Source organism: Chaetodon auriga, chromosome 24 (genome assembly GCF_051107435.1).
Source record: "Chaetodon auriga isolate fChaAug3 chromosome 24, fChaAug3.hap1, whole genome shotgun sequence".
NCBI lineage: Eukaryota > Metazoa > Chordata > Actinopteri > Chaetodontiformes > Chaetodontidae > Chaetodon > Chaetodon auriga.
This window is the reverse complement of record NC_135097.1, coordinates 17,608,051-17,662,131: the sequence shown is the minus strand read 5'-3', so window position 1 is coordinate 17,662,131 and position 54,081 is coordinate 17,608,051. Positions and strand designations below refer to the sequence as shown.

Sequence of the window (54,081 nt, the reverse complement as noted above, 5' to 3'; positions counted from 1 at the left end):
AAGTCCTCCTCTGCAAAAAACTCATCTAGCACACTGTGCCAGCCCCCACCTGTCAGTGGATCGCAAACTTCCTGACAGACAGGAGGCAGCAAGTGAAGCTGGGGAAAATCACACCCAGCACCCAGTCAAACAGCACTGTTGGCCCCCAGGGATGTGTGTCCCCCACTGCTTTTCTTCCTCTATACCAATGACACCTCAGGAAACCTATCTGATAAACTCCTGAAGTTATCAGACAACACAAAGGTTATCAGCCTCATCCACAAAGGATGGTGATGAGTCTGCACACAGATTGGAGGTTGAACAGCTGGCTGTCTTGTGCAGTCATACCAACCTGGAGCTGAACACTGTACAAAACTGTGGAGATGACTACAGGAGAATCCCACCCAATACTATTTCTATTTCTTTACTATGTATGGCACGCTTAACCTGTATACAGAGATTGTATGTTGTTGGTTGTTGCTGCTTTTTCTTTATTTGTATTAAAATATACACCTATTTTCACCTAACTGTATGTTGCTTGATGTTTATTTTCAACCTTTTTCAGCTTTGTTGTTGTGTTTTGAGCTGTATGTCTATTACTATCTTACTGTAAATTGCTCTGTGTGTAAGTACATTAGGAGTAACTTAAAAACCTGAATCAAATTCGAAGTCACTGCTGTCTTGCCTGCTGTTAAGTTCAGTGGGTGATTTGAGGGGGAAAGAGGTGGGATGCCATCCCCTTGATTTGCGAAATCACCAGTGGCGGAGCGAATGCAGGGAGAGAGGGGTAGTTTAGTTGAATACATTAGTCTAGTCTGCCTGACACATTGATCTTTAGCTGACTGGGGTTTGTGCAAGTTAGAATGTATGGCCCCAACCATCGCTCTGAATATATCAGCAACCTTATTGTGCTGTGTACTGATAAATCCATGACGCTGTCTGTGGTTCTGAAATATAGCATGGATTTGTAATTGCCTCTTTTTCTTTCAGTCCTGTCCTTCTGTCATGTTCATATTTGAACTATAATATCCTCTAAACTCTATTACTATAAATACTAAATTCTAAATTCTAAACTCTATAGAGTAGCATCACCTTCATGATCAAAATGACAAGTAGCAGCAAGTCATGTAAGAGTGAGAGGATCATAGAGACACACTGCCAGCTGTAGTATTCCTACAATATTTCTGTGATCTTTCAGAAGTGTCTAAAAATACATCCCTGCTGCGGGTCTTTAGCTGCTACAGTTACATAATTGGTTAAAATTCCACAAATCGACCAGTGGTTGAGTAATGCTTTAACAACAAAAAACAAAGGATTGCATGTTTCCATACACTGATAGATAAAATGATTCCTGAACCGACCATAACCTTAATCTCTGAAATATTAAAATAGGCTATGTTGAGTATAATTTATCATATTCTTCTGACATTTCAAGGAAAATAGTGTAAAGCTTTGGAACAATAACCTTTTTAATCCCTTAAACTGAAGCAAGCGCTGCCTATAGTTTTATGGAGCACATACTGTACATATCAGGCATTTCTTCTTGTCTTTTTCTCATGTCTGCTTAATGGCCTCCACAGAGTTTGCGTTTAAACTTTATAGTCTGTAGTATCAACATTGTGGTTTTGGTGTTGCATATTGATTTTAGACATCCATTTTATCAGGCTCTGAAGTAAGGTGAGGTTTAAAACCCTCAAGAGAAGGACGTTATGGTTAATTGGAAACCTGAACCCAAATTGCCACCAAGGATAAAAGATGTGAATAAATGTGAAGATAACAGGGGAGAAATCCTGTCAGATCCTTCCATACAAGTCACAATAACTCACTTGATGGTTTGCTTAGTATGAAAATGACATGAATGCTATGACTGTCAAAGTCACCAGATCTCAACTCAACTGAAGTGAAATGAAAGCTTTTGGGAGTGACATGTCAGACAGCGTTCTCCACCACCATCATCAAAACACCAAGTGAAGGAATATCTTTTACAACAATGCGTTTCATCATGCTTCAACATGTTCCATTTCTTCTGTTTTATTTAAAGACATGTTTGCAGTATGCCACCCAAAAATTGAATGAGGTCTGACCCAAAGAGCAGTAACAGAAGCTCTAACTGGCCAGCTGTCACTGTCTGTTGCGAACAGGAACAGGTGGCAGGCTTCATTGGGTCAGAGGTCAACAGCTGGTCAGTTTTACTATTCTATTATTTAGCAATGTTCAAACAGATTAAGAAAACATAATTATCCATCAGAAATTTACATAATCAACCATAACTTTTAATAATATAAATATAATTGCCAACTGTGATGATGAAAACATCTTGGTAAGAGACAATGACAAAACTCAATAGATAGAAAGAAGAAAGTCCACAGGCTTACCATCCTCCACAACAGGAAAATGATTCCAACAAACGTAATAAAGAACATCAAAAAACATGACAAAGCCAACAAAAATAAGAAGAGCAATAATTAAAAATGAAACTTACAATCACCACAAAAGAAATCATAGGGGTCAATATATACTAATGAAGAAGACGCCTTTATACGTGATCTCGAACTGTTCCAGTGAAACGGACCTGTGTTGATTAGTAAGGTATAAGGTATATTAAAGTCTTTTGAAGACTTTGTACAATATGAGGCCTTAGAAGCAACTATTGGACTATTGGGTACAATCAGATATCTCTCAGAACCTTGCTAAGTTGTTAGGAGCATCCCAAACATAATAGCATCCCAAATACAATAAAAAAAACCTTTTTCAAGATTTAAACTAGATTTTAGTGTACTGAAATCTTCATGCACACTAAAAAACGCAGTCAAACATTTATAGCACAGATGTCACACTAGGTGAGCTTGATTCAGCATGTGCAGCCCAGTACTGATACTAGATTGATCCTACACAGGATCAATATTTTAACCCTGTGGTTTTTAGTGTGTGCTGGAGCCATTCGATTTGTACATCTTTACAGGCAGGTCATTGTCATAAATCTAATAAAAGCAATGGACCAAGAATAGATCTTTGTGGCACCAATTGAGGAAGCTTGGACCTTTGTGACGTAACCTGTAATAATCAATGGCTACAAATTACTCTCTGTCAAATAGCTAAGACATAATTTGAGAATAAAATCCTGAATTCAACATCTTTGAAGCAAGTGTACATGATGTTATAGGAAGCCCCAAGTGCATTGTCCTTTATTTTAGGTCTGATTGTATTTTTATTCACTTAGGGGAAAAAAAAAACACTTCTTCTATTGTGATTCAAAATTTTAGAAGAAAGACAGAAATGAGGTGTATTGCCCAACAGCTCGAGCTTCTTCCAAGTCTCATCACGTCCCTTTGATACAGACACATGCACGCACGCACACATGCGGAGCGCACACACAGACACACACAGACAGCAGAGGGGGAGGGCTGCGGTGATGCTGTGCCGCTCCAGTGTGTCCAGTACGGAGGCTTGACGTGAGAACTGGGAGGGGCGGGGCTTGTGGTTCGGGTTGAGTCTTCAGTGGATCATCGACAGAGCCGGTCTATCGGTCTTTCATTCATCACGACAACGGAACTGTGCAGCTCGTGCATCAGCTGTGATACCGTCTCCCATCCTGTCTCCTCCGACCAGGACACCAAGGACACCGCCGCAGCCATCATCCGCGGTAAGCCCCGCAGAGCAGACGGCTGGAGAGCGGCTGCCGGTTAGATAACGGATGGCTCAGTGCTGTCCTATAGGTTGTCTGAAGGAAAATTACCAGCCTATAACATCTCTATAAGGGCAATGGAGCGCGTGCGGTGTTGGATGGTGCTTAGTAGGCCCGCCGTGCTCATTATGACGTATTGGATTTTTATGATATTGTTTGATTTTAATCTCCAAAGATGTTATATAATATTATTAAAATGGCTTGCAGGCTTCTCAGTAGTGGCAGGATAGTGACCTTGTCGGATATATTAGACTCTTTTTCATCCTTTCTGTTGTCGCGGTGGTTACCCATCACTAATGACGACACGCACTGCAGAATATGAAGCTTAAACCTTGAAAAAAATCTTTTCGCGTTACCATCATGAAGGTTTTATTAGGAGGCAGTTTTTCACGATGCCATTTGAACGTTGCTAAACATGGAATGCCTTATAACATGCCATTAAGGTCATTATGGTCAAATTCAATTTCGTCCAATTCATCCATTGTATCCGCTGACCTAGTCCTGTAATACGACATAGATGAGAATATGCACAAACTAATTGAACTCAAAACACATTTAAAAAGTCAAATATAATATTGCACTTGTAATACATTGAAAAAAAACCAAACACATTTCTAATACTCATTTTAAGAGGTTGTAATATTCAGGTTTTGTTAATCTGTTTGTATTTATTTTGGCTGTGTTAGAGGGGTGGTCATTGAAGCTGTAGTGTGTGTTGGATAACATTTCTTGTTTCGGGAAATTTGGTCAAAATAACAGAAACACCTCATTCAATGGCAGGTGACGATGAGGATGCAGTCTGCAGCCATTTGTGATATTTCCAAACCTGTCAGTCAGGCTTAACTGGATCCACAACATCTTAGAGTGGGGTCAGAGGCTATTTTTTGGGTTCTGGCACGTACTTAGTCACGATTTAACAGCTGTTGTTAGTTGCAACTAATGATGGTTATTTTCATTTTTGATTAATCTAGGGCTGGAATGGTTAGTCGATTTGTCAATCAACTAATTTTTGATTGTGGAATTGAAACAAGTTGATTAATCATTCAAGCCAAAATGCCAGAAATTAGATAGCACCAGCTGTGTAAACATGAGTATTTTCATCTTTTCTCTGTTTAATATCAGTGTAAATTAAGGTTACGATGTGTAAGAATTGGCCACCTGTCAGAGGTTCCTAGTGGCCCTATTGGTGGACCAGAGTCTCCCCTTCCTAGAGCTCGGAACCCCGGGGGATTGTTGGTGATTACATGCAGGCAATGGAACCGGGCTCAGCAGCCTTCCAGTGAATACCACTGGGTCAGGACCGAGCACTGCCTCTGAGACCCATGAAGCCTGGTCTGGTGGCAGAGAAAACACTACTGACGTCATCAGCGGCTCTGACCACGAGTCTGTCTCTGGGGACAATGAACACACGGCATGCTGGGACAGAAGAGGAAGGTTGATCATCACCAGCGTGGAAAAGCTGCATCTAGAGTTGGAATATTTTCACATCTAACTCGGAGACCTAACCAGAGTTAGTGATTGTTGTAACAGTGGAAAGACAAGGCGGGGTTTGGTGAGTTTTATTTTGCTTCTGTCAAGTTTGAATGAAGTGTGTTTTACAATTAGTTAACTTGCAATGAAGCTAATTTTAGTTCGGTAGAGGAGAAAAACTCGAATTCAGAAGGTGTACGGTTGTATTTTTCTGTTTAATAAGGAACATTGTTTTAAGAATATTTCCTTTATTCCTTTCCTTTTTGAGTTTATTTTATTTATTAGACTAAATAAGTTAAGAGAGCTTGTGAAACGTAGCAAAATTGCTGCTCACGTACATCTCTCAGCTGAAACTACGGGTCTGTACTATTGGCCTCTTGAGGCACAAAATGATATCATGTGACAGGGCTAACCATTTAGCATGCAAACTTCAGTAGATATCTCTGCGACACAATACATAACGTAATTGTCCTGGTTTTGGACTGTTGACTGGACAAAACCAACCCCTGGACTCAGGGGAATTGTGATGGGCATCTTCCTCAGGTTTTTTGGATAAAATAACTAAGATTTAATGATAATCAACGTTGTTAATTTGAGCTCTAGATTAATGTGTTGGTTATTTTTCAGATAAATGCTTTAATAATCTAATCTGTGACAAATCAGAAAATAGTGAAATATGCCCCTCAAAATATCCCTAAAGATTATGTCAAAGATTCCCATTGAACACAGCAACATGCAGTCTGTGGGATGGAGCAGGGCATGATCTGATTCTGCAAAATATACCAGTGCATTTAAATTAGGGCTGTTGTTGCTTAATTTTCTCAACTAATTCATGAATTGTTTCAAGATCTAACCAACGTTGTTGATGTTTTTATATAGTCAGATGTTGATCAGGGCTGAAAATAACAGAAACACCTACCCACTGATGGCATGAGGTCTGCAGCCATTCGCAATAATGCAGTGTCTTCAGGGCTCCTCTTTTTAAACCAGACACCAGGGATTAACCTGTGTCCCATCCTTCCTGAACATGATTCAGACCCCCCAGATTGGTACCTATTAGTTGGATTTGGCCCTTCCGTGTTACTATAGAAGATATATTAATTTCCATTCATTAATGTCAATGTCAATGTCAATGTGTTTTGGGAGTAATTCCACTATTTTTGGTGGTAGGTAGAAATGTAACTAATGACCTTTTCAAATTAGATGATGCAATTACAATTACTGAAATTTAAATTGGTTTGTAACCCATTACCTTTGACATATTGAAAATAGTGGACAGCTACAGAGGACAGAAGACAAACACAGCCTATTCCCTGGATATTTCATTTACTGATGTAACATTACCTGACCTTACGGTGGTGTAAGGCAGTTTAGGCTGTGTGAGCTTGCTTTTCATCGGAGTGATTGTAACATTTGTAATATAAACTGAAGAAACTTGGGCTCCAACTCTCAAAGGCCTGCATTATCACTCACAACTATACCGAATTTTGACAACAAACCACAAAGACTTTATGGCAGCTGAAGATGAGGATGCAGTATGCAGCTATCAGGGATGTTTATTTAGAGTTCTCTTTTTCAAACCAGTCTTTGACAGACACTAGGGCTTAATTTTTACTACCTCTTGCCAAAACATGATTCTGAACCTCTCAGATTGGGATTGATGTCATAAGGGAGCTACTGTATTTACCAGTTTTCACCCATACATTACACGCAACCAACAGGGAACTGTTGATGTACTCTATTTGTAATTAGCATGAGATTTTGTAGTGAGAAGGAGAAGACCTGTCAACAAAGTGTTGCTAAAATGGCTGCAAAAGCAGCATTGCCTGCAGTCCACTGTGACTAAAATCCAGTGTTATCACTAACAAATCACTAAAGTCATTGGAATTCATTGTCTGGAAACCACAGAGATTCTTGCCAGTGCATCCAATAGTTGTAGAAATAATTCACTCTGCACTCAGAGTGTGACAACCCAACAAACGCTGTCATCCTTAGAGCCATGCCACCACAAATAATGGCCAACAATGCACACAGTTAGCCACAGTATTGGTGGAAATGTTAGCCATAGAGGCACCTGTACATATGCTTGTAAATTGCATGTAAGGACCTCTGACTAAATTTTACTAAAAGAAGAAGAATGCATTCAAAGTGATTAGATCAGACCCACAAATGCTTCTGCAAAACGAGAACCTAGACCGACTCTTCGGTGTAGTTTTACCTTCTAAGAATGTAAGGAAGACTCGTGTGAAATTAACAGACATGGGCCCTATCCTGTAACCTTATCGCTTGTCTCAAAGTGCTCTTGATTGGGTAATGGCCCTTTGGTATGGAGTTAGTGTACAAGGAACAGTGGTAGATTTCTAACTCTGAATTGGGATGCCAGTTGCAGTATAGGACAACAGAAACTACTGTAGGTATCAGAGTTTTGAAGGGGCTGCAGTGGTTCGGGTCAGTGCTCGATGGTATCTCCTGTTGACAAAATATAAAGAAATTGTTTGGTACTCATCATGAACAATTAGTAAAATACTGTAAACCACTACATATACAGAAGACATTCCAAGATCTGACTTTTTTTTTTTTTTTTTTTACATAATATAAAGATGTTTAGGCTACATTTGTACACATTCTAGCCATTCCTCAGCCCCAGTAACAATGCATTCTGGGAAAATTCTTCACTTGATTTGACTATTCATGTGGAAACGCTCCATTTGGCGGTCCATCTGGACTCCAGATAACCACTACTACCCCTTCATCCCAAATAGAAATGAGACACACTAGACTACATGAGAGTGCACAAAGTGAAGGGATAGGACCAAGATTGCCAGGATAATTCTTCTTCTACATGTAAAGCATACTTAGTTTTTGAAAATGGGTCTGGCTCAGTGATAATCATCTCTAAAGAAAAGTGTACAGATACAAGAGTTCAGAATATTTGGTTCAATTTGCATGTAGGCTGCAACAGTAATTTGGGAGGCATAGTGTCTGTAGGGAAAAGGCATCAATCATGCAATCAGCAAACAAGCTGAAAGCATCTCACAAATTATCACTTATAAAATTGATATGGCAAATTAGTCATTTGTCATATGTTCATCTGATTAATTTAAAGCTAAATTTGGTACTTTTCAAACTGGCTCTTATTCTGTCTTTTGATCAATCGAAGTTTGCACTTGCCACCTCCCTAATTTAGGAAAAACACAACCGTTTTACATTTGCAGTATCACAACTCAACAGGTCTCAAAAACCTGGGTCGTCACTATGAGTGACTCCTTCCACACACTGCAAATAGTAATTCAATCCATTGTTAATAAAAACTTCTGATTATAGTGCAGCTTCAGATAGTGATGGGGCAGGGGGGATAGTGATGTCCCCCCCCCCACCCCCCACCCCCATCATCAACATCATCAACACCACCCTCATTATCGTTATCATTATCATCAAAGTACATGATAAGCCCCTCTCTTTTTTTACATAGTGACTCTCAAAATACTTTCAGTTGTCACAGCTTGTATGGCTGTTGTAGGGAGAGAGAGAGATGGGGCGAGAGGGAGACAGGTTTGGATGTGATCTGATGTCTTTTGACAGTTTGGTATTTGGAATTGAAAGCATGGAGGCATTATTGTATTAATCATGGAAGGGAGAGAAAAAATAGGAAAGCACAACATGGACATCCTATTCTTTCCACTTTTGTCAACACATTAACTCACACAGTCCAGTCCCTCTGTCTCTCTCTCCCCATGCAAACAGGGGCAGGATAAACATCAGTGGATGTTTATGTAGACAGGAATTGGGGATATGGTTCTGTACCTGTTACCTTGGGTGTAGTTTATGTGTGTTGTTGATAATCTGACTGATGCTTCCATGTGTTTGGGTGAAATCCAACCCATTCTTATGCTGAATGTGGTTAGTTGTTAGGTCTTGCACACACAAACGTGTTTTTGGCCATTCGGCTGCAGTTGAAGAAATATCTCAACTGAAGTAAACAGTACAGTACAGTATCTGCTCAGATATGGGATCACATATTTTGGAAAATTACTTTTGAAAAGGTGGGAGTCATATTGCATCAAGGAAAAGACATCAGGGGTGGGTGGTATACCAGTTTCTTCACTGTCCCAGGTGTCACGTTCTGTCACAACATGGATTTTGCAATCCTGTCATTACTGTAAATGTTGTTGCATATTAACAATAATGTGCTTCACTGTGGCTGCGATAACATGCAGGTAGAGGGCTACGCATGTATCTACTGTATCTGCTAACTGCTATTTTCCTTGCTATAATACCAATTCAACAAGACGATGTGGAAGGTCAAATTACGAGCAATCTGCTTGTTGCTGCTACAACCAACACAAAAGTCTTCATCTCCTCCCACCCACCCAGGAAGTGAAGACCCAGTGGATTAACTTGATGCAAATGTCCTCACAATTGGAAGCCTTTTAGGCTATACAGTATATGTGCTCTGATCATTTTACTGCTTCAATGTACAGTACAGAGCAGGATTCACTTCTAAACTGAATTTCATGGTTGCATCGATACCATCCTCAAATTTAAAACCTCTATTTTGGCCATTTTTTGTTGCTTTACTTCTTATTTTGATTGTTAGAATGTTGAATTTGGCATTAGCTTGTTCTGCAGCTAATTTGGCTTGTAGCCTCTATTGTAGACCCACACGCAAGAGCAATGCTGGTGTATTGAGGGACATTCGAGAGAAACTGTGTGAAAGTTAAGCCTCATTTGAAGCTAATTTAATAGCCAGAGTAGAAGGCTGGACGTGGGAAACATTTTTTTCACTTTGCCTTTTGTGCAGTGTCACATGGACAAAGCTAACGTTATCTCCACACTTATACTGCAACACAAGCTCAGCTGGTTTGTTGTTGGACGAAAGCCCCCTCTGCTGCGTGTTTTGTCGGTACGTGTGTCTGCTGCTGCCATATGCAACAGGCTCCTCCTTCCAAAACTCACTCACATACCGTATTATCATTCTTATTTGGACCCAGTAAACACACCCGTTTTTAAAACTATTTTCTCTTTCATAAGATGTGTTCCCTTAAGTTGCTAATAGGGTGAAAAGGGGTTGAATGATTTTCGTTTTGAGTGGAGTATCCCTTTTATTTTTGTAGTACTGTGATATAGCAGTCATTATAAAAAACAAACAAACAAAAAAGAAATATAGAAAGACAAAAAGTTTAGGTGATGCCACTCACCCACATTTGTGCATTGACAGCTGCAGATTTTCATGTTTATTTAGAACATTGTAATGTGTTTAATGTGTTTTGGAGGAAATAAATTCCTAATGACTGAAATTAAGTTGAAAGCATCTCCTACGGCTTTACGTGACAAACACATGGGGGACAGAATCAGTTGTCAAGACTGCCAAGAATTGCCAGAGTCACTGAACATCATGATGAGAAGCTCAATAGGAGAGCCATAAAAAAAAGACTTTCTTTCACTTTGTGCTTTAAAAGTCTGAAAGGAGAGTGTGTTAATATGTTAGTGGTGACTGATATATAAGTTACACAAAAGAGCGATTTATGTTCTGCTTTGCTGAAAAAAAGAGAAAAGTCTCCAAGAATGAGGACCCACAAATGGTGGAAAGATATTGTTTAATAAATGATTGTCTCACACACACACACACACACACACACACACACACACACACACACTGAAGGGACATTGGAGATTAATGACTGTATGGGTGCTGCTGTTAAGAGGGGAGGCCAGCCGAGGAGGAAAAGAGAAAGAAGATTTAGGGGAGCAGAAGAGAAGCAGGAGGAGGGGTGTGATAGGGAGGCTGGAAAGAAGAAGAGGGGGTGGGGGTGTTAAGAGGAGCTGAAGAATGAGGCTAGGAGGAAGTTAGGAGGGTTTGGACTAAAATAGAAGGAGGCAAGGAAGAGGTGAAGGGTCAAGAGGAGGCTAGGAGGAGTTGGAGGGTTTGGAGAAATCTAGAATGAGACCAGGAGAGGTGGTGGAGGATGATGTTGTCCACCTGCGCTTTCATTGTTTGCAGATTGGCCTTATTCATGATGAACTGCTGCAAAGTCAAATAGGGCTTAGTCCGTGTGTGTGTGTGTGTGTGTGTGTGTGTGTGTGTGTGTGTGTGTACGTGTGTGTGTGTGTGTGTGTGTGTGTGTGTGTGTGTGTGTGTGTCTGTGTGTGTGCTGGCTCATTTATTACTCACATGTGGGGACTTGCCATACTTGTGGGGACAAAATGCAGGTCCCCATAATGTAAATCATTACATTTTATGGTGAAGACTTGTGTTAAGGTTCAGATAAAGTTAGGGACAGGTTAAGGTTAAGGTTTGGGTTAGGGTAAGGCAAGTAGTGGTTATGGTTAGGGCAAGTCTCCACGAAATAAATCTAAGTCTATGTAACGTCCCCAGAATTGATGAAAACCTAACGTGTGTGTGTGTGTGTGTGTGTGTGTGTGTGTGTGTGTGTGTGTGTGTGTGCGTGCGTGCATTGCCTCAGTCGCTGTCTCTTTCTGAAATTCGACAGAGTTGACACAAAAGTACAAAACACAAAGCTGTCATTTTTGTTCTCTTAACTCTCCCTTCCACTGTTTTATCATATTTATTACACCCACAGCTATCTGTGGGTGTAATGACAAACACATAATCCCATCACCCATCCCCCACAGCCATCCTCTCCTCCCTGTGACCCTCATTGATCTTACAGCAGGAGTGCTTTGAGCTGCCAGCATTCACTGCATTTATTTGTACACGAATTTGTCATGTGGCAGAATCCAGCTTTGTGAAATGCCATGTCAACAGGATGCCCAGTTTTAAGAAAACCTGGTTTACAAAGTTGCAGTTACATGGCATGACATACATTTATGCACTTAAATTATTTTTAGAAAGTATTTCTACTTAGTATTTGTGCATGATGATGACCCGGGCAAATAACAGCAGTGCGGCAGGATGAACAGGATCAATCTCTGCTCGCAGCAGTGTGTTGTTGTACTCAAAATAATTCTGTCCTAAATCTGACAATGAAACTGAGTCTAGCTAAAATAATAGGTAATGGTGATATTCTGTATATTCACAAGATCAACAAATCTCTTGTGCAGACCAAAACCAACAATGATTTGATCATACCAACAAGTATGTGTATCCAAAGTCTGACAGATTTTATTCCTCTGTGCCACAGAGACCAATGAGCCACTCTTGCACTTTTTATCCATGGACAAAGCCAGGCAAGCTGTTTCCAGTCTTTGTGCTAAGCTAAGCTAACTGGCTGCTTGTTGTAGTTTCATATTAAATGGAAAGATATGAGAGTAGAATCAATCTTGTTGTGCAACTGCAAGGGAGCAAATCAGCATATTTTTCAAAATGTTGAAGTATTCCTTTAATTAGAGCTGGACTGACAATCATGATATTATTTTGACAACCTAAATATGCATTTTCGGGGGAATCAGAAAATGGTTTGAGCCCTAGGACTGAGAAAGAATGTTTCTCAGCAGAAAGACTGTTCACAGTTAGAGTTTTGTAGTTCTCTGTAATGTAGCACAGTGAAACACAAATCTTTACTAAAACAAATATTTGCACACTTATCAACACAATCACAATGATGTACACTTACAAAGTAATCCCACAAGAACTGCATGGCTGGCAGTTGGCTAACCAAGGTGGTTTTCTTCCTGGGTTTGGCTCCTGGGGCCTCAGGACTGACCCTTCCTTAACCCCAACTCAGGCCTCCGGAGGTGTGCTCCTTCCTCTTGCTGCTCTCCCACTTCATGCTGCTCCTGTCCCTGCCTGAACCCACCGTGTCTTTGTCATCCTGGTCAGAGTCCTGGTCGGAGCTGCTGTAAACCACCTTAGTACTGCATTCCCTGTTGTCAAGCTGTCCTCCATTGGTGTTGGAGGCTGTGGTTGCTCGTGCTCCAGCCGTGTTCACCAAGCCTGCTTCTGTTGCCTGCTCGCCCAGTTCCAGTTCTGGTGCCCATCCTACCACCAATCCCTGCCAGCTAGCATTCCCCGCTGGGTCCCCCGGTCTTGAAAACCTCGTCCTCTCAGTGATAAAGTAATAGATTAAAATGTACTTCTGAGTGGTCCCTGAATGCAACGTGCATATAGCCGTTGATAATGTCATGTCAATGCATCATGCATCATCTTTTGAGCATCATTACAACTTGGAATATGCTAAACTGGATGACCTGCAAGGACAAATGCACTTGGATAAAGTTAATGTTCTTCAGCAGAGTTTGGATGCCCAACAAGCAACTTTCACTAGAACGTATTCTGACAGAGACAGTGTTATGCAGGCAAGTTTTGTGGAGAGCGAGCTAATTTTTAAGAAGCTAAAATCTCATTCAGAAGCAGCATTTCTGAGGAGTGCCTTCTTGCTGCTGTGGAACTGCTAGCACGGGACAAAGTAAAATTGCTCTAAACTGTCAGTTTTTCTTGAAGAATTAATGGAGATGAAGGGAAAACCTGTCAGGGTTTGTGATTTGGCCTTCATGGTGGATAGTACCAAGCACCTCTCAGAGCTAAACCTCAAGCTCCAAGGCAAAGCAGCTCCCAGCCACAGCATTAGGGGTTAATGCAGAAAAGAAGCATATAGTTTAATTTCAGATGGACTCCAAGAGCTGTTAATTTGCATTTGGCTGACACCACTATAGAACTTCTCCTTAACAATCATGTCACAGCTCACAGGAAACAGCAGCTTACAAATAAGGAATTATTTTACACCTATTCCATTAATAACTCTTAAGTCTTTAAACACATTATATATATCATTTTGTTGTCCAATCACATCAAATTTTATTATTATTGCAATTATTTTTATTTTTTGTGACACAAAACATTAAATAAAAGGAAAATGTAATAACACAGAAACAGAAAAAAGGCATGGAAAGAAAATTGCACACAATATTATTTCCAGCATTACTGTTGTGGTTTGTGACTCTGAGGAATGTGGTATAACATCTTGTCATGGGGATCACAGCTTACAAGAAAGCAACTGCAGCAACTGGTAAACCTACACTACCCTATTCTGAATTATGCATAGTGCCTCAGAGCGCATTATTTATGACCAATGCTACAGTGTAAAGGTGGCATCTTAAACCATTAAACACATTTGCTGAAGTAGTTCAGTGAGTGCCTGGAGAAAGCAGTGCTTCAAAGAGTGGGGTCATGGTTCCTCAGATGCCAGTTGACGGACCATAGAGTGATTGCCAAGGTAAGTAATAAATTGTTAATAGTTATTATTATTATTTGGTAGTTGATTACACACAAATGTCAAAATTCATAGCATAATACATCTTTCTTTATTTCTAGGAAAAACACAGCTCCCTTATCTCCTTTGCTGTTCATTCTTCCCCTGGCTGGTCTGTTACCAGCCAAAGGCACAGACCATGTTTTTTCCATGAAGAATGGATCCAGTCTTTGTGAAAAGAACTGTGAATGAGCATTAAAACCGTATGCTCTCTAAAAATAAAAATGAAGAAAACATTTTTTTTGAGTCTTTTACATATTATTTCATTTCACCAGTTATTGTGGAAACATTTCTATCCAGCTTCATTATTATTTTTTGTAGTTATCAAAGCTTTCTCACTCACTCACTCACTATAATCCAAATATAACAGGAAAAAATACCGAACTGCACGTCTTTCTTCCTCGATGATTAAAGGGGGCAGTTTGAAATACTACAAACCTAACAACAATGTGTGGAGCTGTTGGGAAAGTGATTGTTTGTCATGCAGATTCTTGGCTGATTGGTCTCGAACTGTCTACATTGACCAACTGCATTTCCCCAATGGCTAAACATGGTGTTTAACAGCTGTCATCTCTGCTGCAATTGCATTCCTCCACAGTGTACTTGGAGATATCTCAATTTATATTACATAAGAGATGATGTCTGTCCAAATGGCAGTACCTTACTAACTGCTTGTCTTTGTACAATTCCAAAACATTCTTGAAATGTCCACCCTCACTTATGTCTTTACTGCAGCCATCTCATACTTGGACAAGACCACACATCCTTCCCTATGGTCATGGCCTTCGGGCTCCAGAGACAAACCAATATTAGCTTGCAATCTTTCACAACCTGCATGGTGTCCAAAGGTGATTCTGCAGGAGCCACAGATGGATTTGTGGGATCTGGAATGTCAACTACCATGGTGACTTGGAGCCCACTGTAAACACTTTGTCAGACTAGTCAAGGGAAGATAAAAGATTCGGACGCGTAGTATTCCCATTGGCTTCTTGTGAGGTGTCCTAAATGCGGAATTGGTTGTCTTTCACTATCCATGTCTGTCGAATAGTGTAGTTTCTGTCTATTCCAGGCATACGACCTAGACAGACTACTAGCCAGCTCCAACAACTATGGCATGTCGACTTTTTATGTTTTTGTGTGTGTGCATGTGTTTGGCTGGCAGTTGGTTGGAGAGTTGGTGGGGTTGGTGCATGGGGATGGGGTGCAGCTTGATTGTACTACCAGATGTCACCAAAGTAAAAGAAAGGTCAGATCCCACACATAGTGACTTTAAATTTAAGCATTATTCGAAGTCAAAAGAATAATGAGAAAGAACTTTTTTCATAAAGTTTCAGGTTAAGAATATCTTCATGTTCCTTTCAGCAGTTTCAAAAATACCGTCTCTGGAGTGTAAGTGCTCCTGAATCCCCTAAAGCAAGATAACTGCATTCCATAGGAACAAACTTTATTGATACTTTGTCTGAAAACTGGACAATGGCAGTAGCAGTTTAACATTTCAACACATATTGGAGAGTGACAGTTAATCAGTTGGACTCAAACCTGAAATATTTTAATGCACTTACATACAACAATATTTTCATTTTTGTGTTACACATCACTTCTACAACACTAAATCCATGTAGACAGTGGACTATTTGGTGCAGTGACAGAAACACATATATTGCATAAAAGAGCATTACATGCTGTGTATCTTTTCCTATGTTTAATAGGGAGGTTATCATAGGTTACCAAATTCTGACAGATGTGCAGGGATAACACCGTATCCCTTTAAATAATTCTTTACTTCTCTGGTAATCCAAGGCTTCTGTCAAAGCCTAATGCAACAGTAATGGTTAGTATATTGATAATTTAGATGAAGGGATTTTTCAATCAGTTTAAAAAAAATGACTGCAAAAAAACAAATATGTGAATTTAAAACCAAATATTCACTTGTTTTTAAAAACCTTTCATTCTGATGCTTTGATCAATTTTTAGTATAGGCTGTTCAACAAAAAGATAACAATAACAAAAGAATATTTTATTTAAGGTCAAAATTTACTCTTAAATTTAAATATTGGATTGGTTTTTCTTAGCCTCATCCCATTTTTGATAAGATTGCAAAACTTTTTTTTTTTTTTTTTTTTTTTTTAGCATACCACGGTATACTGCAGTGTACGCATGGTCTTACCTTTACTTGTAAATGAAATCCATTCGCCGATCCCTCTGGAAAAGATCTCCGATCTATATATTTATATAAATATCTAGATATATTTATTTATATTTATATAACTATATAGATAAATTTATAGAATATTTAGTCTCTGCTGTTCGTTGAAAGCCAAACTATCCTTGAGGTTCCAAAACTTCTTAAAGCAATCTGGCTTTGAATGTGAGTAGTTAATCTTTCTCGGTAAATTTTTTAAGTCTTAAATTCTCGTTTTCATCCAGACATCGTCACACATTGAGAACAAAAGGCAGGAAAACATTACAGGTGGTTTCTTGTAGCACAGTCAAACAGTCTTTTTGGGTGTACCACTCCATTTGAAAAGAGCGAGGTATCTTCTGTCAAGTCATTTGAAGGAAACCTTTTAGCTCCAGCATTGGTCTTCCATTATTTTAACACTTCCAGTTTTGAGAAAATTTTAAGCTTTCATATACAATCTTCCATTTTTGGCAGACCAAAAAAATAAAAATAAAATGCTGCAGTGCACTTGGCTTACTGATTTTTTAGCTAGCGTATCAAGCTGGTGCTTGACATCTCTGCGAAGACAAAAAGCAACAGCAAGAACAAGCAGGAACCTGTGGGCTCATGCAAGCCCCCTTCAGTTAGGCAGAAGTACTGTCTGCCTCACCCCTTGTTTTTTCAGTACAATTTTATGTCAGATCAGCAACTAAATATGTTACACACTTCCATTAAATACATCACCTATTCTATGGAAAATCAAGGCATAATAAAAGTGTCTGCCAACATTTTGGTAACATACAGAGAGATAGCAACTGGCACCCGCCAAATGCATGTGCTCAACCCAGTTTGTGAGGGATTGAGCGGTCCAATTGTTATTCAACAATTTTTCTCGGTTGGTCTGATGTGACAACCTGAACGACTGTCACTCACACAGCCAGACACACCTCCTTGGATACATTAAGGTCATTTTCTTTGGAATTTACTGCATATTGTTTTATCTACACTGAATTTCTTAGAAAGAATGAGCTTAAAAGTTTGTGCTCACTGAGTTTCATGCTATTCAAGATTAAATTTTAAAGAAGATTTCCTTTTGTAGAAATCTCTTTACAGTGGGTTTCACCTGTAAGTGGTTCGCTACCAGCAAATCTAAAGGCTGCCATTAACCATGACCTCTGTCTTTATAATGCCTGGCAATGGAGTAATCCATATTGCTTTAATGAATGGCTGCATTGTACTTCTCAGTGTGTGAAGATTAAGATTTCTTTCTACATCATTCCACAAGGGCATTTTAGGAGATAGAGCCCGATGTTTAAATGCTAATATATAATAGTGTGTGTGACAGGTCAGTAAGCTACATGCAGTTAACTTCTTGTCACACCGATGACTTTCAGGCAGTTTTGAAAATTCAAAAATAATAATCCATCTGGTACATTTTAAAAGATTGCTGTAAAACTGTATTAGATACAAAGTTTGTGATGGTAAGTCCAACACAGATATTAGAAGTCATGGGTTTCAGATTGCCTGCCCACTAGGCATTATTTAGCTTTTGTTATAGAGAGTCATTCAGATCATGTTATTTGGGAAATATACATAAAACATAATCCAAACTACAAAAATATCATGTTTAGAAGTTTATACTAGCTGCTACTCAGATTCTAGCCATTAAGTTGTCTGTTGAGGGACTCTGCTGCAACAATACTTTTTGGGATTGACATTGTAACAGTAAGCTGTGGTACAATGCCATTACCTTAGTTAATAATCAGAGCAAAATACATTACGAAAGACGTCAGAAGATGTCAGTAGTGGTTTTGATTTTATGTAATTAAAGCAAATACACCTCAATGAAATGTGAAAATGTCAAAAACCTTCTTTCAATAACTGCAGAATATCACTTGAATATTGGGGCATGATGCATAGAAACAGGTGGATTTGCTGCAATTCTGTGAATATGCATGTTTAATGCATAATTAAACATACACAAATTGAACCAGTGTAGTTGAAGATGTCGAAGTATATCGCACAGTTTTCTTATTTTCATGGCAACAAGCACAGAGTGATTGATTGACAGATTTACCAACTAATCATTTTCTGGTGCCTGTGTGTCAATGGTTTGTTTCATGTATAGGCTTGGCTGCGTGGGAAAAATGACATGGATCCTGCTATCGCACAACAGAGTGGTATGCTTATGTGTTTGCGTCAGCATGGAGCCTACTGGCACGAAGCACTGGAGCCAAGGATCTACCCGGGAGACATGAATGATTTTGGTGTCCATGTTCTCATCACTTGACCAACAGGATAATCTACTGAAGACATGGTGTGTTCCCTTGGTTTTGTATTATTCAGGTGCTCAAGAGACCTGTTCTTTTCAGTATGATGGTCCTATCTATTCTGTGTGGAAGTGTGGCAAGAAAAAGCTGGCAGCATATTCCAAATAAAACAAAATTTGTTGTGTTCATGAGGAATATGCGCCACATTTGACTTTGATTTGTAGTTGCTATAATACCAATCGATCTCTCTTTGCGTGCTTAGCTACAACCCTGATTCCAAAAATGTTGGGCCACTCAGTAAAACATAAAATTAAAAAAAGAATTCAATCATTCACAAACAAACTGTGTTTACCGACAATAGTTTTACAAAGTGCTCCCGACACCATGCAGTAACCTCCTTTACCCAGTGTGTTCACAAAGTGGTGAACCTCGCTCCATCCTTGCTTGTGAATGACTGAGCCTTTCGAGGACGCTCCTTTCATACCCAATCACCTGCTACCAATGAACCTGTGGAATGTTCTAAACAGGGGCTTTTGGAGCATTCCACAACTTTTCCAGTCTGGTGTTGCCCCTGTGCCAACTTGTTTGAAATGTGTTTCAGAATAAGCAGATATTTACAAAAATCACTGGAGCTGATGAGGGGCCACATTAAATGTATTGTCTTTGTACTGTTTTCAATTGAACATGATGATGTCAAAAGGGATTAGCAAATTATCACATTAGTTTTATTGATGTTTTACACAGCATCCCAACTTTTTGGAATCAAGATTTTATAATAGATAATTTTTGATCCTTAGTTGTTTTTGTTATCATTGGTGATAGAATTTTGTGTCAAGTGTGTAGTTGTAGGGGAGCTTTAGGCAACTGTGGTAGTCTCATACAGCCCTCCAACCAAAAAATGTGGGTATGCAACAAACCTTATTCTTACCTCTGTCTAAACACAGTGTGTGTAAGCCTAAAGCTCTCCCATCTGGTATGGGCATCATTAAATGACGAGACCCCAATCTGCAGTGAGCATACTGTCATTTGCTCGCAGTGGCGTATTTGATGGCAGTTCAACAGTCTTTGCAAATGTGCCAAATTCCATTTTGTTTGGAGTACACTGCCAGCCCAGAAGAGGAAGGAAGCAAGAGCATGAGAGAGTGAATAGGAGAAGAATGAATCAATGAGTGTGTGTGAGAGAGTGGGAGACAGAAACACAAAAACAAACAGCATCGCTCTCATTGGCAGGACCAGGCTACCCAGCCACGCCTGACACCTCATTTCAAAGCATCAAAGCATGATGGAAAAATACCAGTGTCCACAGTGTGTATGTGTGTGTGTGTGTCTGCTGTGACCAGACAGTGTTTTCACTACAAATGCCCTTACAGCTCACATGGCCCATTGATAGATTATTGGAACATGTCTAGCATTTCTGTGTTAGCCTCTGCAAACCAACCAACTTCCCTAAAGGACCTCTAATCCCCTCTCTTAATGGCATCAAAAGACAGTGCTGAAATGAACACAGCACAATCACAAACTAACAGGACACCAAGAACGGTTAGAAGGCTTTCAGTAACAAAATACAGCCACAGTAATGAAGAATGAACATGGAATAATGCCCTTGAGACTATGTTAAATGTGTCCACATTTTTGTAAAAGTCTTCATGCAATTATTATTATTATTATTATTATTATTACAAATTACAGATTTTATCCATTTAATATACAGAGATGGATCTTTACATTCTGTAGGTTTTGAGCTTTTCAGTATCCCTCTAAAAAGTGTATCTTAGAGGGTTCCTGGTTCACCTGATCCTGTCTACACCAGACATTTTTCAACAAGAATTTGAAGTTGTTTTCAAGCAAGTCTGATGGAACAGATGTGCTGTGTGTTATCCACATATGCAAAACAATAGCATGCTCTTGTTCTTCATTCACTCAGTAAGTACAGAACAGTATGACAGTACACTTGGAAGTGCTTGTATAGTGCTGACAGGCAAATTGTTACATAGATACACTCATGGAATAGAGTTGAAGTACAAGTAACATGCAGCTAGTTGTGGTGCAGGTGTAGACTACTGTACTGATTTAAGGTTTAAGCATTGTGACAGTGGACTGTGTCCAGTGTGGACAGGCTCTAAGACTTGATTAATGCTAACACATTATTGTTATTTCACTGGCATAGCCTGTAGACATGTCTCATGAACTCTCAAATTGGAGGTAAAGTCTGTGTTTTAAAATGTTACGGATGCGAGATCTTGAAATAAAGGTAATTTTCAAAACATTTCAACTTTTATTATTTTGCCACTTTTTTGGGGTTGACAAACATATCTAAGCCGTCCGGCTTTTTTGTAGATAAATTGGACTCGAGAAATGGACCAATTAGTATTGCATTAGTGTGAATATTTTACTCATGGCTTGACACATAATATACTGAACTTGAGAAATGATTGATCCTCTTTCACAACCCTTTTCCAAGCTCACCCCTTGGAGTTTTAATGTGGTGTGTATGTCAGATGAGAGAGTTGAGGGAGACTCAAAGGGAGCAAGCATGACAAGCCATGTTCAGACTGCTGTTAGACAGACTCCTCATTCACCTTTGTGAAACTAGTGCAATCTCACATACAGTATGACTGATGTTTGTCCTCCCCAAACTTGGATTCTCAACAAGAGGATTTAGCATATGGCAATTCTGTGCAATTCTTTGCAGTTATTTAAACTTTTCTGGAGAATCTGCACATGGTTTCTGCTGTCTGCTGAAGCATTTCTACGTCGAGTAACATCCCTAAGTGCGCCCTCCATCACTGGAGACACTTTTGCCTTTCACTTTGCTAATTTTTTCGCTTTTCTTTGAATCCCTGGAATTTCTTCAACCTCTCATCTTCTTTCATTTTGATGCTGATGTCACTTGTGGCTGCTCTAGCATTCTCAAACTCTTTCTTCTGCTGACTATTTTGGGGAGTATGCTGTATTTTCCCCAACTTGATTTCTTGAACTTGGTCATGCCACTGTATGCAGAGTCATCGTGCAGTCTGCACCTTGGGTCCTCCTGGACCCTGTTCCTGGCTTGTGCTTTCATTTTCAGTGACTTGAGTCCAGCCTCTTCCAATCCCTGACAGGATTTTCCAACGTCAGCCCCACTTCATCTGCCAGTGGGTAACTCTAAATTCGTCTTTCTCTCCTTGCTCTTCCACAGCCCTTTTCTGCTGCTTTCTGGGATAACAGTTCATCTTTGGAAGGCACAATATAGATGCACTCATTGTTGGTTTGTATTTAGCTCAGGACACTAGTCCTGATAGTCTCCTCTTTCCTGGAGTTGCACAGCTGGTGATGGACTCCAGGTGGAATCTTTCTTTCTTGCTTTGTTAGGAGCTTGCAGGTCTTGATGTTTGCAGCTGTCCCACTTTGGCTGCTGTACTATATAGATGGATATGTGAGGACTGGTATGTCTTACATGTTGATGGCTTGGCTCTAATTCTTTCTGTTGATGTGGCATTTCAGTGCAGTCCTACTCTTTCTGTCTTTCCTGCTTCTTGACCTTCATGCAATTGTGGAAAAGTATAAAGCTACCCTGTGTCTGTGAAGCCATTCTGTTAGTTCAACCCCATTCAGTCCCAGTAATCCTCTGTCTCGCAACCCTCCATCCACAATTTGGGAGATGAAGACCATGCAGAAGAGGAGGTTATTGTAGTTCAATTCTTGATAATAATGAACTGGCATTGTTAAAGCCCATGCAGACAAGCAGTGGGAATAGTGTGTTGCCTTAGTACAGGGTATGCCATACTACCATTGGGAGAATAATTGTAGTTATTCATATATACTTTCTTTGATGCTTCATTGATAGATAGACTTTATTCTCTCCAAGGGAGCAATTAGAACTGAGGTTAGCGTTAGGGCTGAAAGGGGGGAATTTCTTTCCAAAGTGTGTGTCCGTAATCAGTGGGGCATTGTGTTCACAGCCGGTATGGCAGAGAGACACAGAGCAAAATCTGCATTTTTCAATTTTTCTATTTTAGGGTCCTACATCCATGTCGGGTTGGGAGTCGTGTGAAAAATTTAATGCGAGTGTGACCATGGTTATGTTCTATGCCAAGTGCTATATGTATGATGGCACTGATATTGAGATTCAGATAAGCTCATGTCTTATTGACCTTTTAGAGTGCTAGACATTCAGGAATCAATGCATTTTGCATTGAAAGCTATATTGTTGTCAATCCAGGCAGAACTCAGACTGGTACGCTCTGTTTTACAGTCTTAAGTACTTTTAGTCCCTACTACTGTTTCATGTCCCTCTCTGAGCTCCTTCATATGAATATATGTAAATCCCCCATGTGGGAAACTCATAATTGGCAGGTGAATTCCGTATTTTGCGTCAGCAAAACATTAATCAGAATGGTTTTGCTGACAGAAAATATGGAATCATATTAACAAAATTAAGTTTTTTCAATCAAAAAATTTTAAATCAGTGCGGACTTTCAGTACTTGACATTGTTCATAACTATTAATAAAATTTGGTCAACATTCAAAAACTATTGAGATTTCAAACCCAGCCCTAACTATATGTTATTTTATGTTATCATGTACCTATCTTGTTTTCATATTGTTGTATCTTATCATAATGAATCACTTCTCTTTTGTGTGGCTTCTTATATTATGTTGCATGTTTTCTTTTTGCTCAAGCTTGTTATATTTTATTTGAGCACACTGTACACATCATGTGTTAATGCATTGTGTCCCAACTTAATTAAATGCAAAAATATTGATAAGAATGAGCATCTTGTTTTTGTTTTCCGAAGTGCAGAGCCCTAACACCTGGCACCTGCATTTTCTAAGGGTCAATGTTGGTCATTTTGTTTAATATTATTTAATATTCAATATTAGTTCTGTTTGCACTCACAACACTCGCAACACTTCCTCAAGTGTTCACTGCTGCACTGGTAGAGTTTTGTGTATTCATTTCATTGAATCTAACACAAAAGCAGTGTCTTATGTATCCATGTACCTTATCAGGATCAAGTAACAGTATTATGGGTGACATAAGGCATAATTGTTTGATGAAACAATTTTGGTTTCAGCTTTTTCCATTTTATCTTGCCTATTTGATTCCATGAATCATTAAATCAACTCATGGATAAATACCAGTGTTTGTAATGTGGAGTGAGTATCAGAGGGTATCAGTGTACCGATTTACAGGATTTATAGGTAAGATGTGTATCAAGATAGGTGCCATTTTCTCACTTCCTGTGTCTGTTGTCATTTATCTGTGTCCCATCTTTCTGTCTTTCTGTTCTGCCTCCAATTCTCTTCAAACTGTCTTATCTGTGGTTTAGTTTTGTTGTTTCTTGCATTCTGTCTCTGGTCCATTCTTCTACTATCCCCTGCATTTTTTTTTCTATACTTACATTTATCTCTCCTGGCAGTCATCTGTGTTTGGTTACCCTTTTGTCAGTATTTTGGAACCATGATGGTGTTTCTGTTGATGTAGAGTGGTAGTCAGTAGTTGAGTTTATGGTGATGTTTTGTCAGCTGTGTGTTTCTCCTCTTGTCTGTGCTGCTCATTAATTTCTGTGCCAATTTCATTCCCATCAATCCGATATCTTTTTCAGTTTTAAGTAGATGTTGGCTCTTACAAATCTTTTAACCAAAACCTTGGAAGGTGCACATGCGATTGGTAACATAATAATTATTGCCTTATGACTTGGTAAGTTAAGGCTTAGGCTTCTGCCTTGGATGCCTGTATTTTGCAAATTTATGAAACAAGTCCAATTTTCAAAATTAATGTTGCAGAAATAATCAGTATTACCCTATGTCGAAACTGCTCTCAAATAGATATCACTCCTAAACTCTCACCCACTCTCAAGGATTGGTCCTATTGAATGTTCTTCTCTTTCCATCCATCTGAAATTTCACAGAGTGCAACCTAATACAGAGCTGGTAATGTGGGCTACCGTGGTGAGTGTGTTGTCACTGCCAAAGTTGGTGTTGGCATGACATGGGTGCAGTGAATGGCCTTTAACACCCTTTAAGTCTATAGAGTCCATTATAGCATGTCACAACATGTCGTGGCACTGTAATCACCATGCTGCTCCAGAGTTGCTCGAGATTGATAGATGCAGAACTGAGTGTGGAGGCTGTGATAAGGTGGCTCCTCCTGGCATCACAGTTGCACGGTGTTGCAGTGTGAAGTGTTGTCCGTTAAACGGTATGAAAAGAGCCTGCAGCAACTACTTGATGGCAGCACAAGAAGGATCGTTAGCCAGGGTGAAGTTACTCTTTTAGAAGCTCCCATATACTAAATGGAGACATGCTTTCCCTAAAATAAAAACTCTGGTTATGCTTTACTACTTCTACTTCTCTGCTTTCATGGACTGCTGACAGTATGTTTCATTCATGCCCTCTGAACACACATGGCTTGGATTATACATCCAATTATGATACCGTGATACTGATGCATTTGTAATGTATCTTCTCTGTGACCAGAGCCACTAATTTGATTATTCTTTACATTGTATCACACCATTGTATCTGTATTTCTGTATCACCCAGCATTTTCCATATGTCAGAAACTCCTATGTTAGGACAGCTCTTGAGTTCTCCTCAATCCTGGTTTAAGAAAATTCTTAAATGTTTTAACTTCCATGCTGTGAAGCTGGAAAAGTTGTGTGTCACTTTTACTGGTTGAGAATGACACCCTGCTCTGAGACATTTAATAAATACAATCGACAATAATCTCTACTCCACTTTGTATCTCATCAGTTCTTTCAAGATGAAGATTGATACCAGCCTGACTATGCCCCAGCTTCCAGAGGCCCTGTCCCAGGCAGGCCTTCAGTTCACTGTGGCCACTGAGGAGGACTTCGATGAGATCATGGCTATGAGCCAGGACATCTATGGAGGCCTTGACTACCTGCCCACTAGATACACCAGCTGGCTGCAGGAGGCCAACCGCACTGTCATATTGGCTCGCAAACAGGGAAAAGTGGTAAGTTAGATTGATAGTATGAAAACACTTTAAAGTTCTTTGGTTCAGAATAGGCAAAAAGTCTATTAGGAAGTCAGGAAATTTATCTGTGTGCTTCTAGTTACTTGTTTTTTTAGTGTGTAGAAGCACACAAAGACACACGCACTCACAAGGTGAAAACAAGATCAATTCGCAAGTGGTAATAAGGCAACCTAAGCATACAGTACACTCTATGATGTGATCCCACTGCAAATTAATGGTTACTTGTTTAACTTTCACCTTATTGTACATATTTAATTGCACTTATTCACAATGCATACATACAAAATGTCACAGCAGGCAGATAAAAAGTTAACAGTTTTAATGAATGATCAGGGAATTGTGCAAGATCCAGATGTGTCAGACCCAGTGTCTTAAGAGGGAACAGACTGACAGGGCGCAGATGAGGACAGGTGAGGATTTGGCACCTGAGCACATACACAAAATTAGTCAGGAAGGCAGGTGGCAGACAAAAGCAAAAACAAGACAAAAAGTACTTGGTTTTAGTCGTTACCATGGAGGTAGACTGATGTTTCGACGAATACTGGTGCTTTTCTGATTGATTAAGTGCAGCTGTGCTCAGGAAGACAGGAGGCTTGGCCCAACCTGTTGGCCATGCCCTGCAGAGACACAGACTCAGACATGACAGACAAGGGAGAGACAGACAGGGGACAAAAGGAGAGGAAAACACAGGGGCGCAATGCGGAAAAGGAGGGGAGACTGCAGATCTTCACACTGGCAGGTAGTGGTACTGCAGTGGCAGCCTGTGGCAGGTAAGTGGCACTTGTTTTGCGGCTCAGATATGCCTCCCCGACATGCTGTCAAATAGGGTGGGGCCAAATTTCTGTGCATGGTTTGTTGTTGGGTCAACAGCCATGAATCTATCGTATTTTTTCCTTTCCATTCTTTTTATGTAATTATTTCCACCATGGAGGTTATGATTTTGCCCATGGAGCTAAATAAAGAGGAACAGAAAACTAGCTGTGACAGGATTGCCACTAGCTGCCACAAGAGTACCACTAGGTGCCACAAGAGTACCACTAGGTGCCACAAGAGTGCCAATAGCTGCCACTGGAGTGTCATTAGCTGAAACAAATGAACAGCAGACAGTGCTCCGTGTGCTGATTAATATGTTCCTGTTTCCCAAATTTCCAAAACAGCTAAGAGAAATGGGATTTTTTCAGCCATGCTACAGGAATGGCATACAGTTCTAAAAACAACCATGTCAATGTCATCATTCGTACTTTTTTTTGCTTGGCAGATTGCTCTAGAGTCGGTTTGCGTGATCGACGATGGGGAGACCATGCTGGTGGAAGGTCTCCGTGTTGCCCCACAGGAAAGGGGCAAGGGTGTGGCAGGAGTTCTGCTGCGCTTTTGCTCTGAGCTGGTGAAATCCAAGTACCCAGAGGTCAAAGTAACCCGCTTGACCCGTGATGATCAGCTTGGACCCAAGGATTTCCAGAAGTATCGCATCATAACCAAGCAGGTACCGGTAACAAAAGCAGACTAAAGGTTCTTTCTTTGTTTGGATCTGTGATTATGCTCAATGGCTATTGTTATTGCTTCAAGTAAAATGCAAAAAGTCTTGCATACAGTCCGTGGGGTTGCAGTTCTTTGTCAGCTCAGACAGTGGCTTCCTTCTCTACAGGGTATTCTGCTTGTGCGCTTCAGAGCTGAAGACCTCAAGCTCCGTCTGTCTGAGCTTGGTCTGGGTGGAGACATCCAATCCTCCTTGTCAACTTCCTCCTCCAACTCTCTTCCGGTGCGTCTTGACCATACAGCTATCCATCGGCTGTATCTGACCACTGACCTGATGCAGGGGGTCCTTCCTAATGCCACCATCATTCAAGACTGGCAGCCATTCAAGCCTTTGCCAAGCAACATGGCCATCCTACTAAAGAAGGATATCGACTGGATGGTGGATGATCTGTCCAGCCCCACTGTGGCCAGCCTCTGTACCTTCCCTTTCAGGGTGCCCATTGGAGATGACTGGTAACTGTCCTTTATTTATTTAATCATTGTGGTGGTGTGCACTACTGTCTACCATAGAATTGTTTGATTGCACCATTAGGGTCCAGCATTGTTAATTTATTAGATCCTGCACATAATTACTTTAAGATGCTCATAACATTTAAGAGTTATTCGATTTCAGAAAGAAATAAATCCTTGTTCAAATTCATTCAAATGATACTCTTTTTTTCTTATGAGGTATTACCTGAACATTGACATGTTCGGTAAAGACCTGGACCTGGCTCGGCAGCAGTTCTTGTGCCACCTGCAGTGCCACACTGCCACCCTGAAGGGTCACGTGATGTGTCAGATGTTCCTGGATCCACCACTCTGGAAGCCCATGGCCGAATTCTGCCATAACACCCTGAGTGTGGAGCTGGTGAAGGAGTACACCGAGCAATGTGTGGTGGAGTCAGACATCATCTAATTACAGAAGGTGGACGGAAAGGAGTAGAAGATGAAGGAGCCAGAAAGGAATGAAGATAAAGGTCTAGAGAGCAAGGAATGGACACAACTCAATTACATTTAACAGAAAAACACAACCCTCTGCATTGAGGAGACAGAAACCAAGCAAACAAAATGTAGTTACTACAAAGCAGAACAACTAAATTTCTAAGATTGCAGCAAGTTTGATTTAACAATCCACAAACAGAGTGTGGACAAATCATCATTAGCACATCATGTAATCAGCTACAATAGGTCTGTGACGAAAAGTACATTTGTAATGATTCTAGTATTCACTTGGTGTCAGAGATATAACTGATATAACTTTACAGTTATTTTTAAGTTCCATTTGTAAAGCCATAGTTTTTAAGTGTGCTGATATTAATAACATTAATATTTAGTGGCCCCAATAAATACAAAGAGGGAGAAGTAAATAACCTGAACACCATTAAGAGAGAGGTCCTCATGGGTCAAAAAGTTTTGACCAGATCCATGATTGATACGTGCAAAACATAACCAATCATAAAGTTCATCAATTATTATTTAAAAATAGAGACCCAGATGGTTTACAAATGGTTAACAGTGTGATCTGGACAGAATTAACCTAAGTTTAACTCTCTATGAAAGCCACAGCAATTGAATCCAGAGTCCTGCAATTCCATTGGAAGAAATTTTGGTCCAAGACATAGCTGTTATAAATGTTGATGTGACTGGGCCATAATGCAGTCCAATGCAACAACACTGCAAACTATAACCTCAAAAGTGACCATAGAGTTTTACCATCACCTTATTAGCTGACCTTGAATTCAAGTTTTATCACAATCATTACAGGTGTTTTTGATTGATCATGTCCACCCCCTGTATGTCGTATGGCATGGGAGGGTAGAATAAGAATGATGAACTTGGGGGAGCTTTCTCACACCGGTAGCACTGATGTAACCTAAAATCTATACACAGTCAACATGCAAACGCTTTTCTTTGAAGAAAAGATTTAAGTACCCTAAGGGCATCTCAAACCTTTCATCTCTGTTCTCTCTGTAAATATGGACCTTCTAAATATGTTCGCAAGCTGAGTTGAGTTACTAAATCTGCACAACTCTGAAGGCACTTTATTGAAACTTCACAGACAAGTTGTGTCTACGTTAGAATGAAAGGAATAGTTCAGGATCAAATAAGGGCAATTTACAGATCCCATCACTCTAATGTTGATGGCTGCATCTGTTAACTTGTATTACCATAGAACATCAACAACCAGTCTCTGCAGAAACAACAAACAAAGCCTGTTAGTGAAATGAACATGCTCAGTCACCAATTGGCTGACAATTTATCCTTCTTTATGGTAAAATTTATGTCTTAGCTTTAGTCTTTTTGTTTCAAATCTTTCACTGTGTGTGTGTGTGTGTGTGTGTGTGTGTATATATACTATATATGTGTGTGTGTGTGTGTGTGTGTGTGTGTGTTACTAATTTACTTTTTAGTAATAAAGTACTAATTAGTGTTTATTTCACTTAAATGCTGCAAAAAAATTTTAACAGAAATTAATAACTTCTGAAGATCTAAGTGAAACCTAGGCTTACTTTTGCAGATGCCAGCATAATGCCAAACAAAATGCTAATGCCTGAAAATGTTCAACAGACTATAGTGCAGTTTACTACTGGCTTCAGCTCACATAGACAGAAAGGGTAGAATGAAAATAACTGTGTTAAAATTAACAGAAATATATTGTTATATGTGTTAACCATCACTAATATTAGCTGACAAAGTCCTTTTGAAAAATAGTATTCCCTGATGAGTTTTCAGAGAAGGTTGGAAACTAATCTGTAGGTTTTTGTCTAGACATGAACAGAATACTGTGGATTATACCATGGACAAGGACAGTACTGTTTTCTGCACGACCGACACCTGTCTGTTAAAATCAGGACACCTCAAACATAATTCCAGTTGGCAGTTTAGTAAGGTGTTGATCCACAGTGACCCTCTAGAAAAGCTTCAGCACTCCTTGTCAAAGATTCCCCAAGTATGTGGAACTGTAATCAAGGGATGAACAGCATTCTTCCAAAACATATTCTCTCATTTGGGGAGGGATTTTTCACTTGTGTGTATGAACCTGGAAGTAGAGCCGTGCGCAGGACTGTTGTCTTAATTGCGCTCCTGCCCACTCCCACTGGACTTACTACCCACTCCCACAATTTGTGTTCCAGACCTCCCGCTCCCACCTGCTGCAAAGTTTAAACTGCCCACTTCTGTGAGATTTGCTTTGAGTCCTGCAGGACCTGCAGGATCCCATTCCCAATGCAGTCCTCTAATGCATACCTATAGGTAATATCTTAGCAAAATTATGTTCTCCTGTGCATTTAAACACTTTGATTTGATTTTTTGTTGATCATCTGGCTAAATAATTGTCCTGTTTGGTCATTAGTAGCCACTGTACCTTGTATATGTTTACATGGTAACGCCAACAAGCGTCCTCAGGTTCAGTCTAGTCCACAGCCATGTAAGAGGACTTTCTAAATGTCTGTTCACGTGGTGTTTACTCTTAATAAACCAGTGGTTATTTCAAGACAATGTGATCATTGGCTTACACACAAAAAAATAATTTTCATCCCACAAAATTTTTTTTGACCACCCGCAGTAAAGTTTAAACCACCTCCTCCCCAACTTTTGCACTGGTCCAGCAGGACGTGCAGAATCCCAATCCAAATTCAGGCCACTAATTGTTAAGCAATCATCGCAATAATAATTTATACTATGTTACCAGTTAGCTCAGATGTGAAAATATCCCTACAAATGATGACAACTAAAACTCTGGCTCAATTTATTGGCCATGTTAACTCCAAGGCTCGATTGATGGCAATGTTGGTTAGCATGTTTAGTTAGAGTTTAAGATATGCTTAGCATAGCTACCACTGTGAGTGATGGAACAAGATGATGATTTGCAGCCAGTTGTGGGAGCCCAGGAGCGGGAAAGCATAATCATGCCCACAAAGACAAACACAGAGAAAGACACACATGAAAGGCACAGGAGACAAGTGGGCAAGGGGGGAAAAAAGAAGGAAACACAGGGAAACACCACCACTTTGCCAGGACTGAAATATCTTGATTGTTTAACAGATTGTCATGAAATTTGGTTCACACATTCATGGTCCCTAGAGGATGAGTGACTTTGTTGATCCCCTAACGTCACATAGCGCCACCAGTAGATTTTAGTTTCTACTTATGCAATGAAATATCACGATATCTATGACATGGATTGTCCCACAAGTTAGCCCAAAATTCAGTACATGCATTCATGTTCCCCAGGAGAAATTGTTATGACTTTGATGATCCTCGGGTCAACTTTGCATTTTCTTCTAAGACTGTTGTGTGACCATCAGTGTTTAGCATGCTAAACACAGATGGTAAATAGGATAAACAGTATACCTGCCACACATCATCATGTTAATTGTCTTTTTGAGCATGTTAGCATGCTGACAATAGCATTGAGCTAAAAGCATCGCTTAAGTACAGCCTTTCAAAGCTCCTAGCATGGCTGTAGATGTGTTATTTTGGTGAGTGGCCATGGTATAAGCACAATGCCAGACATTGGTGAGATGCCATACAGAAAATAATGAACTTGATGGAGGAGATGACACTCTTCACACTCTTTCAATTCCACCTACCTCTAATCCATTATTTTCTTAAATGAGAATACCCACATTATCACCTGTGTGTTTGATCTCAACTAGTGGCGTCATGGCAGGCCAAAAATGGTTTCTCAATTTCTCTAGCAATTAATTGCCCACATGACACCAATAGCACAGTGCACACACTCTTTACACTCCCTAAGTCTCCCTTTAAATGCCCATATAGAGAGTGTGACACAAGGTCATTTAACTGAGCCAGACAGGAATATCTTTTTGGAAAAACATCTCAATTTGTATAGTATTATTTTACCTCCCTGTTGCCTTGCCCAGCTTTTATCTTGACTTTGCCCACCATCTCTGTCTGGTATCCAGTTTTTTAGGTATGAGGATGACTGGGCCTATTTTCTGAAGAAAGATCAATGATGAATCAAATCTTTGATTTTTTTTTTTTTTTTTTTTTTACAAAATGGAAATAAATGCTTAAACAGACACTTTATAAAATTAATAATATTTTAGGAAGGACCTATTAGAGTGGAGAGTGATATAGCAGGCAACAGATTGGGAGGACAACTATCTTTTTACCCGATTGTTTGTAACCAAAGAAAGTCACCACTGATCCAAGGTGATGCCCTATTATTTGCTGCCAGGAGTGAAGTGAATATATAGCAGCTTGGAAGGCCTTTGGAGTGGTAAATTTTCCATTTATTTCCTTGTGATCACAGAATATCCTTTGTGATCTATTATAAAAATGAGCATTGTTATCATGACACAGAATCATTATTTTGTGATAGTGGCATAACGTAATCCAAACTCTGTTCTTATGATTCTGACATGAGAATCATGTATAATCAGCTAAAATAAGGCAGGACTGCCACAAACTTTTGACATTAGCACATAACACCATTAGTTATTAGTCCATTCATGGCAGGGTTGACCTAAAATTAGTAGTTGAACCCAAACTTCCTCTTTGTTCCTCTACTTACATTGTGTACAAAATTCCTATAAGTGATGTGAGGCAGTTTCATTATGCATAAATTCAATATTGGGCTTCACAATATAATCTGAAATAATGAAGGTGTAAAATTAGACTTTAAGGTCCCCTCAAAATTACGTACTAAATCAGGACTCACCTTATAATGTTGATTGATAGGGTGCTTTGGTAGCTCATGTTCTGGTATTCCCAAATATGTTGCAATTACTCACATTACCACACACTGTTTGCCACAATCTGATGGTTTAGGGGTACATCAGGGTCAGGAGCTCTTGGGTAGTTGACTGCTTTGCTTGGCTGGTAATTCGGCCTTGAATCTACTGCAGCTGCCATAAAAGTAGGTATAATATCCCAATAATATTTGAAAAAATTGCATAGTGTACCCTTCCCAGTGAATAAGTAGACTAGATTCAATAAACATTTGCAATTTTAGTGTTCCTAAATGTTCTACAAGTGGAAGAGTCTTTCAGACACTCTGACTCGACCATGACAGTCTGGCACAGTGTCCACATTACAGTTGATGCAGCACCCATTTTTCTATCTTCATGCTCCATCATATCCAAAGGTACTTGATTTCCTTGACCCGTGGCAGTTACTCTCTAAACCCAAAATGATCAGTGACCATCATGATGGTAGGTGAAAGATGGAATGCAGATTGCTCAGTAAAAACAGTGCTTGGCGTGTGTCCCTCTTCACTAAGACAGCTTGGTGAGGCATGGACATGTCTACTGACAAAGCACCAATCTACCCGTTGATCCCGCGTTCCATCTTACCTTCACTTGCAAACAAGACTCCAGGATAAGTGAATTCAGGTTTCTTGTTGAAAGCTAATCACTCCGGGTTGCAGATAAGCGCAGAATGCTATGACTTCACATTTGGAGGCGCTAATCATAGCTGAATTACCATATATGAATTTTGTCCAATTGTATCTTATGATCATGGGAAGTCAGTTGGGTAGCTTTTGTGATCATGAAAAAACAAAGCTTGCTATATTTGAGACCATGAGATAATTTTCTTGTGATTTCAAGAAAACGACTTAAAAAACCCCCCAACAATTATCTTAACCCATGTGCTGTACGGCCTTCTGCATGAGGATGATGTCTAGGAAGATAAAGATTTTAAAAGCCTTTAACCATTGATGAAGAAATGTACACATGCAGGCCTCTCCACCCCAAACACACACACACACACACACACACACACACACACACACACACACACACACAGACTAACAGTTAGTACGGTAAACCCTAACCAGCTGAATAATCTTTGAAACATACTCTGTTGTACGATTAGGTGGATGTTTTCATCACATTCAAATACACCCTCTTCAAAGTTTAACATAACTTTAATATAGAATAGATTATGATAAATATACTCATTAAGTTATTTTTTCTTGCCATGTCATAGTAATATGTAATACATGTAAAGTCTGTACATTGTGCTGGAAAGCCAGTGGTAAATGGTTGAGGTTTTAAGATTTCTCACCACTTTCTTTGTAATTTACTGTGGGGGGACATTTTTTCAAGGCTTTTTTTCCCATCTACAAATCAACAATCCATAGTAAAATTTGTTGACACTTTCATCCATCTGAAGGCCTCAGTATGCTCCAAATGAAGTAGCTTAGGTGTGTTGGTACTTATCGCCAATGGCCACATTGGAAGGCGGGCTAAAAAGCCTTCAGCTCTCCGATCTCTTTTGGAAGAGTGCTGTGTCTTTTGCACGTCTTTGTAGTCTGTGTGTGATAAATCATACAAATTGAAATAACATTTCACATCCCTCCCAATCTCACCATCATAAAGGGGTTTCCAGAAAAATACTTCATTTAAAGCATACTTAGGCCTTAACATTCAGTTTTGACCTATAACCCTTGGACTTTTTTGTATACCAACAAACTTCGTTTTACCCCTCAAGTTGCTTGGGTCATGGCAACCTCAATAAATTGGCTTGGTTAATTTCAATCAATGTGGGCTGCCGTTTTGAATTTTGTCAAAAACACATGTTTGGCTGCTTCTCTGACAAACTTAATTGGATCTATCCCCATGCTAACAAAGCCTCTTTGGGACCTTATCACCCCAATCTAAACTGTTTGGCTACTACACACACATACAAGACATACCAAGGGAAGTTTGCTATCTCCAATATTGATCAAATTTTGCTCAGTGGAAATATAAGGGCCCAGTCATTTTGACCCGGTCATCATCACATGTGAAAGAAAGCATCTTTTAGATGCTTTTATTATGGCTTACTAAGAGCATATTGACTTTCCAAACTATTTGGCATGAAATGCAAATGCATCTGGCAAAAGCTCCAAGTTTTGTTCCTGTGCTTCTTTGCCTTGTTAAAGATCCAAATTACATATACAAGTCCTCAGTGTACATGCTTTCAAATATTCCAAAACCACCGGTGCCAAAGGTGAAGAAACTCCTACAAGATTCTGAGGTCTGTAACTCCAAGTTATTTGAAAGAAAAGTTTCTGCCACTGAGTTCTGCAGATTGAGATCAATGCAACAACCATAGTTTAATGAATTTCAGTGATCACCATTGTAAATTGAGAAATACTTCTACATACTGTATAAAAAAGATGGTATCATCCAAGGGTTATCAGTTTCCTATTGTAGTGACTGATACTGACTAGTGGAATTATTTGTTATCTGCCTGATGCTGTTTAGTCACCAGATTTTGACTTGAAAATGTATTTTGAAGTTTGGAACTGGACCTTACCAACAGTACTGCTTTCACATATGGGATTCTTATTAATAAGTCAGTTATTAATAGAGATTCAGTATACAATCCATTAATAATATTTTTAGTTTTAGTTTTGCTGTTGTTTTTGCACAACAATTTAACACATAGCCCATGAAAGGTCTTGGATTAACCCTTTTTAAAACCATTTTTTAGACATACTTTATAATGGGTTTATACATTGCAACAAAAAGCTTTATGAAGGTTAATAGAGCATTTATTCATGCTTTGTAGATCAGTAATAAGGACATTTGGATTACAAGATTGTGGGGAAAAAAAAACAAAAAACAAAAAAAAAACAATTTGGTGCACAGTATATCATCTTCCAGCATAGTATATTTTGTATTTAGCACACTTGTCACATACCATTAACAAAGCCATTTGCAAAAACTGCAGAGTATTAACTACATTTTTTAGCAACTTGTTAAGCTTTAAAACAGGAGATTCGATTGCTTATTAGAGCGTGAGGCCTCTGATCTGCAGAGATGTTTAAATGTGTATTTGTAGAAGTATAATTCCAGTTTGAGGGTCATGAGTTTCTCCTCTCCATTCATGGGAGATAAGTCAAAGAGTCATCTAAACTAAACAGTTAAATGCATTATTTCTCATTGCTTTAAGAAAAACAACATTGCAGTATTTTCTGACTTTGTTCCCTTACTGGCAGGATGACATCATTTGTCAGTACCTTCTGAAACAGTTTCAAATTACTGTTATAAAACAACTAAATAGTTAAATAAATAAATAAATAAATAAATCTTTCAATATACATACAATGACAACATTATAGCTACAGCTGGCTTACTCTCACAGACAAGTGATAATTCATAAAGCCAATAGGTTGGTCAATAGGAAAATGCTGTATTTAGGCATTTGAACAAAAAACTTAAACCGTCATTTTTAATTAAAGGAAAGTCTCTCACTAATGAATTAAAGAGATAACCACAAAAGCCACTCACATCTGGAGGAGAACATACATCAGCCTGTGAGATGTTTCACAGGCTGATAATCAAAAATTAATTTGTACAAATGGTTTATTTCTGCTTTATGATGCATTAATAAATGCTGCATTCACCATTAACAAAGCCATTAGTCAAGACTTCTAAAACTCAGCAGCACTGTCACTGTAAAGAATCATTAATGGGTTTATGATACTATAAAGCTAGCATGGGAATGCATGACCAGCATGCACAAGTCAGGGATGCTAACACAGAGGATGTGTTGATGATGAGCAAAGTAAGAATGAAAGGTTAGATAGAAATGGAAAAAAGAAAAAAAGGAAAAAAAAAAAAAAAAAAAAAGATTTAGTTATAGATCCCAGTAGCACCCCCAAATCTTATTAATCAGGGAAAGTATCTCCATGTAGTTTGTGTTTCCAGGTTTCCAGAGTGCTGCATGCCTGCTTACTTCAGGGTTTGATATACAGACAATATAGCGCACAAATATACAGTACAACATTTTCAGAAGATACTGTGCATTTTATGCATAGTACTTCACTGGATGTGGATGCATCAGGTGTTTGAGGGAACCTCAAAGAAGGGCCAAATTTCATGACTACTTAATCTCTGTTTGTCAATTAGCTTACGAACATTTACATAAATTATGAGATTTTATTCACAACATGAGCTTTAGTTGAGAACTAATCTATGAATTAAATGTTTGTCTTTTTTCCTTATACAGCAGACCCATTGCACACATGCAAAAGTCAAAGGTGGTATCATTATGTGACACTGAACTGAATAATTGAAAGTTGTTTTGGTTACTTATAGCACTTTGTTTGAAAAATGTGATGATTGTATACTTTGTATACAAGTGAATAAAATGGTAACACATTGTGCTGCAAACCCTATTAGTATTATAGGGTTAAGTGTTATATTAATGTATGTTTCATGAATTACTGTACAAGCCATTAAGTTAGTGGGTAAAGCAGCATGCACTTTAGTTGTCTTTGGCAATAATAGATAAGCCTCCATCTCCTGTAAAGTAGCATTGACTTCAGTGAAAAACAAATGTTCTTGTCACACATCTTGATGTCCAGAAACAATCATAGTGTTATGTGAGATAAGCCGTTCTCTGTCGGTTTGACAATGTTTCTTCAAAGCTGAACAATTTCACCCATGACATGTAGAGCAGTTTGTATATTACTATACAGTAAAACTGAAAATAAGACTATATTTTATTCTCAGAAAAACTATCAACTATATGATTAATACAATAAAAGAGGCTGAAATGGCTGTGCTCTGAAGGAGTAATGCGTGTTTGGGTTAGTTAAGCCAAGAAATAAAAGTAACTAAGTACATTTACTTTACTAGTTTTTCAGTAGTTTACATTATGTGAGTAATCCATTTTGTGAGACCTTATACTTTTACATTAGAAATATTGTCCTTTTTATTCCACTACATTAACCTGACAGCTGTATTAACATGTTACTTTAAAGACTAACATTGTTACATGCAAAATATAAATAAGATTCACTGCTAGCCAGTGTGATGATAGAAATATGTAGGCTTCAAAGAACATTTTATTTTAATATGCACTCAGTGATACAAATCTTTATCTCTGTACATTAAATCTTTCTCTGTGCTTGATTTGTAGTGATTGCTTTATTGTGGCTTAACTGGTAATGCCTTGGACCTCCAGAAGGGGGAACATGAGAAAACCCTCCTCATTCATTATATTTTAAGCAAAGACAAGTGATGAGTCTGTGTTTTCTTTAATGTGATTATCCTCCTTCTATAGAGATATTTCAACGTTATTGGAAATACTCCTATTTGCTTTCTTGCTAAGAGTTAGTTGAGAATTGATCAGTTTCATGTCTGTGCCTCAAGCAAATGGGTCAAACTTTTAAAGAAATTGTATTTGCTTATTTACCTTCTTTTTGAGACCTGAGATGTTCATATTGATATCAATCTCATGTCTGTGTGTTAAATACAGGCACTGGGGTCAGGTAGCAGTCAGCCTACCTTAGCATAAAGACTGAGAGCAGGGGCAACAGCTAGCCTGGCTCTGTCTAAAGTTCAAGAGTACACTTCCAAACACCCCTAAAGCTCTCTGATAAAGACGTATGTAGCTTGTTTAACCTTTACAGAAAGGTAAATGTAAAAATGACATTTTATGGTTGTAGGGGTTATATTACATGTGGGACCTCCTTCTCAATAAAGTTAGCCCAGTTGGCTGCTTCTGTGCAGTGTCTTCATCCAGATGGGCAGCCAAATATGGTTGGTGGGCACAGATTTAGCTCTGTACAGGTATGATGGTAAGAAACCTGGCACCCTCCCTGCTATGACAAGCTGCACACAATAGTTAAATAAGAAATAGTTCAAGCACATAGTTCCCTTTACGAATGCAAATTGTCTTTTTTGTTAATTAGTAAGATTTTGAGGTGTATAGATATACCTTTTAACTTTGACAGAGCAAGGCTAAGCTAGACTAAACGCATCCTGACTCTAGCTCTGTACATAACACACAAACATGAGACTAATATCAATCTCAACATCTTACTCCTGGAGAGAAAGTAAATAATTGTAGTTTATTATTCTAAATGTTGAACTATTCTTTTAAGTAAAGGGTATGAGGTCTGAGCATGTTTAGCGTAGCATAGCATAAAGACTGGAAGCAGAGGGACACAGCTAGCCTGGCCATGACCAAAAGTTAAAAAGGTGTGTTTCTGGAAAATGTTGAATTATCCCTTCAAGGGTTTAACACCAGCAGTATGTGGACAAATGAGATATTTACAGTATTCCACATTAGTCCTAATACAACAGTAATATAACAATGTGAAAACACCCATTGTACTTCTGATATTTTACTACATGTGACTTTAAATACTTTTACTTAGATAATTCTGTATGCAGTATTATTCTATTGTGGTACTGATAGCTTTACTTTAATAAAGGATCCAAGTCATTTTCCTGTTTAAGCCATTCTGTGGTTACCTATCATAGTTTTCATTAAAGTTTCATATGAAAGGGTTTTTGTAGTACAACACTTGGATTGTTCTACACTGGAATTGGTATTCACTGAAAAAATTCTCAATAGGATATTAGTAAATTTGAAGTCACAGAGTAAACTGTTAAATCATATCCTACACAGCATAAATCATGAAATTCTCACACACACATTTATTTTTGCTAGAACTGTTGTATCAATGTGGAGTTAAATACATTCACAAAATTTGTCATGGGATCTTTTTATTTGAAGAGAAATGATCAATTATCAATACATGGGAAAAATGCATGGACTTGTCTATGGGAAGAAACAATATTTGAATGTAGCGTGAACACCACAAATGCTGCATGGATAACCCTGACTTTCCTTTTGCACCGCTATCACATTGACATTTGTGGTCTTAAGGAAAATTTCTAGCAATGGACTGCCATGAGATTTGGTTCAGACATTCATAGTCCCCTCAGGATGAATTGTGACAACTTCAGCTGACTTTTCATGTTGCCCCATTATTAAGTCATATTTACCTGCAAAACTAATGGCATTCCCATCAGCTGTATTTTGCATAATGTGTTAATTAGCAGAGTCAACTCCCCACTGCCTCCACCCTCAACTTTGTTCACAGCCGATCACTTTGCTTCCTTCTTCCCTGATAAAGTTTCCACCATCAGCAACCAGTTCTCTGAGCCTGACCAACTCAGTAGGATACCACCAGCTAACAGAGCCTCACTCTACCCATTTTCCCATGTCACAGAGGAGCAAGTCTCCAGCCCTCTGCTCGACTCTTGCCCCACTACCTGTCCACAGGACCCTATACCCTCTGACCTCCTGCAGGCCATGTCGCTGACACTTATCCCTGCTGTCACCCACATGATCAATTCCTCACTTACAATGGGTGTGTTCCCCACTGCTTTTAATCAAGCATGAGTAACCCAACTGCTAAAGAAACCTACACGCGACCAAGCTCAGGTTGAAAATCACATGCCGGTTTCACTCCCCTCTTTTCTTTCCAAGACTTTTGAGTGCCTTTAATTAGGTCTCTGAATATCCTTTCTGATAACAACCTGCATGATCACAGCCAATCCGGTTTCAAACGCAGACACTATACGGAGACTGCGCTCTTATCCGTAGTGGAAACACAACGATCAGCTAGGGCTACTGGTCAATCCTATGTTCTACTATTGCTCGGCTGCCTTTGACACGGTTAACCACCAAATCCTCCTCTCCACTAGGGCTGCCATGATTAGTCGACTAGTCACGACTACGTCGACTATCAAAATCATCGACGACTAATTTAGTAGTCTAGACTAGGCTGTTTCAACTTCTGACCATGAAGAGGGATAGTCGTCTCGGTAAGCTAATTGGCTAGTTATCCACTAACATTAACATATACATTGAGCTACTTACTTATATTGATAGCTGTAAACGTTAACATTAACATCGATGATTTCATTACCCTTACCACACATGTTATGTGTTTGCTGTAACGTTATAACAGTGATGCTGTGTTTGAATAGGAAATGTGGTAATGTTAATGTTTTCTAACACTACATTACAGTGCTAAAAAAAAAAAACCGTTCCTTTTCATTGGACGACTTTGTTACCAAGCCAACAATATGCACACCTCAGCAAGCACATGTCCTGACTTAAGCAATCTTGAACATGTTGGTGATGGACATGAGACCCCTGTCCATGGTTGATGATCAAGGTTTCAAAGAGATGATCAAGCAGTTCAACCCAGATTACCATGATAACTACCTACCAGGCAATCCCACTTTACCGCAATGATGGAAAAGTAATATGATGCAACCTTTGAGAAGGTCAGTCTCTCTCTGTGTCTGTCTGTCTGTCTCTCTCTCTCTCTCTCTCTGTCTCTCTCTCTCTCTCTCAGACGCCTACCTTGGTGTGTCTTGCCATTTCCTGAGTGAAGATTGGAAGATGAAGAGCTTCAACCTTGCCACCATGCCTCTTGAGGAGAGGCGTACTGGTGCAGATATAATGACATGGATGGAAGAGGTGTTAACAAAGTTTGACATCTTGCCTGCCAAAATAAAAGCAGTAGTTCATGACAGTGGTTCCAATATGGTGGCAGCAATGCGACTGCTTGAAGAAAAACATGGATGGGCCTCTATCTGCTGTGCTGGACACACACTCCAGCTCATAGTCAACACTGCTCTCAAAGAAACCACCATCAGGAGAGCACTAGGTGCTGCTAGGCAGCTAGTGGAGCACTTCAAGAGAAGTGAGCTGGCTAGTACAAAGCTAAAGATGAAACAGGAGCAAACGAATGTGAAGAACATTACACTGATCCAAGACGTCAGTACAAGATAGAACAGTACATTCCACATGATAGACAGACTCCTGGAACAGCAGTGGCCTCTCACTGCCACTCTTTCAGATCCTGAGGTAACTCCAAGGGGGAAACAATACTTTGAGTTAAAGCCAGAGCAGTGGGTGCTGCTTGAAGAACTTAAGCAAGGGTTGGTTCCTTTTGAGACTGCTACTGTTTACCTCAGTGGACAGCAGTACACAACCATTTCAGGTCTTCCACAGGTGGTCAAAGGGCTGACACAGGCTGTAGACCAAAGCCAATTTGAGACGAGCTCAGGAAAATCTTTCATTGCTAGTGCAGAGAAAGGGATGACACAGAGACGGGGGAGTATTTGCATCTCACCAGAGAAAGAAAACCCAGTTATTCTCACAGCTGCCTTGGACCCCAGATACAGATAGCTGAAGTTTTTGGCTCCTGAAGATGGCATCAGAGTGCAGGGCACTGTTGAAGTGCTTGCTGTCAAAGAAGCAAATGCTGGGACACATGAGCATGCAGAACTGCAGAGGGCCAATGGTTCAGGTACAACTGAAAAGACTGCTCTGGACACCCTCCTTCAGTCTGACACAGACAGTCAGAGTGAAAATGAGGAAGAAGCGTCTGAGGATGTCCAAAAGGTCCAAGTTGTGAGAAGTGAAGTTCAGCTGTACTTTGGAGAGGCCGCAGTCTCTAAAAAAGATGATCCTCTCAAATGGTGGAGTGAAAACGAAGGACGTTTCCCCATGCTATCAAAGCTAGCTAAATCTTTTCTGTGCATCCCTGCAATCTCCACTCCATCAGAGCGGATCATCTCCGCAGCAGGGAACATCTGTTCTCAAAAGACAGCAAGCCTTTCTCCAGCACATGTAGAAATGCTAACTTTCCTGGCTATGAACAAGAGCCTTGTGTGGATTTGGATTATATAGAGTCAGAGTGTAATAAGGTTGAATACAGTTGTGTGCACTGAGCACAAAATGCACTTTTGTTGTATTTGAGTGAGACCAAAACTTAATTTTTGTGGATAATGTCTCAGTTTCAGGTGCCTACCTCATTTGATTTTGTACTATTCAATACTTGAAAATGTAGCTGTTTCATGCCAGAGACAAGTGAAGTATTTATTTTTGTGTTCTTTAGGCCAGTGCCTTGTCCTTATTTTACTCAGCTGCACTTTGTATTACATTTAAAGAATTGTTTGTTGCTACAAAGTCCATTAAAAGTTGAATGATCTATCATCTTAATTGTCTTTATTTTTAGTTAGCACATACCTTAAACACTTCAAGCTAGAATCTAATGATGGCTATATAAGAGCAGCTGCATGCTGGTGCGATAAGCTGCAATTTACGTATAATCTGACAAGTCGACTAATCGCAAAAATAATCGGTCACTAGTCGACTATCAAAAAAGTCGTTTGTGGCAGCCCTAGTCTCCACATTCGCTGAGCATGACTTCTCAGGATCTGCTCTCTGCTGGTTTGAGTCCTACCGCTCAGGGAGATCCTTTGCAGTTTCTTGGAGGGGAGAAGTGTCTAAATCCCACTTCTTGCCCACAGGGGTACCTCAAGGTTCAGTGCTTGGACTCCTTCTCTTCTCAAGATACTCCACTGCACTTGGTGCAGTCATCTGCTCACATGGCTTCTCATACCATTCATATGCTGATGATACCAAGCAGCTCCTTTCATTCCTGCCAGACAACACCACTGCCTTGGCATGGATATCAGCATGCCTCACCGATATCTCAGCATTGATGAAGGAGCGACACCGTCAGCTTTACCTGTCAAAGATTGAGCTCCTTGTCATCCCGACTGGTCCTTCTATACAACAACAGATCAGTATCCAGCTTGACTCAGCTCTGCTCACTCCCTCAAAATCTGCCAGAAACTTGGGTGTCATGATTGATAACCAACTAACTTTTAAAGAGCGTGTGGCCTCTGTTGCTTGGTCATGCCAATTTGCCCTGTACAACATCAGGAAGATCAGACCCTGCCTGTCTGAGCATGCAACACAACTTCTAGTACAAGCACTGGTACTATCACACCTCAACTATTATAATTCCTTACTGGCAGGGCTCCCAGCATGCTCATTAAAACCCCTGCAGATGATCCAGAATGCGGCGGCTCGCCTGGCATTTAACCAGCCCAAACGACCGCATGTCACTCCACTGTTCATATCCCTCCACTGGCTGCCAGCTCCTGTTCGCATTAAGTATAAGTCCTAGATGCTTGCCTACAAAATTGCCGACCTACCTGAACTCCATCATTCAGGTTTATGCTCCCTCCCGTTCACTACGCTCTGCCCAGGAACAGCACCTGGTGTTGACAGCTCAAAAAGGCCCCAAGTCTCTAGCTAGACTCTTTTCTTCTGTGGTTCCTCGGTAGTGGAACGAGTTACCAAACTCCATTTGTTCTGCAGAGTCTCTCTCGATCTTTAGAAAAGACTAAAGACCAAGCTCTTTACTGAACACCTTCTTTCTCAAAAAAAAAAAGAAAAAAAGAAAAACTCTATGCATTACTTTGTAGCACTGTCTCGTAATAGTCATGTCCAGTTGGACGAGAAAGTTGCATTAGGACACTTACTCTTGTTGTTCTCTCCCGTCTAGAGCCTTGCTTGTGATGTATGAGAATCTCGTATGTACGTCGCTTTGGATAAAAGTGTCTGCCAAATAACATATTGCTATTGTAATTGTAATTAGAAAATATTAGCATGATAACATGCTAAACTAAGATGCTGAACATCAGTGGCTGATTTGTGAAATTTTAACAAATAATATGATGTTCGGGTGATTGAGACAAAACTTTACCTCGATTTATCTAACTGTAGCAGCTGAGCGGGGTGTGGTCAGTACAGGTTAATTTTATGTTGCCTTATCTGCTCCACTCCACGTTGACCAAATATCCATAGTGAAAATTCTAAATGTAGTCACATCTCCCCTAAAATACTTAGTTACAGACATGGTCAGGGGTTGTGTTGTCAGATGCTTCTGAATGATCATAAAAATATATGGACGAATATTGTAGGAATGCTACAGGTAACAGTGTGTCATGATGATCCTACTCAATAGAGTATATAGTATGGAATTGAGCATTTATAGGATATAATTTGGATAATATTACAGATCCAGGATGAAACTGACAGAGACAAAGGTGCAATTACAAATCTACTACTTTGGCACCACGAACAGTGGATTTATTACTACACGGTACAGTTAAGCTACTGATATTTCATAGCAATTGGTGGGGCCATAGATTCTTACACAAACCAAAGTCAGATAAAGCAAGCATTTTGGTGATGCTGTTAATGAGTTGGATGGTATCACCCGTCATGCCCCCTCAAATTGCCTACAGGTGAACATGGTGAACATTATACCTGCTAAAGATCACCACGTAAGCATTATTGTTGTGATATTTTAGCTTGCTGACATTAGTTGTGCCTGTGAGAATTATTGTCTTCTGGCTGCCACTTACTTTCCACTGCTGCTACAACGGGAGACATACTTCAAGAAGTTGTAAAATTCAGGAGGGCAGCAATACACACTGCACCAAAAATGTGAAAAGGAGGGAGAAAGATACAACGCAGGTCGCCTGTCAACCTTGGGAGTAATTGCTAAAGCCCTTCTAAATTGTTTGATGTTGACATTACATGTTTTCCCTAATTTCCACCACAAAACAACAGCCAAAAGCAATATTCCAAGACCTTAAAAAAAAGGAGAAGATACTGGTACAAACTTAATTCCAAAATGCTGGCATGTAGTGTAACACATAAATTAAAAAAAAAAAAAAAAAAAAAAGTCAATGTCAAAAAGGATTATCAAATTATCACATTTCTGTTTTACAGAGCATCCCAAGGTTTTTGGAATTGAGGTTGTACAACTGATTATGCTCCATGCTATAGGACATGTTTATGGCAAATTCTGGCAAATAATTGAGAATGCTCTTCAGAGAAGGTGATTGTTTAAGATTTCCTGTTAACTCTTGTGACTGACACATTTTGTCCAACCCAAAATGTGATGTCCACGTATGTTGACGCCAGGTCGTAGGTAGGTCGAGGTTAATGAAACTGTATTCACAATCCTTGTGGAGACAGTACAGCAACTGAGGCTGCTGAGTGATAGAGGGTTGCAACAGCAACACTGGTTGACCTGGCTATCCTTCTATCTACCTTCTAGAATCTAAAGTGGTGTGGAGTGTCTGAGTGTACCATCCTCCTATGACCTGGCTTGCACATGCGTGGATGTCACATTTTGAGTTGTCTGCACCATAATACTTCATTCTGCATAACTGGGACCTGTTGTACACACATGGGGACATTTTAACTGCCATCTAGTGGTCTCAGAGGAGAGAAACACTTTATAGGGTAAATTCAAGATGTCGACCAACACACCTGGAAAGTCAAGTGGCCACTCTCAACCCAAATGGCAACAAGGTAAAAAAAAATAATAATAACACTAATAATAGTGTTCTATGTTTGATATGGCATGCAAATTTGACAAATGTCAGTAACCATAATGATCTACTATGCCACTTGAGATGGATGAAGTTGACAGAATTATTGATTTCACTGCAGCAAGTGACACTATGTATATATGAAAGTACAAATAAATAAATAAATAAATAAATAAATGAAATAAAGATTAATAAATGTGTGAATAAATGAATAATTATATAAATATACAAAGAAATAAATATACAAATGTGTAAACATTTGTAAATAAAGAAATGTAACATTTATATATTTAATGTCTCATTTGCGATTTATTCATTTATAGTGTCAATTAAGCATTCAACTGCATTGCTATGTATGTATTCATTTATTGAAACATTTTGTTAGATATGAGATATAATAAGATATGAATGAAATATTTAAAATATGTAATTATTTATGTATTTAGTTTTTGCTCTTAAAATCATCTACTGAAACACCTACCAGAGGGTGGGTGTTTCAATGGTATAATAAACTATGTACAGTATATAAATAAGAGAGATTTAAGTACAGTTTGATGTATTGATAAATAATGGATACTCCTTGTTCTGACATTTTCAGCTTGAATCGGTTCTTATAGTTGTCAGGATGCCATCTCTGCATGCTGGCATGGCTTTCTACATCTCAGATAAACAGTTTAAATAAGAAGAAGAAACAACATTTCATTTTCTGTTATGACAGGTTGATCAAGATCTTGAAAATACAAAGCTAAGTTGTGATCCTGTCATAGTGGCCTTAAAAAAATAAGCACTGCCATTCATAGTTAATAACTGACAGCTCTAAATGAAGAGCTGCCAAAATTGCTACCATTGATTAATTTCAGGCAGGACACAATGTGAGGATGCATTTGATATTATAATGACACTTGTTGCTGCTTCTATAAAACCATACTAAAGATAAGAGCAATACAGACCTTCCCTTAAATCTCTCAAGGTCAAAGCCAACCACATCTGGGGTATGTTTACATTAAACCTCTAATGACCTCTAGTGGTGTTAAGGGATCTCTACAGAGCACAGCAGCTGGTTGTACACTAAAACACCGGTGTAGTTTAAACATCAGCTTTTGAGGCCACAGCAACAACGTTTAAGAAATCATGTGATTTTGTTCCAGACAGCACAGGTTTAAACCTGCCCTTAAACTCAAACTGCAGCGAAGCAAATAACAGAGCAACAGCCCCATTTTTACAGAATAGCAGTTTACTGATCTACAATAATTACAAGGAAATGAGTATGCATTCCGGTTTCTTACTGTTGAATGATAAACAGTGTTGTAGAAAGAGCTGGTACCATTCTGAGAGCTGCCAGGTGACTAAGTGTTATATAACAAGAATGATGGTTAGCACCAGCACTGTTGACAACTGGATTCTTTCTGTGTGCAGTTTGCATGTTTTCCTGTGTCTGCGTGGTTTCCTCCCACATTCCAAAGACATGTAGGTAAGGTGAACTGGAGACTCTGAATAGCCTTTGACTGATATAATTACAATTCACAGAATAATGTGAAAAATGTATCTCCTTTTCATGCATGCATTTAATGTGTCATAATAAAATTAAAAACAAATGTTAAATTAGTTTATTGTTTCACTTTGTATAAGCTATTTCATCAGTTTGATTATTTCTTTGGGTGGTGCAGCAGGTATTGCACGTGCCTCACAGCAAGAAGGTCGCCGGTTCGATCCCCGGGTCGGGCAGGGCCTTTCTGTGTGAAGTTTGTATGTTCTTCCTGTGCATGCATGGGTTCTCTCTGGGCACTCCGGCTTCCTCCCACAGACCAAAAACATGCTCATTAGGTTAATTGGTGACTCTAAAAAATGTCCTTAGGTGTGAGTGTGAGCGTGAATGGTTGTCTGTCTCTATATGTTGCCCTGCAATCGACTGGCAACCGGTTCAGGGTGTACCCCGCCTCTCGCCCGTTGACAGCTGGGATAGGCTCCAGCCCCCCCGCAACCCCGAAAGGGATAGTCGGTATAGAAAATGGATGGATGTATGGACATGGATGTTTGCATTTGCTTGTATTTTCCTTTTGAAGATACTAAGGGGCGCTAAGCACCATACCATACTTGTTGAGCGGGATTAGTGATAAAGGTAGGAGGGGTGTAAGTCAGGGGATGCACTGGAAAGGGACATGATTTTTCAGCCAGAGCAAGAGAGAGACTGCATGATTTTCTGTATGTTTGCTTTGAACTGGAAAATAAATCAACTAAAGGAAGTGGATCTTGCTTGGACAATTGACCTGCTTTATTGCCAGAGTATAATCCAGCTAGACTGGTGCATCAGTGGTCTTTTGTTGTAAGTTTAGTTTGAAAATTATTTTTGACAAATAGCCACTATACACTGTGTCATGAATTTTCCATGACACATTAACACAGAAAATGGTCTATTATGTTTCGGTATTGTCCAGCAGAGGGCAGCACAGATCTACCAATATGGAATACAAAGCAAAGTGAAAGGGAGCTTTTTTCTTTTTTGAGATGGAGATTTGACACCAGTGCCAAAATCAGAAAGAATCAACTGTTGAAGAGTGTATATGGAATATTTTTGTATCTTGTGTTTAACCTCTATATGTAGTGTCTTCAAGTGTCTTGAAAGCCCATTGCGCACACTTCAGTGTATTACACCTGAATAAAGCATTAATCATTAATTCATCTATTTAACATCAATTGGACAATAGCATGGTACGATAATATTTGACTTTCATAAATAATACCACATGGATCATATGTCCTCATTTGACATGGTTCCCATCATGTGTCATCTCTTTTTTTTACTTCTTGTGTTTTCCCACCTTTTTTATTTTTTTATTTTTATTAGTTTCACCTGTCCCTTATTAGCCACCCTTCCCTAATGTATTTAAGTCTGTGTTTTCCCTCACTCTGTGCCATGTTGTCTTTGTACCTTTTGTGTTAAGTGTTCCAGCCCTTTCCTGGACCTTACCTGTTTATGGACTTTGGGTTCTTGTCGGCTCTTGATTGAATTGGTTTGCTTGTTTGGACTAATTTTCTTTGTATTTGTCCTTTGCGTGCCTCGTCATCCCATAACCTTTTTTATAATAAATGATTTGAACTGCACCAGCTCTGACCAGTCTGCATTTTGGCCCTTGTCCCTGTATTCCTTGTTTTCCCATGTGACAGTAGAAAACAGCCAGAAATGGACCCAGCAAACATTATTACTCATTTGGGGGAGGTTAAGAAGATGAGATCCGCTATGGATAAAGATTACATTTCCTTTTGTCTGAGTTGTGCAATGGCTTTAAGGATAAGCTGAGGGCTATAACCTCCTTTGAACAAGCTAGCTACTCAAAACCCTGGTTTCTGAAGGGCAGTTGAAGGGCATGCATTTGTTTCTTGGTGGCACCAAACTCCACATTGAACAGCTTTTCATCAAAGCTTTCCTCCAAGTCTATGAAATATTTCTTCTGTAGCCTCAGTGCCAAAGTGCAGATCTCTGCAGTTGAGGTGGCAGTGAATGGAGTGATCTGAGCCACTTCTGACCATTTTGATAAGCTGTCCGTTATAAGTGTGAACACAAATGCAGAAAACTTGTCTGACAGTTCACATTCTGGCTCCATAGAACCAGAGCAGTTTTTGTCTTTTGCTTGCTGTGTGTCTGCTTCATACAACTGACAAACTGTTGGAGCCACGTTCATTGCAGCTTCCATAAAAATGTTAAATTGACAGCGAACACATCTTCACATAATCTTTCAGTGACGAGATAAGGACTACATAGGCCAGTTTCAGTTGCTTGTACTAACTCTGTGAAATCTTGATAAATTGTGTGTGGTGATTTGTTGGATTTCTGAGTTTGTCTGTACACTGTGGAGCTGTGTGGGGCTTGTTTTCTGTTTGTCCTTTTTCAGGAGAGGTTGGGCATGGTTTGGGAGCTGGCTCCGACACAGCTGGTGCTAATCACAATCCCGGACACAATAAAGACTGTGGACAGCAGAGGACTCGTTGCCAGATTATTTCCACCACTCAGTGTGAGTTCGCCTGCGCTAGTCTCCAGCGCCAGCATCCCATTCACCTCGCCACCCAACCTCTCTCCGCCACCAGCCGCTCTTTGCCATCAGTTTCAAGCCCGCAACCTCCACCACCGTACTTTCACCAGTGCCTCCACCACTACCTGCCATCCCACTCAGCAAGTACTTATTCCACCTGAACACTGAGTGCCGCTACGCACAGTGGAACGGCTCTCCACCTCAGGACCCATGCCTCACCAGCATCATAACCATTCACCTGTCCTTCTGGAATCTCTGTTGTGTCTGCAATAAATTGTTCACTTTTCACTCTCCAACTGAGTCTGCTCTTGAGTCCAAAAAACAGCCACAGATCATAACAAAATAATCTGGCCAAGTATGGACTCAGCAGACCTGACCAAATTAATTTATCACAAGGGAAAGCGGGGCAGTGGGCAACAGCTCTGTGGGAGAGTAAACCATGGGTCTCAGATTCTTGTAACACATTTAGTTCAGAACTTTGCAAAGTTTTTGATCAACCCGTGCAGGGTCAGGAAGCAACAAAGCGGCTGCTGTCTATCCACCAGGTCTCCGCGTTGGCCCCTTCATACTCTATGGATTTTCTGGTGGACTAGCAATGAACTAGCTACTCAGGACAAGCCAGAGTCCTTTGAGGAACTCGTTTCCTTAGTCATTAAGTTAGACAATAGATTGAGGGAGAGAGCCAGGGAGAGAACAGGCAAGTCCAAAGCTATGACCCCTCCACTCAAGCCCAGTCTTCAGTCTTCTCCTCTTCCCGGTGGACAATAAAGATTTATTCTATTCTATTCTATTCTACTTTGTGAAGTTGAAGCTATAGCAGACCGATGACGAAGACATCCACCTGATCTTAATGACCTTTGAGGCTCTGACTCCCAACCACCTTCTGCTCCTCAAAGGTCAGCTGTCCTTGCCATCTGGTCTCTTTCAAAAGGAGAAATTGAATGCTGTCCGCAGATGGAAACAAGTACAGTATATGTCCAATTTGTTTTGGAAAAGATGGACGAAGGAATACCTGCCACAGCTTCAGGAATGTCAAAGGTGCACCAGAGTCAAGGGCAATTTCATTTCTGGAGACATCATATTCATTGTGGACGACTCTGCCCTCCATAATTCTTGGATCATGGGGAGAGTTACTGAGACTGTTCAAGATAAGAGAGGACTAGTGCGTTCACCCATGCATCCTCACTCATTACTCTTTCTGTAAGTCTCCTCTCCTCTTGGAGATGCATTTTAGGAACTGAGACATCCTTCAAGATGGCGCGCCAAGATTAATTTCCGCGTAATGGGCAGGAGAATGGAGGAGAGAGCAGACGAGGAGGCACACAATACAGAACTGAGACAGCCCAAAGGGACGATTAAAGACTTTCACGGCTTTCCTACAGAGAGGCGTTTTAACAACCATTACTCACCCAGACCTTCAAAATATAGGAACATGTTTGAATGTTTTCAATGTACGGCACGGTAATTTAGTAATTGATCTTTATATCTACTATATGACAAAATATAATATTAACTGATATCATTAAAATAAGATACATATTTTGTGACTGCAAAGTTTCATCAGTGAGTGACGTTTCAATTGACGTGTGAAGAGGATGCTCTTATTCTGAAGGGCTCGAAAGGGAAGTGTTACGGCTGGCGAGATAGAAGCTTTGGAAGATCACTGATACATAACGTTAACGCTGCAGCGTACAGGACGGTCTGACAACTGTCAGAGAAAGTTGACCCAAAGACATAAGGTAAGGCGTAATACAATGACTCAGTGTCAAGTGTTTACAGAGACGTCAGGTCTTATGGCCTGGTTGTGATTTGACTACATTTAAGTTAATAAACTTTACCTTATGTGGAAAGAGATGCATTCAGCTCATTACGGAGCAACGGTCAGGGGAGGCAGGTGAGGCAGTGTCTCACCTGTTAAAATAATTAAAAAAAAAAGAAAAAAAGAAAAAAAAAACTTGCTGTGGTTTATAAATTCATTAAGAGGATGAAATTCGGACTTAAGCTCATGACTGTTCTATAAATTTGTTTTCTGTATGATTTCAACATTTCTGTGGTCAAAATCGCTAAATTTACGCATTTCACACACACCTCACTTTTGATAGCGCTGTGCCACACACAGTTTGTTTGTTTTGGCTGATCACACACACAGATCATCCAAAACAAAAAAAAATAAATAAACAAAATAAAAAAAAAATTAATTTTAAAAAATTGAATTTGACCTTATATTAAATATTCTTTTGTTTTTCTTGCTGTCATATTTTTGAACAGTGTGGAATTGATTAAAGCATAATGAAAAGCTTTTAAAACAACTAAATGTTTCAATTCAGGTCAAAATGGACATATAAGTTTCTATTTTGGGTTCATATATTTTTACATCCGACTCCAGAGGAGTCAGTGCCTCACCAGTCATGAACCTCACGGCACGTCACTGCAGAGCAGTCCAAGTAAAGGCTGATGCTTTTGATTAAACATAGATTAATGGTAAAATATATCAGCACAGTATCAGCTGAATTAATGAAAGGCTTAAAAGTCAATGTTGATACAGGGGCCCTGTTTAAGACAGAGCAGGTACATATTCGGTGATGCTGTGATTTGTAGTACAAAAATCTCATTTGATCAGTAAAAGTATCTATTGCTAGCCTGTGGGTCTTTGGGGATCTGGGTCCACATAGCAGTTGTCTGCTTTGCTCAGATGTTACACAAATTTTATTACCACTTAGTCACAATAACAGCAATACTGTCCTTAACCAATGTATTGCCAAACAAAAATATTCTACTTATTAATTACTTATTACTTCATCATCCAATTGCCCATAGTGCTTTTAAAACTTTGAAGGTGCAATGCAAAAGATATTGGCAGAACTTTACTTAAAAAATTGAACCACCATTATAAATACAATGCAAGATATCTAATGAAATTAGCATACTAACCAGCTGACTGTGGCCCATCCTGTCTCGTAAAACCATTTTGTAGGTGATAATTGATTAGTATAGTTTCACCAGAGAGATGAATGATGAGTTTGAACTATTCTTACACTTATTTTCCTTATTAAACAGAAAAATACAACTGCACACCTTCACTTCAGAATTCAAGTTTGTCTGCAACTCACCAAAATGCCACAACAATCACCAACTCTGGCTAAGTTCTCCGCATTACATGAAAATATTATGGCTCTAGACACTGCTCTTCCACACTGGTGATAACTGACCTTCCTCTTTATAGAAGGCTTTTTCAGTGAAATGTAGAAGGAGCAAACCCTCCAGTAGTTTGGGATACCTTTAAATGTACTCTGATAGGTCACTGTAATCTCAAATCTCAGTGAACAGTTAACACAACAAACTAAACAGTTATCAAGGGCGATGGATGACTACGATTATGCAGAAATATTATCCTTCCTTAAAGGATTTTCCTAAAAAAACAATGTATAGACTCTTACAAAAGTAATTCCTTTCAATCACTGAAATTATCACTACCCACTAGAAATGTATGGCAATGTATTTATCTGCTCTCTGTCTGTATTATTTTTATTTACTTCTTATTTTGCTTTTGTTGGGGAAGTTGGGGAAATTTTGGCTTGATTTTTAACTGCTGGTGAGCAATGAAGGACAGGATGGGAGTGAAGTGTGACGTGGAGTTGGTCTGTTAGCTTAGTTAGCTTGCTAAAGTATCAGGTTTTCCATTAAAACAAATTTAACATTCCTGCAATAGTAGCTTAATGTTTATGTACACATTGTACTTCTGGAGGCGTTGAGCAAGGGAGGAGGGGACAAATTTGGATGTTGTGTTGAAACTGCT

At 39.5% G+C, this 54,081-nt stretch overlaps 1 protein-coding gene across 2 annotated transcripts; it reads left to right on the top strand.

Annotated features, from left to right (window-relative positions):
* Nucleotides 1-3,437: 3,437 nt before the first annotated feature.
* On the top strand, nucleotides 3,438-30,796 carry nat16 (N-acetyltransferase 16). 2 transcript variants are annotated; one of them, XM_076724906.1, is made up of 6 exons: nucleotides 3,484-3,622; nucleotides 18,633-18,821; nucleotides 25,513-25,738; nucleotides 27,018-27,242; nucleotides 27,405-27,748; nucleotides 27,965-30,796. In XM_076724906.1, exons 2-6 carry the CDS (start codon nucleotides 18,763-18,765, stop codon nucleotides 28,191-28,193), a joined length of 1,083 nt encoding a protein of 360 aa, XP_076581021.1. In that variant the 5' UTR covers nucleotides 3,484-3,622; nucleotides 18,633-18,762; the 3' UTR covers nucleotides 28,194-30,796. The 2 variants fall into 2 exon arrangements, with proteins under 2 accessions (XP_076581022.1, XP_076581021.1); XM_076724907.1 differs by lacking the exon at nucleotides 18,633-18,821 and having other exon boundaries at nucleotides 3,438-3,622.
* Nucleotides 30,797-54,081: the final 23,285 nt, after the last annotated feature.

What these genes read in the sequence shown, in the direction of transcription:
- nat16 (XM_076724906.1), top strand. Translation starts at nt 18,763, where the DNA reads ATGATTTTGGTGTCCATGTTCTCATCACTTGACCAACAGGATAATCTA. An exon ending in ATCGCATCATAACCAAGCAG is followed by an intron (nt 27,243 to 27,404) that starts GTACCGGTAACA and finishes CCTTCTCTACAG; the next exon opens with GGTATTCTGCTTGTGCGCTT. An exon ending in GTGCCCATTGGAGATGACTG is followed by an intron (nt 27,749 to 27,964) that starts GTAACTGTCCTT and finishes TTTTCTTATGAG; the next exon opens with GTATTACCTGAACATTGACA.